Here is a 72,089-nt window from a genome sequence, read left to right as displayed (position 1 = left end):
AGATTATAATGATTTTGCAGAGTAAACGAGTGAAAAAGGGTGAAAATGGGGATCTGCAGTCTCTTAACCGGCAACGGTGTAAAATTGGCGCAAAAACTCATTTAATGAACAGCGAACGGTTTTCGTTTTGGTAGGGAGGCGGTTTAAGAAGCCATCACACCGGTTTTGAGTGATGAGTGGTATTTTCCAGAGAGCACACGACTTAATGTGGTGCCGACACGTAACCCAAGGGGGCTCGAGTAATACCGCCCATATCACGTGCTCTCGGGCTGGTAAAGGTTGGGATATGAATGAGCAAAATATGGGTGAGGGCCATAGGATCTGGGGGTGGAAGATCCAATGGCCATCGCGTGGCGGAGATTCATGGCGGGAGATGGGGGTGGATATTAGCGGGGCCCAGGGATTAATTACCCTTAAGTGTAATTAATCAATGGGTAAATGTGGGGTTAATAAAGTAATGCAGGTTTATGGAGTATAACGGGTAAAAGTAAATTTGTGGGGTTAATAAAGTAGTGCGAGAGGGGAATAATAGTTAGGATAAGAGGTTTTAGTGGGTTTTTAGGGAAATTAATAAAGGGAAAATGACATTTTACATAGGGAAACGCTTTCAGACTAGGGAAAAGGGGATTTTTAGGTAGGGGAATGAATTTGGTGGGTGATTTGCTAGGGGATTATGTGAAACCATGGGGGAAAGGTAAAAATGAAGGGAAAAGGGGTTTACATAAAAAATGAAGTGGTAAAAGGGGAAATTAGTTAAGTATGTAGTGAGGGGTGAAATGGAAAGGGGGAGGTTAACCAAATGAACTTATGAGCATCCTTTTTCTTTCATAACTACTCCTGCACACTAAAACACATGATTAAAAATGATATATGTGCTTATTCCTCAAATAGCTTGTATTTCTGCAACCTTTCTTCTACTTACCCTAACATTTTTTCTTCACTTTGTTGGGTGCACTTAAGCTAGGAAACCCTTTTCTTTCCTTTTTCTTTTTTGAAACAAACTATCTACTTCTAACCTTATATCTTCCAGGCTAAGATTAAACTGATGAGCTCCTTTTATTTCTCTACCAATCTACTAATCTACCAACATTAAATTGTTTGGCTAGATATTTATTCTCTAACTATAAACATGAAATTTAAAGCATGAAATAGTCAAGATTAAATAGTTTGACTATCATGGATTGTGGCATGTATGATAAGATGCACACAACCATTATTTTTAGACAATAATGTAAGAGTAGTGTCACTTGAACTTGCACACTTTCATGATCTGTTTTTGTTTGGGGTTCATATTTTTTCTTTTTTTCTATCTTTTCTTATTCTTTTTGTCCTTCGATATTTCTTTTAGGACATACCCTCTTTACATTTTTTTTTTATTTTTAATATGGAAAACATTTGCAGAAAGAAAATGTATGTACAATATTACAAGACTTAACCTCAGCCAATTCAAAATTATGAATCCTATCACTATAGGACTCTAACAGTGGCTCCACATGGGGATGGAATTTCCTGGTGAAATGTCAAGAACTCTAAAGACCAATAGCCCTTGAATTGTGACTGAAGTTACCTTGTAAACTGTGCTTCTGTGATTCTGCTTTATTGATACTTATGATATTGAACCCTTCAAATTTTAGGGCCTTCTCTCTGGGCTTCAACTTCAAAGGATTACCATCCAATCCAATATACACTCTACAATGTTATGTACAATGATGCAAAGTAAAGTGAACTATTGTGAGTCAGTGGAAAAATAATGCTTCAACATCCTACCATTAATAGGTCCTCCTGGTAGATCTGATCCATCTATCTCTCTCAAGAAAAAGGCATTGTTGCCCCTGTAACCATAAATCACATAATGCCCTTGCCACAAAAAATCAAATTTTCCATGCTTTCCTTTGTCTTCTCTCCTTGAATCCCACTTAAGGACTTTATCTCCTATGTAAACATCATCTGATTTAGTCTTTTTATTAAAAACCTTCTTCATTTTGTCCTGGATTACTTGTGATTTTACATATACTTCTTCTCTGGTCTATTGCAGGTGTATGCTCTGATTTATTCTTATCTGAATATCATTTGGTTCCACCTATAATTCCTGGATGATCTTCATCACTGGCACTCCCAAAGATGATGGAAAAAATGCATATGTCCCATAAACCAGCTGATAAGGTGATATTCCAATGGACTTCTTAGTAGTCATTCTATTTGCCCATAAGGCATTGGCTAACTTCTTGTTCCATGTCTTTTTGTTATCTTCCAGCAATTTCTTAATGATATTGACCAGGTTTTTGTTAGATGACTCTGGGGACATCCAAATCTTGACAGGATATTATTCTCTAGAAATGAGATTATGACATTGTTTGTGGCTTGCCTAGAAGGTATGGCCTCTATCCATTTGGTGAAATAGTTAGTAGCTGTCAGAATCCATTTGTGCCGAGTTGAGGAGGTTGGGTGTATTTCTCCAATGAAGTCTAACCCCCATTGTTGAAATGGAATTTCAGTGGAAATTGGTTTAAGAGGTAAGGGTAAAAGTTTTATCTTTCCCTCAAATATCTGGCATTTATGACAGGAGGTCACATGTTTCTTAACATGTGCAAACAAAGTGGGCCAATAAAAAATAGCTGTCAGGATTTCATCAGTAGTAGTCTTCCAGTAGAAGTGTCCTCCACAATCCCCTGCATGAAACTCTTGCATGATTTTGTCAGCTTCATTTTTCAGTAAACAATCCAAAAGAATACCACTATTGTCTTTCCAAAACAATGCATTATCTTTGATACAATACTTTAATGACTTCATCTTTAAAAATCTAGCTTTAGTTCTTGTTAAACCAAGAGGAACTTGTAAATTTTGTAATACAAATATAATATCTGCATACCAGGGTGAATCAGTAAAAGGTTCACTGATCGATGGAGTCGCCATCTCTTCCTAATCATCAAGGTCACTAATGAAGTTTATATTAAGGGCCTGACAATTCGATTCGGCCATGAGTTTGGCTAAACCTTGGCCTTTGATCAGCTTAGTTGGCTTTATCTCTATGTCATATTCCAATATTGTGGAAATCCACTTGCCTCTTTTCCCTTCAGGCCCATTTTGTGTCAAAACGTCCATAACTACAGAATTTCGAACATAAGCAATAATGTGAGAAAACAGAATGTATACTCTGAATTCTTTGATAGCCTTTACTAAAGCTAATTCTTGTTTTTCCATAATATTGTATTTGAGTGTGGCATCTCTTAAGGATTTACTAAAAAACGCAATTGGTTGCTCATATCCTTGGTTGTTCTTTTGCAGCAAGACTATTGCAATGGTGTGTTCTAAAGAAAAAGAAAAAATTATAAAATCCTTGTTAAAATCAGGACTTATTAGGACCAGAGTTTTGGTTAAGGCTTCCTTGATGGCTTTAAAGGATTGTTGGCCTCCACTGTCCATTTAAGTGTTGAGTCCTTTCTTAGCATGTTATTTAATTCTCTAATTAGTTTTGCTAGATTTGAAATGAATCTCCTAAGAAAGTTTATCTTGCCTATAAATGACTGTAACTCTCTAATGTTTCTAGGATGGGTAATGGTCAAAATGGCCTCTATTCTAGCAGGATCTATTCTAATCCCATCTTTAGATATGATATGTCCCAACAGTTTTCCCTCTTCCAAACCAAAGAGTGTCTTTTTGGGATTTAAAGAAATCCCAAATTTTCTACATTTGATAAATACTCTTCTCAGGTGGTCTAGGTGTTCATTGTCAGATTTAGAGAAGACTGTGATGTCATCTTGGTATACTACTAGGAAGTCATGGATCTCCTTAGCAAAAGCTATATCCATATCTCTTTGAAATGTGGCACCTGCGTTCATTAATCCAAAATGCATCTTCAAATACATGAAGGTACCCCAAGGAGTAGTAAACGCAGTTTTGGCTTGGTCCTTAGGTTGAACTAAGATCTGGTTATACCCAAAGAATCCATCTAATAGTGAAATACTGGATTAGCCCACTACCCTCTGTAGGATATGGTCTATTTTTGGTATAAGATAGTTATCTTTTAGTGAGACCTTGTTTAAATTTCTGAAATCTACACAAAGTCTAATTTCACGAGTCTTTTTCCTAGTAGTGACTAAGTTTGAAATCCAATCTGAGTATCTAATGGGGGCTATAATTTGGGCATCAAACATTCTTTTAACTTCTTTCTCAATAGAGGGCATAAGAACTGGGTTTATTCTCCTAAGTTTCTGTTTGAAAGGTTTATGATCTTCTTTTAGGGGTATTTTGTGTTGGATTATGTTGGTGTCATAAGATTTTAAATCTTCATAACTCCAAGAAAATACATCCTGGAACTCTTTAAACAGATTGTTATATTTAACCTTTTCCTCTGGAAGTAAGGCTTTTGATATTTTAATAAGTTTTTGTTTATCCTCAATTCCTATGTTAACCTCTTCTATGTCAGATCTCAGGGGTTCCATTTTGGGTTTCCTAGCTACATCATTAGAGTCAAACAAATATTATAAAGGGACTAATCCCTTAGGCAAAAAATTATTTTTTAGATTAAGAATATCTAGATCATCATTCATTATTTCTTCAATCTCTACATTCCCTAAACTATCTATTTCTACTCTAGTAAATTTAGTTGGTTTAGGTACATCTAAAACATTTACATCTAGGTTACTTTCTATATTATTGTCTACTGTACAGTCAATATCTATCTTACAATTCTGAAACTCACCTTCATTATTCATGAAATCGTAAATCTGAGAATCTTGGGAGAAATCTATCAATACTTCAGGTTGTCTGGTATAACAGGCCTAGGTCTAACTTCTGCAGTGTACTGATGGTTGGGTTGAAATGGAAATTTACATGTACTAGCAAAAGTGGCCAAACTATGGGCTTGCATGTTTTTTTTCTAGGAATGGTAGCAAAGTTTGTTTCCAGGAGGTCTTTGATCAAATCTAGGATAGTATCCCTATATTGACCAAGCCTAGGATTGTTCACAGAGTATTTTCCATTAGTCTGTTTAATAATCAGCTCTAAGTCTCCCATGATGGAAACTCTTTTGGCTTCCAGTTTCCTAACCAATTGTAACCCTGGAATTAGGGCTTCATATTCGACCATGTTATTGGTACACTTGAAGTTCAATCTGAAAGCATGTCCCTCAGCATGATTATTCTCCATATTATGGATCCACACTCCTGCACCAGCCCTTAACCTAATTACAGACCCATCAAAGTCTAGATGCCAAAGTGACTCATGAAATATGTTCTCACTGTCAGATGTTTTGTATTTCAGGTCTTTAGCTGTGATTTCCTTACTATCACTTTCTGCATTGTACAAGATAAAAGAGTCCATATCTAAATGCATGGAGTATATGGGAAATATTTGTGGTTTTTCATCACTAATCACCATGTATTTCATCAAGGTCTCTCTATACAATTTCCTTGGTTGGCCAAAAACAGATATGGTGGCATAACATATCTAACTACAAGGATCCTTGCAATTTTGCTCCCCATGAGCGAGATAGCAGCATTCCTTATTTCGGAGGGATGTCTGCAACTACTATGTCCATTAGAATACTTTTTGCAGGGCACTAGACAAGACTTACACATAAGTCCTTGATCAAGCCAAGGCATTTAACTTGGTTAGAGTCAAAAGAAAACAAATCCTTATATGGCCTGGTGATGTCTAAGTTCAGTCTCTCCATGATTGCCTTTGGCTTCAAATTTTGGGATGCCCCTGAGTCCAACATAGTGTTATGAAATATTTTGTCATGAATGTTTAGGCTAATGTAGAAAGGAGGAACTCCCCCTTGATGATGAATACCATTGGCCTCAGGGCCAAACAATAATTCGGGATGATCATCATTTAAGTTAACAACATCCTCTCCCTCTCCTATGTTTAAAGTTTCAGTTATCTGTGACCTATAAGATTCATTCTTTACTTGTTCGGTCAAAGGAACTGATATATTTAATTTTTCTATTTCAGTTTTGATGTTGAAAGGGAGCTAAGGTTTGTTTATTTGATTTAGATCTTCCTTAACATGTGCAGTTTGTGTGTTCTTATGCTATTTCTCGGTATTAGGCATTTTAGTATGTGTCTCTATTGTTTTTCCTTAATTTCTCTTATTTTGATTGTTTTCAGTAGTTGTCTCTATTTGGGTTTTTGTGGAGGTTATATCTATAATTTTAGGGGTAGAAGTTTCCGGTGTTCCCCTAGGGAGGATTTGTAACACTTTGTTAACTGGAGCTTCTTTTATTATCTTAGTCTAGGTTTGGATGGATCTTTTAATGGGAGTCTCGTTATTCTTTTTACTTCTCAAGCTATATTGTTTATGTACCTTCTATATAGCTGACTCATATCCCTATTTAAGATCAAAGGATTCACCATATTTTAACTGCAAATGTTGCGGCATATATAACTCTTGTTCTTCTTGAGTGAGAAAAACAGTGTATTCATCTTTGGTTTCTAGTAAGTTAATCTGGGTATCATCCTCTCCTTCTTGGTTCTGTGAATCCTCAACATAGTTCTCTTGGAAGGGGTGCCTAATCTATTGATCTGGTGTAGCATTTTTTCAGCATTAGGGTTCTTCCTAAAATTGGGGTTTCTTATTTGGGTTGTTGTTGTTGATTCTCCCATTGATTTTTCCTCTCCATGTTTTCTAATCTATCCATTATTCTCTCTAAACTCTTAGCTAAAATATCTACCTTTCCATCTGAAGTGGAAGTTTCCTCTTTAAATGCAACTTTCTTTTCATTTCTCATTCGGGCTTTCTTGGCTAATAGGTTGGCATCTACACTAACAACATTGTTTTGCATTTGTTCTAGTGTTTCAGGGTTTCTTTCCCTTAACTGGTATGACATGTCAATGTCAAAACCATCAGGGAACTTAATTAATGCTAGGTCAGGTGGAGGCTTGATATTGGCTAGAATTGCATTGTAGATACTATTGAACCTAGTGCAATAGTTTTGAACTAACTCATTAGGAGCTCTTCTAATGTTTTCATATTCAGAAAGTATTTGCAATGGGTTTTTCTTTCTCTCCCATCTATTAATGAATAATCTATGAAAATTAGCTAAGTCTGCAATATGGTTGGCAGGAAAGGCTTTGAACCATTTCTTGACATCCCCACTTAAAGTTTGGGCAAACAACCTCATTTGGACATTTACTTCATCTATCTCATACAACTCAAAAAAGTCAAACATCTTGTTTACATGTTGTTGGGCAATGTACTAACTAGTAGCATCAAACAAGAAGATTTTACTCTGATAATCTGCGGGCATGGCATGGAGTTGTGCAGGTAAACTGCTATGATTCTGGATTGACTAGGGGGTAAAGTTGTGGTACTTGAGGAAGGACTTGGAACCGATGGAGGTGAACATGATGATGATGAGGATGGTTGATTAATAACTAGTTTAGGTGATTGGATTGTGGTAGATACAATTGGTGAGGTTGTGATAAAAGAGGGGGTATTTACAATAAGTGAAGTTTGTGCAAAAACTTCAGGGGCAATAGTAGTAAGGGCAGTTGTTTCAATAGATTGTTGAAGGTAAGAATCACCTATATTACTTATTAATTTAGAGGCTCAAGCTTTTATCTTGTCAAAAGTATCTATGAAAAATTTATCTAAATCTAAATGAATAATCCTTTTTTATTCAATGAGTTTAACAAACTCAGGGTCTAAGATTATTTCATGGATTGCATTCTAAGATTTACTTCTAAATAATGAGAGGTCAAATGACAAATCAAAAGAGATGTCCTCTAAAGTTGACAACTCCTCAGGGAGTGTATTGACTCTGACTAACTGGCTACTACTTGCTTGAGTTTCTGTTGTTTTAGGTTTTCCTAGAATTCTGTCTGGGTCATCAGCTATAGTTGCAGGATTTGGATTTGGGTTTTCCCTGGTATAGTGAATCTTCTTAGGAGCTAGAATTTTAACTTTTTTAACTATTTTTATGAAATTTTTCAAAATTGACTTCAGAAAATGACGTTAAGGGGCTCAAGATTAAATTTAAGATTTCCTTAAAGCTTTATGAGACTGAGGATCGAAGTCCCCAGTATGGTCGCCAGAAATGTTATCACTCTGATATTTCTTTTGAAGTTAATGAAGAAAGAAAAGTCAAAGGTAACCACAAACCACTTTTGGAGATCATGACCTAGCCTTCCTAATGCTCATCTTAACTTTGTTTTAGTTAAGATTATTTTAGGTTAGTTATTGCTTGCACTTTGGTTTTGTTTTGAAATTGGGTGGTGGGATCATTTTACTTAGATGAACAGAGGTTTGGCTTTTACCATTGAGCTATGGAGTCTAGTGTCAGACAAACAAGACTGGATTCAGTTCTAAAAACAATGTCTATAGGGCAAGATAGATGAGTTACTGCAGATCTCAAAGGGTAAATGGTGGGATTGTTTCAAATCGGATCCAGGGAGAAATTAAGGATTCCCTAGGACGGACCTGTAAGGAATGAAAGAAGTCAACCGGGATGGGAGAGAAATTAAGGGTTCTCAAATCTGGGTATCAGAGTAAAACATGTAAATGACTAACTGTGTAAAACAGAGTGTACTTAAACAAATTCTGAGTGATATCTCCAGTTAATTCATTCAAATTTAAAACACATTTAAGATTGTGAAACACATAAGAAGGTAACAATATCAAGCAAAGAAGATACTGCACTTTAAATGGCTCATCTCATGAATCCTGTAACGAAATGCTTTTATTACTTGCTCCAGTCTGTTGACTTGAAAATGGTACAACGACCCTTAGGTTTAAGATCAAAATAACTCTACAAATGTAAAATAATCCACCCTGATACTTCAAATTTTGAAGTATTTATACAAAAGGAATTACAAATTATCTCAAACTACATTGAGAACTAATCTAGGAAAAAAGAAATATCTTCTTGCAAGAAGATAGAGACAGCCATTGAATTGTTGCTTGTTGTCCCTGTTATTTAGTTTCTACTGGCTTTTCTCTTTGATATTTTTCCCTTTATGCTACTTGGTTGTTTGGTCTTCACGCTGGATGTTTTGTTTTACTTTAACTTTTCACCTGATACTCTTTCAGTTGATACACTTTAACCCTGTTGATCTGTCAATATCCTTTTACTATGTTGTTTTACTTTTTACTATACATTTATATTTTTTATGTGTATTTACTATAGTAAATCATTCAGTTTTTCCCATCTCTCTTCATCTGGTAATTGGATATTGAGAATTTTTCTATATATCTCATCTACCTCTATATATTTGCAAAAAATTAGGCTTATTAATAAACAAGTGTTTTACCTCATGCTGAGGTAAAACAAGTTTTCAAAAGTTTGGTACAACACTTTTCCTTCTCTGGCCACTTCCCCGATCTTCTTGTTGTAATCTACCTTTGTCATTAGCTTATCATTTATAACTAAGGGATTAAGTAATCCATTTTCCTTCAAAATTTCGAACTTAGTCATGAACCTGTCAATGGCTAGTTGCATGTTTTGACACTTATCTTCTAAATTCAACATCAAATTCCTCTTACTGAGGACTTTTCTGACTTCCAAAATTGTACCTGCCCTATCAAGTATCTCCAGTTCTTGCAATTCATACTTATTCTTGGAGTTGAGGAAGTGAATGATTCTTTCTGCTTCCTCTGGCATATCTCCAACTTCTTTTTTAACCCTTTCAATGGCTTGTGTAGCCTACTTTATTAAATCAATCTGCTCAAAATGACCTAGATGGATGGCCAAATATCATTGATAGAGTCAATGATATTGGCCCACAGTTGCTCTTTAGCCTTTCCTATAGGTTCAGTCAATGTCAGTTCCTTCTTCAAGCTTTTTATCCTTTCATTCATCCTTGTAGCCTTTTGTTGTTCTTCTTTATGCATGATTTGGGAAAGTTTCCAATATGTCTCTAGGCTGCCGAATTTCTCCTTCAATTTGTCCATCTCATTGGTCTGAATTGACATTTCTTCTATTGCTTTGACCAGATTTTTTTCTTCATCACTTGTGGAGGCTATTGATGTTGATCGTGTTGCTAATGTAGTTGGTGCAGATGTCGAAAGTGTAGTGGCCATTGGAGCAGTGGGAGCTAATGTTGCTGCCATAACAGAAGGTATAGCTATGGTCACTATTGGAATGACATTTGCAGGAGCATTATCAATACTAGCTTGTTTGAGTTGGATCAAGCTATCCAACTCCTTTTCTATCTCATTTAACTGTTCATTTAGTTGCAACACCAAGTCCATCATTTCCTCATGATTAGTCTGGCTTTCTAAGACTTCCTTTATCTGTGGGTGCTGAAAATGAGGCAACTTGAGCTATTTCTTAAGGGATGCTATGTCCTCATTCTTCTTTTCTATTAGTTTCTCTGTGGCTTTAACATCACTTGGGTCATGGCCTAGTTCAATAACCAAGTGCTCTAAGGACTTTATCCTGGTGTCTTTAGTTTGTTAAGAGGCCTTATCCAACTTGAATTGAGTTGTTACATTGTCCAATGAATCCTACAACTTGTACACAACCATGGCCTTTGTTGTGAGGGTGGAGTAGATCATTTCTCCAGCCTGCTTGTGAAACTCTATCTCATCAATGGGATGAAAATCCCTGGACAAGACTTCAAAATTTGTCTTCTTGTAGTTTGTTGAGGTATTTGGTTGTTTTATAGTGGGTTTCAAGAATGAGACATGCATTTTTCCTTCTTTGGTTTGGTGGCATGAACTTGAGGTATTGGGCATATGTCTTTGCCTTCAGTCTCTCATTCCTCATCTTTATCTCTTTAAATCTATCTTTGATGTCCTTTTCTTGTCAGCTAGCATAACATAGGAAGAAACCTCCATATTCTTTTGTCTTTCTACCATCTGTGTGTTGGAGGTTGATGGTTGTTGTGTTTCCTCTAATCCAATTGTTTCTTTACCTTTCTATCCCATTGCCCCAGTGTCAATTATTTCTTCTAATGCAATGTCATCCTCCTATTCAAAGACAGGATTCAACATGGGCCTCTTTCTTGGCTCAATCAGCTCATCAGTAGTCTCCATGGCAGAGCTAGATACCTCATCCCTGCTCCTCTTAGGATTCTTCTCCTCATTTAGTGGAGTCTGTATGATAGGAGGAATGTTCATTTTCCCTCCTTGTTCTGGAACCTGCAGGAAAGAGTTGTGATCAAATTGTCATTCCAAATCAATAAGTGTATTCTCTACATCCACAACATTGCTATCCATGTTAATCAAAGTGTTCTCCACCCACTCATTCTGGTTAGCAAACTGTTCAATGTCAGGCCTTGGGTGGTGGATGTATGCTCCCAACTTGACCTTGAGTCTAAGCTTGTTTATGACCCCATGAGGGTCATAGTGCTAGATGAAATTGTTTCTAAATTTCATTATTTGAAGTAACCTGTCAGCCTCTGGTCTAGCCTCATTGTTGTTACAAATAAATGGGCCCATTTGGTTCTTCACTTTGAACTGGTTTTTCTTCCTATAAGCTAGGAAGTGGATCTCATCAAAGCTGATGATTTACCTAAAGTACTCAAGAGAAAATATCCTCATAGGGAGGTATTTGTGCAACTTGTAGGGGGCTAGCTCACAGCCATAAATCCTGATCTCAGTGTGGTTTGGTACAAGTACCAATCTCCCACCTTGTTGTTCTTGGCCAATTACAATACTGTCTTGATCTCTAGGCTAATTCTAGGCTGAGTCTTAGAAGTCAGCATGTTCATGGTTGGGTACCAAGGGTGTCCAGTAGATGACTGATCTCTCCTTTCCCTTAGTGTCCAATTTCTGGATCCTCAAAGGGAACTTATCTATCTGGTAATACAAGAACATATGAAACAACACTGAAGAGTATTTGAAAACTCTTTTAATGGGCAGTCTAGTGAATTTTTCATGCATTCTATCTGCAATGAACTGAGCATAATCATACATAATAGCAGGAGGCTTGCCTGGAGTAAAAATGGACAAGAAGGCCATGATGACCTCATCCACATGCTCATCTGATATGTATCCTAGGATACATGAGAGCATGGCGATTATTCTCCTGCCAGTCTCTGAAAAAATAGTGGCAGCATAGGTGGAATGTCTTTGGGAGTATGGCACTCCTTAATGATGAAATTCTGGAAAATTTGTTTGATTTTGACTGGGTCCAGTGTGATGTACAGATCCAATAGGTTTCCAATGGACAAAGGAGTGAGATTAGGACTAGGATGGATTTGCAGCATCTAGTTGATGGATTCAACAGTAATGGTGAATAATAACTCATGGTTTGGTGCCTCAATAGCCCTATGGCTTGGAACATAACAGGCATGACAAAAATGTACTATGTCTGGGAATGGGTGAACTTCTGGGAATGTATACTTGGGAAAATTGGATTCCCAAAGGTTGATGTCATCAGCATGGTTTAGGAACCTATCCTTAGCCCAGCAGTGGATTCTCAGAAGGTGGCCTAGAGTGGCTATGTCTTTAATTTGGAAATCCCTGTCTACTAGGGCCAAATGGTCAATGTCCAGGGGAGGGGTTGAGACTGGTCTAACATCCAAAGAGGTCTGGACAACCATCTTTGTGATCAAATATGGGAATTGAGATTATACAGCTTGTGAAAATGAAGTGTTGACTGTTTCTGGTTCAGGGATAGGGTATTGCCAGTTTGCAAGGTAGGGGTTTTGGTATTTGAGAGGAAATACTCTCAATTCAAGGGAAATTTATTAAATTCAATTAATTATTTTTTGAATTCAATGTATGTTTTAAACTAAGAGGGTCGTTCTGGTTCTTTGTTGAAATACCTAGAATTTATGTTTCAATATGCAAACTAGTTTTGAATGGTGGCAGCATAGGGTTTTGTGGCTTTAGTCACGTGCTGGAGGGCTAAACTGGGCTTCCAGAGCGTGTTCGGGAGGCAATTGATGGTCGAAACCGATTGCAGAAGCTCGAGGGTGTAGGAGAGATTAGAATGCTTTCGCAGAGTAAACGAGTGAAAAAGGGTGAAAATGCAGGTCGATGGCCTTTTAACCAACAACGGTGTAAATTAGCGCAGAAACTCATTTAATGAATATTGAATGGTTTTTGTTTCAGCAGGGAGGTGGTTGAAGGAGCCATCGCGCCACTTTTGAGCAACGGGTGGTATTTTCTTGAGAGCACGCGACTTAACGCAGTGCCGACATGTAACCAAATGGGGCCCAAGCAATACCGCCCATATTGCGTGCTCTCGGGCCGGTAAAGGTCGGGAGATGAATGGGTGTGATATGTGCGAGGGCCATAGGATCTGGGGGTGAAAGATCCAATGACCATCGCATGGCGAACATGCACGGTGGGAGATGGGGACGGTTATTAGCGAGGCCTAGATTAATCCATGGATAAATGCTGGGTTAATAAAGTAAGCGGGTTTATGGAGTATAACAGGTAAAAGTGAATTTGTGTGGTTAATAAAGTAATGCGAGAGGGGAATAATAGTTAGGTTAAGAGGTTTTAGTGGGTTTTTTGGGGATTTTAGGGAAATTAATAAATCGAAAATGACTTTTTACATGGGGAAAGGGTTTCACACTAGGGAAAAGTGGATTTTTGGGTAGGGGAATGAATTTGGTGGGTAATTTGCTAGGGGATTGTGTGAAATCAAGGGGAAAAGGTAAAAATGAAGGAAAAAGGGGTTTACATAAGAAATGAAGTGGTAAAATGGGAAATTAGTTAAGTATGTAGTGAGGGGTGAAATGGAAAGGGGGAGGTTAACCAAATGAACTTATGAGCATCCTTTTTCTTTCATAACTGCTCCTGCACACTTAAACACATGATTAAACATGATAGATGTGCTTATGCCTCAAATAGCTTGTATTTTTGCAACCTTTCTTCTACTTACCCTAACATTTTTTCTTCACTTTGTTCGGCGCACTTAAGCTAGCAAACCCTTTTCTTGCCTTTTTCTTTTATGAAACAAACTATCTGCTTCTAACCTTATATCTTCCAAGGGCTCAGATTAAACTGATGAGCTCCTTTTATTTCTCTACCTATCTACTAATCTTTCAAGATTAAATTGTTTGGCTAGATCTTTATTCTCTAACTATAAACATGAAATTTAAAGCATGAAATAATCAAGATTAAACAATTTGACTATCATGGGTTGTGGCATGTATCACAAGCTGCACACAACCATTATTTTTAGACAGTAAAGTAAGAGTAGTGGAACTTGGGCTTGCACACTTTCATGATCTGTTTTTGTTTGGGGTTCATATTTTTTCATTTTTTTCATCTTTTCTTATTCTTTTTGTCCTTTGATATTTCTTTTAGGACATACCCTTTTTACATTTTAATTTTTAATTTTTAATATGGAAAACATTTACAAAAAGAAAAGGTATGTACAATATTACAAGACTTAACCTCAGCCAATTCAAAATTATGAATCCTATCACTATAGGACTCTAACAGGACCTCCACTTTTGAAAATTTAAGATAGATATAATTAGTTAAAGTGATGGGAATTATTATTATGAATTGTACTTTGAAATTATGTAATATTTACATGTGTGGAAAAAAGTAAGGTAACGGACATGCGAGTGAAAAGGAAGACACAAGTAATTCAAATTTGTTAAAGAAGAGTTTTATGAGGCATAGTCCATTTTTTTGGCTAGGTATCCGTTTTTCCTAGGTGTCTATGACTTTAAGAAATTTGAAAAATAAACAAGAAGGAATATATTTTCTCAACTTAAAAACTAAGAAGCTCTTGAATGTTTATATAAAGAACTTTTAAATGGGAGATCATCCTCACCTCTCGTTTGGCTACAACTTTTCCATTGACAACTTGCAACTCCATAGTCAATCAAAACTGCAAACAATAAATATAATTCATTAATACCAATTCAAATCAAAATAGACGAACCTTTGGAAAATGTAACCGGTTGAAAATATTAAAACTTACATCTTTAGCGTCAAGTATTGTGTTGTGCTTTATTATATTGATATATAGAAATTCTTTACACTTCAATTGAATAGTTACATGGGATTTATTGTTTTCCATAAAGTTTAAATACATAATTAGTTATGGAAAAATCAAGTTATGTAAGTTCAATTATGAAAAAATTACTTCTTATTTTATAGAAAAATAAAAGCTCCTTGTTATTTGACGGAGAGGCACTCTCTAGCCCAATATGGAAGAGATGTTATCATGTCTTGTTATGTAAACATTTTGACTCAATCAAATTACAGAAAAATAAAAATAAAAATAAATAATAATACCAATAACAATAATACTAATTAAAATTATTAATTCAAACATTTTGAAGTGGTCAAATTATATAAAAACTAAAAAAAAAAAAATATAATTAATAATTAAACCAACCTAAAATTCTGAATCTACGAAATGCCAAGAGGGATCAAATAGCTTGAGGTGAAAACATCTTTTAGAATGAAAAGAGATTTGATCCCTCTTGGTGCTTGATAGATCTAGAGTTAAGATGGATCTAAGTTAGTGATCAAATATAGGTGCAAACATATTTTAGAATGAAAATAGATTTGAACCCACTTGGTGTTTGGTATGTATAGAGTTAAGATGGATCTAGGTTGGTGTTATGGAAGCATCGACATTTTATATTAAAATTGTTTATTCTTTATTCCATGTTGTGACAACTCATTATTTTTTTACCATGGCATTATTCTTGCATAAAATTTATGTTTTAATGTCCTATCCTTCTCTGTTAAACATTTGGACTAAATTATATAAAAATTAAATTTATAATTAAAATACAATTGAGTAAACAAGTCAATTTACCATTCATAGTTTTTGACTCCAGGTTGTGACAATCCATAGTATTCTTAACTCATGGCTTTTCCCATGGTATTCTTCTCTAATGTACTTTATTTAAAGGCATAAAATTCATTTTTTGATGTGTCTTGTTCTCTTAAACATTTTGACTCAGTCAAACTACATTAAAAAAAATAAAAAAATCAAATTAATAATTAAAATAAAATTGAGGTAAATTAGTCAATTTACCATTAGTAGTTTTTCAGCTCCAGGTTGTGAAAACCCGTGGTTTTTCCTATGGATGATTTCTTGACTCTAGGTTTTGACAATCCATGCCCTTGATCACGTAGCACTAATAGATTCAACAAATGTCAATTGAGTTAGCCAGGTCGTGACAACCCATAGTTTTTCCTATGGATGATTTCTTGACTCTAGGTTTTGACAACCCATGCCCTCGATCACGTGGCACTGATAGATTCAACAAATCTCAATTGAGTTAGCCAGGTCGTGAAAACCCATAGTTTTTCCTATGGATGATTTCTTGAGTTCTGGTTTTGACAACCCATGCCCTCAATCACATAACACTGATAGATTCAACAAATCTCAATTGAGTTAACAAGTGATCGAATCCTATTGCACTAAGGATTCCTTCTCATTAATTGAAGCTCGAGATCTGAGGTAGTCAATCGTGGAGGAAAAGGGCTTGCGATTTAAAATCAAGTCTTATGAGGATATTGTCTTTCAAAAGAAAGTTGGTGGTTTGAAGTTGCAATCGACACCTAAAATCCATGGCATAACAGATCATAATTCAATACACCAGTATTTTTGATGTGGTTAAAGCCCTCAAAGAGGGAAACAGTCCACGGCCTGAGCCAATGCGGCCACTTCAGGCAATTTATTAATAAAATAAAGAAAATTTACATAAGATTCTATCATGAACGGTCACCCTACAAATGACCCTCCATGCTCTTTAAATAGAGATCATGGACCAATTGGGTGTTAAGCCACAGATGAAGCGTCGGTAATACCGAGGAGAGAATGAACCGTCCGTTCGCTTCATGTCTAGAACATATCGTGACCGTCGGATTGTAAGTTACAAATGTATATAGTAAATAAACACACTTTACCTAACTCTACACTAGACCAAGTTATACTTAACTATTTCCTATGTGTCGGAATATCCTAACATCCCCCCTTAAGAACAACTTGGGATAGGATTCAAGGATGTACAAATATGACACAATAGGAGAAGGAAGGAGGCATTAGAACCTATCCCCCCTGTTATAGACATTTTTGTGCCTTACAGCATGAAGCATGAAATGTCCATAATATAAGGGATCCAAAGTCCCTAAACATGTTGTTCCTACCCCTAGAGGAACAAGGTCAGTAAACCACAGCACTGAATAAAAGTTCGCCACCTGAAAACACTCAAAAACAAGGCAATTCTGGATCATGTCAACTGCTCCACTGAGCATCTGCGCTGAATGTCAACTGCTCCACTGTCTACCTGCGTTGAATGTCAACTGCAAAGAAGGCTACCTGCGCTGGGCGAGTTTGGACATGTGGCACAGTCATTCCTCAAGGTGTCAATGCCCAGGAAGCTTCCAAAAGGACACTTGGATCAGGGAATTCGACTGGTGATGAGTAAGAGGTTCTAGATCTCCAAGTGGAAGCAAGAACCTCCAAGTGGACTCAAGAACTGAAGAATAATTGAAGTGAGAGAGGACACTAGTCAGCTTCATCCAGCCTCAAGCTGACTCATCCTTTCTCCGAAACTCCTATATATAGATCTCTCTCATGAGGTCTAACGAGGGCTGGAATCTTGTGAAAGTAAAGAATTGTTGTTGGTTTGAGTTTAGAACTATTGGGTGATTTGCTTTGAAGGAGGTGAAGAGGAGATTTCTTTCTGCTGGGAAGGTGATGCTGGATTGGGCCTTTTATGGTTGTATCACTTCCTGAACCTTACTTCTTCCATTAATAAAGCATTTGAGGTTCTTCTATATGCATGTGTCTCAATGGTGTATTGTTATACTTGTATATTTGATTTATTCTAATCCTTGAATCAATTATGAATGTATGCTTCTTGTAGTTTCCCTCTCTTGCCATTTTGCAGGATCTTGGTGTAGCTGGGCCAGTGAAAGAGCAAGGAGCTGGGGGTAAGCAGCAAGGAGAGAAGATTGGATCAATCATTAGCGAAAGACATCGGTTAGTGGATCTCTTTCTCCCCTCTTTTACATCTCATAAAGAAGTAATCTCAGATAGCTTTGCTTTGATTGTTGTTAAGGAACTATCACCCTTAGAGTGGGATAGGGTCATTCCGTATTGGATACTTTTCCCAACAACACCCCCTTAGTGACAACTTCTTGAACTCCAACCATAAATCGAAGTTTAGTAAACTTCACCTCTATGAGAGCCTTTGTAAAGATGTCTGCAACTTGATCATCTGTTGAACAATATTACACTTCAAGAACATGGTCATTAATGAGATTTATGATGAAGTGCATGTGTAGTTCAATGTGTTTGTTGCGCTGATGTTGGACTGTATCTTTGCATAGTTGAATGGCACTTTGATTATCACACCAAAGTGTAGTCAGATGTTGTTGCTGAAAGCCAAACTCTGACAGGATCTAATGAAGCCACATGGCTTCCTTACTAGCTTCTACGATGCCATGATACTTTGCTTCTGCTAAAGAAAGAGAAATGGCACTTTGTTTCTTGCAAGCCCATGTAATAGGTGAAGAACCAAAAGTGAATACATAACCTGCAGTAGACTTCCAATCATCAAGGTCACAAGCCCAATCGGAATCAATGAAACCAACCAATAGAGGAGATGCTTCTGCACTCTAATAAATCCCAAACTGAACTATACCTCGAACATAACAAAGTATTCTTTTAGTTGCTTTCCAATGAATTTCATGTGGGTTTTGCATAAACCAAGAAATAAGGCCAACAACAAAGGAAAGGTTGGGATGGGTATGGGTCAAATACAAAAGTTTTCCTACAAGCTGACGGTATAAGGTAGCATCAACTTCGGGGGAAGTACAAGTGACTAAAAGTTTGGCTCCAGACTAAAAGGGAGAAGGGGCTGGCTTATAGTATTCCATGTGAAAGTTGTGTAGAAGATCACAAGCATACTTGGATTTGGAAAGGGAAATACCTTCCTTGGATTGCAAGACTTGAAGACCAAGAAAATAATGCAAGTGTCCTAAGTCTGTCATTTCAAACTGCTTTTTAAGGCTAGACTTCACATGGTTTATAAGGTTAGGTTCACTACCAGTAAGGATAAGATCATCAACATAAAGAACAAGAATGATAAGATACTTACCCACTTTCTTGGTGTAGACAGTATTGTTAGAATGACACCTAGAAAAGCTAGTATCTAAAAGAAAGATATCCATTTTGGCATACCAAGCCCTAGGGGATTTCTTAAGACCATAAAGGGATTTCTTAAGCCGACACACAAGGCTGGAATCTGTTTATATAAATCTAGGAGGTTGTTCCATATAGATTTCTTCATGCAAGTCCCCATGCAAAAAGGCAGATTTAACATCCATCTGATGGACTTCCCATTTGAAAGAGGCAGCAAGGGAAAGAACAAGGTGGATAGAGTTCATTTCGGCAACAGGGGAGAAAGTTTTAGTATAGTCAATGCCTTCAACTTGTGAAAACCCTTAGCAACAAGACGAGCTTTAACTTTATCAACTTTTCCATCTGGTCCATACTTGGTTCTGTAAACCCATTTGCATCTAACAAATTTTCGTCCCTTTGGAAGAGGAACAAGATCCCATGTATCATTTGCCAATAATGAACAATATTCTTCATTCATAGCTACGTCCTAATCTGGATGGCCTGAAGCTTCTGCAAAGGTGTAAGGATCATAATTCACTGAGGCTTGAGCCAGTAAAGAAGAGGTTCTATTGAACTAAGAACGTGTACGTCGTTGATCTGTAGGATCACCTGCAAGAGCACATGTTGCATCTCGAGTAGCATAGACCCATTTTGGAAGCTGAGGACCTGAAGGAGGATCCTGAGAAGGTGGGAGAGGATTATCATCCTCGCTTCCATAATCTGAAGAAGAAATATTTTCAGAAGTAGAAGGGATAGAGAGAGGTGGCACATCCATCGAACTAGGCTTGTAGGTTGATATATTTTAAGCAAACTTTACATCTCTTCTAATGATAACATTTTTGGACTTAAGTGGAATAAGTCTATATCCTTTCACATCTTCAAAATATCCAAAAAAAATACACTTTTCACTCTTAGGTTCTAATGCTTTATGTTTCTCATCAGGAATATGGGCCCATGCTTCATTTCCAAAAACACGAAAGTGACTTACATCTAGTTTAATTGAGCTCCATGCTTCTTCTGGAGTGATATTCTTTAAAATCTTAGTAGGAGTGTGATTTACTATGTAATTTGCATAGTTAATTTCTTATGCCTAAAAATTAATACTAAGTCCGTTAGATTGAAGCATACAATTATTCATTTCCTTTAAAGTGTGATTCTTCCTTTCAGTTACACCATTTTATTGTGAAGTATATGGAACAGTATGTTGCATTTGTCCATGCTCAGTGAAAATGTTGATGAATTTGTTGTTAACATATTCTTTGCCATTATCGAATCTTAGCTTAAGAATTTGATGTCCAGATTGTTTCTCAACAAAGGCCTTAAAGGCCAAGAACATGTTAAATACTTCACTCTTGATTTTAAGAAGTATACCCAAGTGCCTCCAGAGAAATCATCAATGAAACTTAAGAAATACTTGTAGCCAGAGAATGAAACAATTGGAAGTGGACCATATAAATCACTATGAACAAGATGTAAAGGGATTGAGGCGTGCCAAGAGGCACGTTTTTCAAAACTATCACAATAATGTTTTCCAAGTACACATCTGGAACAAACACCATCTCTACAAGATACCATAGTGTTATAGGCATTTTTGGGCACTGCAACCCCAATCATACATGTCCATAAACCAAGGGCTCCTAAGTCCCTAAAAGTGTTGTTCCACACCCTAAAAGAACAAGGTAAGCTGATTACATCATCTCCCAGAAGTTCTCCACAGGAAGCTGCTCAGAACTGGTCAAAACTGGACCATACATGTTGCTCAGTACTAAGGGTGCGATGCATCCCACCTGACCAGTGTAAAAGGTGCGATGCATACCAAAAATCCCTTCTGTAGGGTGCGATGGGTGAGAGTGGACAAATGGCAGAGACAGTTTGCGAGGTGGATGATCATAGAATCTTCCAGAAACTTCTCCTATGACACTTGCCTCTCTGAATTCACCCAGGGATGAGTAGGAGATCATCAATCTCCAAGTGGAATCAAGAACTATCAGAGAGAGGACACTAATCAAAATCCCAGAAGCTGACTCACCCCCCTGCAATCGTCTATATATGGATCCCTCATCCCAGAGATCCAGAGGCTGGAATTTTGTATCTTGTAAGGAAGTGCTGTTGATTTCTTGGTGGAATATCATGGTGTTTGGTGATCTAAGATTTTCATGAGGTGAAAGAAGTGCTTTCATGCTGGAGGATGACACTGGGTTAGAACAATTGGTTGTAATCCTCTTTGCTATTCTTGATATTAATAAAGCTATTCAAGTTTTCCTCCACATTCTTGTATGTTTAATGATATATGCATTTGTGTGGTCAATATATATCTGGTCCTATATTGTTTATGATTGTAGATCTATGTTATTCGATAGTATTATGCTATTTTGATTCCATAGGTGCTCTTTGAAGCTAGGTAGACGAAGGAGAAGCGGCAAGGATCTGTCAGAAGGGAGAGGAACCGAGCAAGGAACCAAGTGCAAGACTGAGGTTGGTGTCCTTCATTCCCCTCTTATCTACCTCTCATAAAGGAAAACGAAAGTAGTTTTAGTTTGTTTGTTTCTAAGATAGCTACCAGTCTTAGTGGGACTAGCAGCTCCGAGTGGATACTAGATTTCCCGATAACAAAATGGTGACTCCGCTGGGGAATGAATAGGTTATTTGTTTGTCTATATTTGTTTGTTTTATAAACTTACAGACGGAGCCTGAAGTCAAGCCAGCTAGCCTTCGAACTACATTTTCTATGCAAGTGTAAAGTAGATCAATGCTGCTTTAGTCTATCTCTGGGTTTTGTTTATAAACTGAACAATCGATTTGCAAACCTTCTAATTTCCCTAGTGGTGGCTCTAGTAAACTCATTCGATCAGCCCCTGTGATTTCTATTTACTGTACATCACTTGCTCGGCCTAAATCCCTGAACTGAGCTGCAAACTGTGACTCGGAATCCAGTTTAAGTCTCATCCCTGGACCATTGCACCTTCTCCTCTTGGGAATCTAGATGCATCGCACCTCTCGTGTGTAGTAGGTGCGTTGCATCGCACTTTCCCTGTGTTACAGGTGCGCTGATCAGACAAGACCTCTTCTGATCTCAGATTTTGGTTTCTATGTTCACTCTCTTCAGCTTTATTCAGGAGTTTTGCTATCTGTGATCAGTATACCACTGTGGAAACTCCCTTCCTTTCCATCATTCCGCCTCCATTGTGCAAAGAACTGTGAATGTTTTTATGTATTGTGTGCCATTTTCAGTTCTCTTTTACAAAGAAGTAGCATAATCAAACTGTCGCCTTCTGATTTGAAAGTGTCGTTTTCAGTCAAAGAAAAGAATTCTATTGTTCTTGACGATCGATTATACGGTTACTCTTGTATTTGATTTGAATTAGTAATTTTTCAAGTGTCGAAAGTAGTTTTCAATTCAAAATAGCAAAGGGTCGGCATTATCTTCCTTTCGTTTTTGAAAAGAAATCTGTTAGTACTGTCACTTTGAAAAGATAATTCAGATTTGTACTTAGCATTATTCTTGTCATTCACACATTAAGAAAGCTGAAAAAAAATACATGCATGTGCATTTGCATTTAGACTGCTTGTTGGTTTGATTTACGACAATGCATCTAGTGTGTGATCTCTGCTCTATGTTGAAAGAATATCATCTCTCTTTCTTTAGTAGTTAGGATTTTCATTGCAAAAAGAAGATTAAATGATTGTTTATCATCTTAGATTGCATTTTAGGAATTATATCTACATCACACGGTGAACCTGAAAGACAAATTTCTTAAGAAAGATCAACTATAAAATAAATTCAATGAACATAAAAACGCTTTGGAACCTAATGCACAACATCTAGAAGTCTAGGCTAGAGACGTATTCCGGCATCGTAAAGCCTGGTAACTATCGTTTTCACTGTTGGTTGGGTGATTCCTCCTCTTTGAGACAAAAAGTGCCAGTACAGACTTGTGCTCCTACGTACCGTCGAGTATATATTGGGAGACCACAATAGACTATATCCTTTATCCATAGGAAGCCGTGTCTGTCACCCTATCGATCGCAATGCATAGAACACAGCATTCGGGAAGATTGACTGCCGTACCGTAAAAATTATTCTGTAGTTTTGCGATTGGTTTGGTAATCCCTCTGTCTAGATTTCCAGAGTAGTCTCTTTCGTTCCTTTTCAGACTCCTTAAATGAAAAGGTCCATCTGAGCACTTGTCACTTCAGGCTCATTAAAAATCGAAGGCGACTAGAGTCATCTTTTGTTTTTTCTCGACTCTTAAAAATTGAAAAAACAAGTTGTGTCAAAGTGTCTAAAATTCATTTAATTCGGAAACATTTTCCCCTTTATTTTTAGTTGATGGAGTAATCCACAATCGTGGAAGAAAGTCAATTGAAACCCCATCGTTCGCAGAGACTTACGATTCAACTGTCTTTGTCCCCAGAATCAAAACTATTCCGGACAAAGCAAACTCGTTTAACCAGCTCAAAATCCCCTGGTCTAGTTAGGACAAGTGTTCCGACACCCTCGGAGACTCCGATTACTCCAAACATTTCTGGTACCCCTACCTTTACAGAAGAAGTTCTGCAGCCACTAGAGGACAGTAGAACTGATCCTAGTATACCTGAACCAGCTCCATCTATAGCTGATTCGGAAGGTGTTGTTCCCCAAACATCAGTCGCTGCAGAATCTATACCTTCTTCAGCACCGGAAATATTTTACAAACTTGACGGTCTACCTCTTCCACCTTGTTTTATTGCTATAGAAGAGATTGTGGAGGATCCACCATCTAGTACTCCATCGCATTTTGGAGTTGGGATCACTCTATATCCTTCTTCATCAGAAATTAGTCTACCGTTATTAGAAGTTCCTGTAGAATCGCTAGGAAACCTTTTGGATAGACTAGATATGTATGAACAACAATCGACATCTAGGACTGTGTCATCTGACATAGCAATGGCAGAACTTTCTGCTGCCACTCCGACAATGTTCACCGACGTACCATATGTCGCAACTAGCTCTCAATCGCTGGATGGAATCTGTCCAGAGGTTGTTTCGACCGTATGGTCTGTTCCCGTTTGTTCATCCGGAATAATATCTGGAATCTCTTAAGTTGAGTCTCAGCAAATTGATCCTTCGCAGTGTCAATTTGGGCAGTCCGGTCTTCAAAGGCAAATCATTCCATTAAGCACCGGAATAACACCATATGGGGGGCAATATGCCCTTTCAATGTCTCCTCTGGGAGGTCAAGCATACGAGGGTTCGCAACAGAATTCAGGTTATGCTGGAATTATATCCAGTGGTTGGATAGCAATACTGCCTCAACAACCAAGAGTTGTATACTCAATGCAACAAAGTATGCCTATGTCAAATATCCCCACTACACCGGCTATTGTGACGGTGTCACAAGTACAAGCGTTGCCTGTTGTATGCCAACCTCAAGTCTCTCAGGTCGTAATCCAACAGCCCCTTGTCCCTGCGACGCCACCATAATCATCGGTTAGTGGGTCCTTAACTGGAGTGACCCAGGCTCAAATGGGTACCATTACCCCTCATCTCGGTCAAACAGCCAGTATTGGACAACAACACATGGTCTCACAACCATGGCTGGTGCAATATCAACAACCACAATTCCAACAACTTTACCAAGGATCTGAGCACCAAGTCTTTGCAAGTAATGGGCAGTCGTATATTCAAAACGGACAACATCAACCATTTCATTATGGTTATGCCCATCAACCTTACCAAAGTTATCAGCATCAAATGCACTATGCTGGTATGCAAAGACCCATTTCTTAGGCAATCCCATCTTATCCTAGGTATGCTTCACCAAGCCTGAATCAACAGTTGCCCTTCGTGGCAACTTTAGAGTTACCAGATCTAAACGGGCTAACAAACGATCCAATCGCTTACGCCCCTTGGTGGCCAGCGATTCCTCATAAACTTCCATCATATATTCCTAAATTTAATGGAAATCCGGGTGAAGATCCGTCAAATCATGTAATGACCTTTCATCTATGGTGTTCATCTAACACTCTAAACAATGATTCGTTTAGGCTTCGCCTTTTTCAGCAAACGTTAACTGGTCCGGCAGCAAAATGGTATATCAAATTGCCTAGAGTTTCGTTTGATAACTTCAGTACCCTAGCCACAACCTTTTAACCCATTTTCAGTTACCCATAAGGTACGAAACGGGAACAGAGCTTCTTACCAATTTCAAGCAAACGACGGCCACTCACATATCCGATCATATTCATGAGTGGCGACGTCATCGTAGAATGGTAAAAACATATGTTCCTGATCAGTTGTTGGTTGAATGGTTTATTAAGTCGTTGTTACCTTCTATTACGGAAGATGTGGCAAAGGGAGGAGTCATCATTGAAGAGCAAGTAATTGCTCGTGCGAAATATTTAGACTTGATCTATACTCAGTCTGGCACGCTCTACGATAAAATCCCTGATGCTCCTAGACTGGAATTTTCTGTTCCTCCCTCTCCTAAATCAAACAAAGACTCTCATGCTGGGGACGACGTGATAGGAATGACCAGCACGAAAGCCGTAAAGGCTAAGTCAAAAAAGGCCCGTACAGTTTCAAGTCAAAATGCAAATGAAGAACTTCTTGCCTCGGAAGTAAATGCTGTATCGACTAACAAAGGCAAAGAAACCAAGCAACCAGGAGGCAAGAAGAAAAAGAAAGGGAAGAAGAAGAAACAGGAGGATTCATCCCCTGAAAAACCTTCTGCAAACCCTTCTGGAGATAGGAAACCAAATCGTCCATGCCTTATATGTGATGAGGATCATTGGACAAGAGAGTGTTCGTATAAAGCTGAGCTTAGAAAATTCTTCAAGAATTCAAAAACCTCTGCAGTATTGACTGATCCATTTCCAAATCCAAGAACAAATCTGGTTGCTAGTGACAATGCTTCCCCGTCCCACGTGCTAATGTTGTCAGTTTTGAAGCAGCAAAACAATGCTTTGATATCGACAAGGAATAAAGATTATGGGAATCCACAGCTGTCAGACAACAAGGCAATGATCAACCCAGTAGTTCGACAACAACTTCGACTGAAGTTGTGCCACCCATCATTCCTGAACTAACGATAAAGCCGCCAAAGGGAGTAGTACAGATCGACATTTAATCCACGTGCCAGAGCAACACAGCATTATAATATAGTGGAGGATCTGGCCCAATCGCCATCCGCTATGTCGACACTTGAGGTACTAAAAAATTGCCCCTCTCAAAAGCAGACCTTATTATCAGCGATAGGTGGGATTGACCCAATGGATTCCAATCTTGTGTCCTTTAATCCCAAAGGATATGACCCTCAGTTACCAGCTCAACTAGCTTTCCTTATTCAAGTGAAAGCCCTCAACAAAACTGTTCATCGAACAATTATTGATGAGGGGGCATCTACATGTATTATGTCAATGAGTTGCTGGAAAACTTTAGGATCTCCACCCTTGTCGCGATCTTCGACAACAATAAAAACATTTGATGGACAAACATACACCCCATATGGGATTTTAAATAACTTGCAAGTCGAACTGGGGGGCAAAACAGTAGAAATAGATGTTGAAGTAATTGATGGAAACCTCGATTACAACATCCTACTGGGAAGGCCTTGGATATATGCTATGGCAGCCGTTGTGTCGATCTACTTCAGGAAGATTGCATTTCCCTTTCAATGAGGAATTACAGTCGTCGACCAACAGACATTTCTCCCCAACAGTTCACAAGTTACGAGAAGCATTCCGATGATCCACGTAAGCCCTCATTCGCTTCAAAATATCAGAGTAGGCCTACTAAAAGACCCTATATTAATGGGGACTTTTGCCCTACCACCCCCAATCAATCTGGTGGAAGTGGCAATGGTGGTAACCTGCAATATGATATCTTCTATTCAAAAGATCTCTAAAAACGATATTAACATGGATCATCTGCAGGTATTACCTCCAAGCCCAATGGAAATCTTGTAGCAATCAATGTTTTCGGCATGGGAGGCAAACCCAAATCAACGCTCATCAAAAATTTGGATAGATAGGTCTAAATAATATGGTACCCCTTCAGATCCTTGGTCGCAAGTACATTATACAGGCGAAGGAATTGTTCAGTCAATGATGATTGACGGGGCACCATGGGAAGATTACCACCATCGTTCCCATCTTCTGGTTTACAAAGAAGATACTCCTAGTGACCTTCATCATCCCTCGATTTTTTATTTTCTATCAAATACTGTAAACACGGTGGATTCCAAGCGAAACTTGCCCAATATTGAAGAGACTATCGCCATAAATATCTTGACAAAAACAGATGTTGTAGAGAATATTCATGTCAGCAAATCTTGTTCCCCTTCAGAACTGGAAATATATCACTCTCTTTTTCGCGAATTCAGAGATGTCTTTGCTTGGTCGTATGATGAAATGCCAGGCATCGACTCGAGCATAGTCGAACACGAAATTAAGATGTATCCAGATGTCAAACTGGTATAACAACGGCTACGGCAGGTGCACCCCAAGAAAGCCACTGCCATCAAGGCAGAAGTTGAAAAACTTCTCCATGCTAGTTTTATTTACCCAGTTCCTCTAACCGATTGGGTATCGAATATTGTTCCTGTAATGAAAAAATAAGGAATGATTAGAGTGTGCGTCGATTATAGGGATGTAAATCAAGCTTGTCTGAAAGACAACTACCCTACACCCTTCATTAACTAGATAATTGATGAATGCGCCGGATGTGAAATCTTTTCATTTATGGATGGATTTTCTGGGTATAATCAAATAAATATCCGCCCACAGGACCAGTGAAAGACTGCATTTATTTGTCCGTGGGGCACATTTTCATATCGCAAGCTACCTTTTGGTTTAAAGAACGCAGGGGCAACATTTCAGAGGGCAATGAATTATGCCTTCCATGACATCAAAAACATCATTCAACCATATCTCGACGATCTTCCGGCTCATTCGCGAAAGCGGATCGATCATCTGCAGCATTTGAGAGCGATATTTCTACGTTGCCAACACTACAAGATATGACTCAATCCACACAAATGTGTGTTTTGTGTCAGTTTTGGTCATTTACTTGGCTTTGTGGTCTCAAAGGACGGGATTCGTCTCGACCCATGTAAGGTTTAGGCAATCATTAATTTGCCTCCACCTTCAAATTTGCTTCAGATTCAGAAACTCCAAGGGAAAGCAAACTTTCTAAGGAGGTTCATTCCAAATTACGCTGAACTTGCTAAAGGTTATACTCGTCTATTGAAAAAATAAGTACCCTTCATCTGGGATCAGGTCGCACAAGCTTCCTTTGATGCTTTAAAGGAATCCCTAATAAAAGCATCATTAATGTACGCTCCTGATTATCAAAAAGACTTTAACCTATATCTGGCTGCAGCGGATACAACCATCGCAATGGTTTTAGTTCAAGAAGACAATGGAATTGAACATCCTATATATTATTTGAGTAGAAACTTAAATGATACAGAAAGCAAGTATTCCTACGTTGAAAAGCTAGCTCTTGCAGCTGTTCAAGCGATATAGAGATTTCGACACTATGTCCTCTTTCGAAAAACTACCATTCTATCAGATTGCAACCCCATGACTTATATATTGTCGCAACAGTTGCTGGGGGGGAAATATTCAAAATGGATAGCAATTCTACAAGAGTTTGATCTGGAATTTATAAAATCCAAATCAAAGAAATCCCTGGTTTTCGCGGAGTTACTATGCAATCTCCCATCGTCGTTCAACGATGCAACATCAGAAGAAGCAATCGTGGATGAATCTTTGTTTCTAATATCTTCAAGCAATCCATGGTATGGAGACATAATGATCTATCTCCAAGCCCAAACATATAGGTCTAATACCTCCCGCTCGAAACAACGACGCATTCAATACCAAGCAAAAGACTACATGATCGTCAGTGACACACTTTACCATCGTGGTGTCGATACAATTCTGAGGAGGTGCCTCACCCACGAGGAGGCCGAAAAAGTCCTGAATGATTACCATTCAGGCGCATGTGGGGGGCATCAATCTGGTTACGCTACGGCGCAAAAGATTTTACGAGCAAGATACTTTTGGCCAACAATGTTCAAAGATTGCATAACCGTAGTCAGAAGTTGCCATGCATGTCAAATCTTTGATCGAAAAACCAGAATACCACCTGCACCTCTACAACCAGTAGTTGTTGTTGGGCTATTTGCCAAATGGGGCATAGATTTCATGACATGTAACCCCACCTCGGCCGTGGGGCATGGGTATATCATAGTCGTAGTAGACTATTTTACCAAATGGGCCAAGGCAATGCCTACATTAAACAACAGCGGCGAAACGGCTGCCCTCTTATTTTTCAATCATGTAGTCTCCAGATTCGACGTTCCACAGGCCATAGTCACAGATCATGGATCACATTTTCACAATCACATGATGGTTGAATTGGCTACAAAATTAGGGCTGTCCCATGACAGTTCTACTCCATATTATCCGCAGGCCAACGGACAAGTTGAGGCAATCAACAAGGTCCTGAAGCAGATGTTTCAAAGGATGATTGTAGTCCATAAAATGAGTTGGCACCTGATCCTGTACTCAGCCTTGTGGGCATACCGGACATCGGTGAGGAATGCGACCAGGTTTACACCCTTTCAACTGGTGTATGGCCTAGAAGCAATCTTACCGGTTCAGTGTGAAATCTCGTCCCTCAAACTCGCGGTCGATCTTCTCCCCGGAACTTCAAAAGAGGAGGCTCGTTTCTTGGAACTAATCCAATTGGATGAAACCCATCATGATGCCGCTTTGGCTAATGAAGCCCATAAGAAATGAGTCAAGACGCAGTTCGACAAGAATGTCAAACCCCATGTCTTCTCAGAAGGTGACCTGGTCTTACTTTACGACCAGGAATCCGATAAATTGGGAGCAAGTAAGTTCAAGTCCTTATGGATGGGCCCTTATATTGTTAAAAGTGTATTAGCAAAAGGAGCCTACGAGTTAGTATATTATGATGGGATTCCACTAGCGCAACCTCGTAACGGGTTGTACCTTAAGCGTTACTATACTTGACTCAAGATAGTGACCCCTATGCTTTTGTTACATTTTTGTTTTCGCTAAGGGTAATTGTTTTGGTTAAGTGATCCGCTTTTACGTTTGTTTCAGATGTCGGACCTATTGGAATCATTTGTTGGATTTGCCGATGGAGCGATTCGTAGTTCGCGGAACCTATCTTCTGCGGCCTGGGCCATCTTCGATCCAAGCGGCAAGTTAGTGAGCTTCAGAGGGGTATGTATTGGTCGGTCAACAAACAATATTGCTGAATACAGCGTGTTGATAGAGCTCCCCTCTGATGCCATTATGCGTGGCATACGCCGACTCGTCATCAGGCTAGACTCACAACTCGTCATCCTACAACTCACTAGTATCTACTCCGCACGGAATCCAGCTATCTATCGCATGTTCCTAAGGGTCAAGATTTTGGAAAGGTAGTTTGATTCTATTCAATATCAGCATATTTCCAGAAACTTAAACACATTAATAGACTCATTGGCAAATTATGTGTTAAATAGACATTTGCAACATTTATAAAAGAAGCATTTCATCAAATATTTGCATCAAGATCACATAACTCAACCAAAATAAAGCTCCAAAAATCAAAAATATATATATAACTATTTATGGTTCATACATAATGTTCTGTAACCAGGACAAAATCGGTCAAATGACCCAAAACTCAAAATGCTGGGGGGCACCCTAGTCTAATGATGGTGGTGATAACAAGTCACCACTTGTACAATCATGCGTAAAAGCCTAGTCCATCGACTCGGCATGCCAGTGGTATGTCGATGCAACCTCAAAGGCAGCTCGTCGGTCCTCACGTCTGGAATATCGAGAGTGAGGCCTTCGATCTGATCCTGCAATGCTGAAAGAGTCTCGGCCACATCAAGGTCGCGAAGGATAGCCCTCCCCACAGCCTCTCCTGCTGGAGCGACAGCTGGTACTCTCAGACGTACTGCTGGCCGAACTGGTCCAATATCTGCATGAGCACATGAGTTTTGATTAGTCCTGATAGAAGAAAGCACAAGAACATTATAAAAAGAAACGATAAACAGAGATATGGTCAAAGAATTTACTGATAGCACCCCACTGCTCACCAGCCGACAATACCAAATCCGGGTCACCCCGGAAATCCATACCGGCATATGGATACTTGGAAAAAACCATCTCCTGGCAGTTGAACCACTCGAAGAAGGTATCAGAAAAGGAAACCTAGGACTAACCAGCATGTCGGGCCTTAAGTTCGACCCATCTCTACATCTGTGGCTCAGTCGGTGGAGGTAAGCCAAGTGAAATATACTGCGGCTGCATCAGTGGGATCTCTTCCAAGGCGAAAGCGGTCAAAATAGAACCATAGCCGAAGTTCTTGGATTTTCCGCTTTTTACCTTGGTCAGTTGTTCTTTCATCATAGGGAGTATTGCGTCACACCAGTTGACCACCTTTGGTTCAAGGCATTCCAAGGCGTACAGTATATAAGACCTGTTAGCCATGTGAAGAGCCGCACTACCAGCCAGTCTAGCAAAAGTGAACAGAATGGTCCTCAAGGACCAATCATTGACATCTCAAATGTTGATCTTGCCATCCCTACTCGGCTGAGATCCCTCTCTGCAATACCGGCGAATATAATCTCTCACAGATTCGCCCCCACGGGCGGAACCTGATAATGAAAGAGGGGCACCACGCCTCGATAAACCGGTCAAAAAATAGATGTCCACGACAGTCAAGGGGATAGATTTGCCTCTGATCTGAAACACCTGGTTGGTAGGATCCCATGCATCGAGAAGATATTGCAACAAGTTGATTTGTTGCCTCATGCTAGAGATGCGGAAAAACTTGAACAGGCCACAGTTCCGCAGTGCAGTTACCGTAACTGGATCATGTAAAGCAACCATGTCCTCTTCTTCATGCTCATGTTCTCACCATGTAACAACCATTTTTCTCCGATGAATCTCTGCAAAACAAGCAAGAGAAGAGTCAGGGTCCTGATTTGGCAAAAAACAGGCAAAAATTCCATGAGAAAATAGTGCAAAAATTTCCCTTCTCGCGCCCATCGCACCCCCAGCAGTGTACTGGGTGAGATGCATACTAACTGGCCAATAGCCAAGCCAGTATGCATCGCACCTTTCGATATAGGAAGGGTGCGATGGAGCCAGGGTGAATTTTTCAAACCCCAGAGGCTCAGAAAAACAGGGAAACATGCACAGAATTCAAAAAGGAAGGAATGCAACTGAAGAGCTCAGGTTTAGCTCCTACCTGGTCCAGACGGCGCCGAGAATCATCCATAGAATCTCCTGGAATCAGCTGGTGAAAATCAAGGGGGAAAAGCACCTCCAGAGCTCCAACAAACCAAAGTTCAAATGAAATGGTAAAATGAGGGGTAAAAACCACTTTTAAATTACTTTTCACGTAATTCGAGTAAAATATTAGTGTTTTAGCTCAATTTTTAAAACATATATTGTTAATTTCTAATTGGTTTGATGAAGCAATTGAACAGGCAGTACGACCTTTGAAGGAACAAAGTGGTTAGCAGTGAAATTAAATTGATGACCATTATCACGAGCAGTTTTTATGCAAAGTTCAAGCTCGTTAAAAATTAAACCTTAGCAATGAGCAAACGTTCCCCCAGAGTTTAAGCTCATTAAAAAATGAACCAATTTCCGGTAAATAACCATTTTGAATGCATTATCATCAGCTTTTGAGCCCTGGTCATGTTCTTACCATCACCTCCACTCTGTTTTAGCCAATCATTCACCTCCATTTGATTGTTTACCCCTTTCGAGGAACAGCTGCGAAGAGTGATCCTGTTAGCCATCCTTGTGACACTGTCGTGATTGGAAAATTCCAAACCTTACCTAGAATTAGCTGCTACCTGAAATTATCACTCGTTACTCAAAAAACGAGTCTCCTTTAAGCTCTTTTCATCTGACTCGTAAAATATGAAAATATTGCCGAGAAATTGGCCTCTCCATCTCGTTAAAGCTACCGAAAGTGCTATCCCTCCTCTAGATTTTAATCTTTTTGGACCTGAGGGATTATTACACAAAAAGATCGAGTGCTTGTTTTGTTCGGCTCGTTAAAATTACCGAAAATTCATCCCTTTCGTATTATTTTATACTTTTTCGAACTTAAGGGATTATATGACAAAAAAGGATTATTGGAGTTTCCTTTATGTCCCTTTCAGACTCTCTAAAATTGAAAAGGACCGATTTATCTTCATCGTTAAACTCGTTAAAACCGAATAGCGACAAACTTGTCCATACATACAAGAACGAGTTTCACTGTCGCTAGGCTCGTTAAAACATAGCGACAGGTTTACCCGAAGGGAAAATTATAGAACAAGCATATGTTATCCTCCTCAAGCTTGACAAAAATAAAGAGGTACTGGTCAGCAATGACTGGGGAAAATTGGGAAGAAAACTTGAAGAAACTTTATTGGTAGAAATTCGCTCTTGAACATGACACTTTCACTCCACGTCTGAGTTGGGTTGGGTTATTCCGTTCACTGGTCATATCACCATTGGTCCATCACACCATCCATATTTGGGGTTAACGCTACCAATCCATGTCAGTGTCACCGTTATGTTCAAGAGAAGTCGCTCAGAGAATTCATCTGTGTCTCGTCCGCTGCAATACATTCATGCTCCATTCTTTCATGACTGCCACCCTGAACCCTGTATCAGCAGATCGTTTTCGCCTCCAAAAATCATTTACTCCATTCTGTGTCGTAGATGTGGGATTCATTAAGGCCTTCCTACGACGGGTCACTTCTTGTCGACATCAGCTCAATATCCAAGAAGTTGACTTAGGAACAACCCTTTCAGTACCTTGAAGCTTGCATGCCTCAATGGAAAGTTTCTCACTTCTAGCGACAGGTTTACATCAATGACCTTCGACCGAAAGATTTTGCATGGTGTTCGACACCAAGTCCTTTTTCACACCACACGAATTGTACTATAGTACCTTGAGGGTCATCATCATTATCGGTGATTCCTCTCGCGCTTGTTAACAGCTTACATCATTGGCTGGTAATCAGGCGATGTCTTTCCATGTTTGACTCCAGAAAATCTTTCACATGGATCGACTTGTACTCCGAGTGAAGATTGGACGAGTTTGAAGACCTCGGATCTAGTTTCATCCATCCGGACTGCGATATATTCAGGAAAATAAAGACATCAAATGTACATTGTTGCTGCACAGATGATCATCTGAATCAAAGGATGATGACCCTATCAGAATCATCAGTCTGCCGCACAAACAGTTGTCTGTCTTATGTACATGAAAATGAATTTATAAAGCTGAGCATGGGAATGCCCGCCTCAGCTAGATCATGAAAAATATTATGAAGATAATGTATTGCATTGTATCTTATTATAGGTCGCCTTCCAGCTCGGAAAAAACTTCGGACCCTCATGATAAAGCATTTCACCCGACATCAAAAGATTAACAACCTCATGTTTTAGGGGGCAACTGTTATAGACATTTTTGGGCACTGCAACCCCAATCATACATGTACATAAACAAAGGGCTCCTAAGTCCCTAAAAGTGTTGTTCCACACCCTAAAAGAACAAGGTCAGCTGATTACATCATCTCCCAAAAGTTCTCCACAGGAAACTGCTCAGAACTGGTCAAAACTGGACCATACAGGTTGCTCAGTGCTAAGGGTGCGATGCATCCCACCTGCCCAGTGTAAAAGGTGTGATGCATACTGAAAATCCCTTCTGTAGGGTGCGATGGGCGAGAGTGGACAAATGGCAGAGACAGTTTGCGAGGTGGATGATCATAGAATCTTCCATAAACTTCTCCTATGACACTTGCCTCTCTGAATTCGCCCAGGGATGAGTAGGAGATCATCAATCTCCAAGTGGAATCAAGAACTATCAGAGAGAGGACACTAATCAAAATCCCAGAAGCTGACTCACCCCACTGCAATCATCTATATATGGATCCCTCATCCCAGAGATCCAGAGGCTGGAATTTTGTATCTTGTAAGGAAGTGTTGTTGGTTTCTTGGTGGAATATCATGGTGTTTGGTGATCTAAGCTTTTCATGAGGTGAAAGAAGGGCTTTCATGCTGGAGGATGATGCTAGGTCAGAACAATTGGTTGTAATACTCTTTTCTATTCTTGATATTAATAAAGCTATTCAAGTTTTCCTCCACATTCTTGTATGTTTGATGATATATGCATTTGTGTGGTCAATATATATCTGGTCCTATATTGTTTATGATTGTATATCTCTATTCTTCGATAGTATTATGCTGCTTTGATTCCACAGGTGCTCTTTGAAGCTGGGTAGACGAAGGAGAAGTAGAAAGGATCTGTTAGAAGGGAGAGGAACCGAGCAAGGAACCAAGCGTAAGACTGAGGTTGGTGTCCTTCATTCCCCTCTTATCTACCTCTCATAAATGAAAACGAAAGTAGTTTTAGTTTGTTTGTTTCTAAGATAGTTACCAGTCTTAGTGGGACTAGCAGCTCCGAGTGGACACTAGATTTCCCGATAACACATAGGAAGACCTGTCACCATATTTTCTTTACACAAAGTTTGAATGGAGAAATAGTTTAAGTGACCAAATCGCTCATGCCAAAGTTTGTTCACTTCATCATTATGAGCAACAAATACCTAGGGAAGAGTTGATGAACCAAAGTTGTTAAACTTATACAACCTTGTAGAATGATCGGCAATGCTAGTAGCTAAAACCTATCTAGGATCTCTTAGGTCTTTAATTACAACATCATGAGGTGAAAATTCAATGATTTTACCTTCACCTGAATGAGTTATCTGATATACAGATAGAAGGTTGTAGGATAAGGTTGGAACACATAATACATCATTATATTGAACATTGTCTAGATGAATAGATCCAGTCCCTACAACACTAAGAGATCTATCATCACCAACATATATATTTTTGGTGTTACAATCATTTAAAGAAGAAAACATGGCTTTGTTTTTGGCCATGTGATAAAAAGCTCCAGAATCAATGAGCCACACATGAGAATGAAAAGAAGAAGATACATTTAGTGCATAACCAGACCGAGATGCTTGACAACCACATGCAGAAAGTGTGATTCCTAAAGATGAAGTTGAAGTTGAAGAATGCTCCATATGGATGTTATGCTTCTTCATTGCTACTTCCAAGGCTTCCATCTTCTTAAAGAATTTGCATTCTAAGTGGCCATCTTGATTACAAAAGTTGCAATGTCTATCAGTGTTCTTCCCTTTGTTTTTATTTGCCTTATCATTTTGTTGAATTGATTTTTCATTTTGAAACGGAAATTGCTTAGGACCCTTGTTTGGTTTAGGGCCATTCTTTTTAGGATACTGCTTCTTAGGATTCTTTGAATTTGGTTATTGTTGGGTGGCTAAGGCTTTCTTTAAAGAGTTTCCAAGATTAAGAAGACCAAGATGTAAGAGTTTTTCGTGTTCTCTTATTAAATAATCACAAAAGGCATCAAAAGAGGGGGACTTGTAGTCTTGTCCTTGAGAAATGAAGGCTTCTCTAGTAGAATGGAAGGTGGAAACAAACACAGAGTAGGCTAGTCCCAACTTAGTAAGAATGGAATAGATAAAGCTACCATCTTCTTTCTTAACCCTAACACCTTCAAAAAGAAGTCTAAGGGTCTTGAACTTGAACAAAAAATCTTCAACATAAGAAAAATTATTGGGGTCGAACATAAGCAACTCATTTTCGAGTTGATGGGCTCTAATTTCATTTTTAATTCTAAAAACTTTAGTGAGTTGTTTCATTGCTTCATTAGGGGTATCGAGTTCTACGATATGAAATCTAAGGTCTGGAGAAATAGACATCCCTATTAACCCACATGTTTGATCTTGCCTATTTTCCCATTTGGCTGCCTTATCTTCATCTTTAGGTTTAGTTTCTTGGTCTGAGGCTATTATGTAAAGACCTTTACTTCTAAGTAAATCCACAATATAGGACCCCCATTGGAAGTAGTTGGTACTATCAAGAATAACTTGGCATGGACTTTCCATTTTAACAGAAACTAAAGCTGTAGATGTTGAAACTAAGTGTTCCAATGGAAATATCTCGAAAAGTTGGCTGACTTATTTTCAAGGTTTCATGTGTAGGGGGCACCTATCTACTAATAATTTTTCTTGGCAAAGATCTTAAGGAATAGTAGGTGCCTCAAAATTTGAAGACTTGGGATCCTCCTTGGTTGGAGTACCCATCTTCAAATACAAAAGAAGCTCATTCCCACCTTGCACCAAGTTTCACCTCCAATCCTTTGAAGATTTCTCCAAGATATTTCCTTCTTTTCTTGCACATAAAATTCTCTTCAATATCTCGTGGTTTGATTTTGAAGGTTTTCATTGCTAAATCTAGTATTTGAAGGTTAAATTAGCTGTTGTCCTAACACCAATAAAATCAGCTATGAAAAAGTTAAGTTACCTTGGCTTTTCCTTAGTTGCATAGTGTAGAAATTGGTACTATCAAGAATAACTTGGCATGGACTTTCCATTTTAACAGAAACTAAAGCTGTAGATGTTGAAACTAAGTGTTCCAATGGAAATATCTCGAAAAATTAGGCCGATTGAAAAAAACGGCTCTGAAAACAGCTTCCAGATGAAGAAGTTATGGCTTTTTGAAGAAAAGTTGTTGAAGATACTGACGATGTACGTGAATGTGCAGAAGTGAATGATAATGTTATATTTAAAAAAAATCCCCCCCTTTCCAAACTTAATCTAATTAGCTCACTTTAAAAAAGATTTTATGTGCCACACTTTTATAAACAAGTGAAAGTCACTTTTACAATGGTACTTTATGAGCTACTCACTAAATTGTAACTTAAATAAAAGATAAAGAGACTTTAGAATTATAAGTGACTCACTTTTTATAATGGGTGAGAACCAGTGATCAAATTTGAAATGTTGGTCTTAATTTTATTTGGAAGAGCATATATTTATCTAACCTTTTAAAGATGAAAAGCTATAAAAAAAATTATACTGCTATGAACAAGTGTATATTAAATAAACTCTTTATAAAAAAAATGCCAAAATGAAATGGTGTCCTTCTAAATCTTTAAAATTTAAAAAGTGGCTACATTAAAACACTATAAAATCTCAATAGAATTTAGTAAACAGGCAAACATTTTTCTCAAATTCTATTAACAAAAAGGTAAACATATGTTTCTCTATTCATTATATAATCTTCAAAAGCATTTGAGTTTACATCATTTAAAATATAAATCTATTTGCACAATGGAAAAAGTTTTTTTAGTTTTCATTTGTTTCTAATTTATACTATATGTTTTGTTCAGCTTGAAACAATTTAAAGCAAACCAAAAAAACAAATATATACCTTCAACAACCAAGGGAATTGAACTTTTCTCTTAACATTGCTCGATCAAAGACCACTATCAATAGGCTTTCATCTCCATTTAAAACTTCAAGCTCTGTAAATTCAAAATTTTATGTAATTAAAAGGAAAGTTTTCTATATCTAATAGGGAAATATTGTAATATGTAATACACATCAGTAGTGTTGTTGTTGTATGGCTTGGTTGGTTGTTTTTGTTTGTTTAAGAATGATTTTAAAATTTGGGCCTTACAATGAATTCAAGTTTGGTTGTTGTCTTTTTCTAATAATGCGGTTTCTTTTTGTTGATGTCTTGTTCAAATAATATGATTTCTTTCCATTAACAATGTCGTTTAATTTTTCTATGATTTCAACATCTCCTTAAAAACCCTTGATAGCAGCAGCTACATGGACACCCACACACAACTTATTTCCTAGATGCCGAATGGAGAGAATGAAAAGGGAGACACAATAGTAGTTGTATGGATAGTTATTGGCATTCTATATCTTTCGGGAAGACCAATCGGAAAAAGAAAATTAAGTTGTAGCCATGTAGGCAGACCAATCTTCGGTTGTGTGGTTATTAATAGAGCCTTGGAGTTTCATTTTAACCATTCTCTCCGGTTCAAAACTCTACATAATTTTATGGGAAGCACACTTATTATTTCTCAATTTTTTTTAGTATTAATCTGTATGTTTTCAAAAACTAGAGACTTAATAAAGAAAAAGGCATTTTAAGATAAGAGAATATATATGGGTTTTAATTAAAGTTTGATTTTACAAATGCTAGGCTTAATAGTAAGCTTGATTATAGTATGTTCAAATGGTAGAAATGTTAGGCTTTTGTAAGCATTTATCATCTAAAAATAGAAAAGAGATGGTAGTAGTTATTTACAAGAATATAAAAAACGTCGAATCACTAAGCACAGTTATTGCCATCTAATGGAGTAATCTCATAATTGAAAAATCTTGTCTAAATGGTTGTCAAATTTGAACAATCTTGTCTAAATGGTTGGTTGACAAGAAAGAAAGAAAAATTTGCAAATTAGGAAAGAAAATAAAGATACAACAGAAATTGTGGTTATGATGTAAACATGTCAATATTATCACTTTAATCTATTTTTAAACAGGATAAAATTACATCTTTAACTAATTTATTTCATTTATTACTATAAAACAAGAATTTAGATTAATAAAAAGATTACTCTATCTATATACCGATGTTGGCTAAAAATAAACACTAAAGAAAGAACCCTATCGGTCTTATTATGATATCTCAAGATTTCCATGTTGAACATCAGAGTTTCAAAGTAATGATGTCTTCATGGAAAATGTAAGGAACCCTATCAACCTTATTATACTATCTCAAGATATCTATGTGGAACGTCAAAGTAATGTCATGAATATGTCCTCATAAAGGTAGGATGGAAGATGTTTTCATAGCAGTAGGATGATCGATACTCGAATATATTCGGCATCCTCGAAGATGTACTAGATGGAAGTAGTTATTTACAAGATGAAAAGAAAAGGTTTGTGAATCAGTAAGCGTAGTTATCACTATTTAATGGGGTAATCTCATAATTGAACAATCTTGTGTTAATGGTGGGTTGACAAGAAAGAATAAAATTTTACAAATTAAGGAAGGAAAATAAAGATACCACAGAAAATGTAGTATGTGGTTATGACGTAAAAATATCAATATTGTCACTTTAATCTATTTTTAAGTGCGGGACAAGTATGAAAATTATCATTTTAAATGTTGAACTGCATACCTATTGATGGCCATTGATTGGGACCGTGAAATCGCTTTCCTTTATCGACGCCTCAAAATCTTCATAAATCCCCTTCCAATCCCCTGGAAAAACGAATATATGAAAAAATATGAAGTGAAATACTTCAATGGATTGATTTTTCAGAGTTGAGTAGAGCAAGATGTAATTACAAGTAGAAGTAAATATAAGGAGACACAAATCCACATCAAACCTTCGGGTTGAATGGAACGATTAAGAGATTCTTCTTTATATGGAGTGTAACCTTGATGGTTCTCATTCCACAGCAATTTCATCGTTCCCTCCTCAGGAAGGGAAAAAAGTCATCGACTTTGCTCAAAGACTTAGTCCAAAAAATATTCATCAATAACATGATGGACGATCTAAAAAAAATCCACATGACTATATAAATATCAATAAACCATTCCATACATAATAATTTTAATAAGTTCCACCTAAATCAATGAACTGAATGAAAGGCTAGGGAAATGAAAGTTGAAAATTAAAACTGAGAGTTAAAAATACCTTGCAAACTTGTGTTGCACTCGCTGTAAGGTTGGGATTGGAAAAATCCATACACGAAAGATTCACAAGCTCAGAATAATCTACCTCAATCATCATTAATTCTGTCTTTTGTCATTTGTTTCTTCTAAATCTTTGATACCTTCAAAATATGCCCTGTTCATGGATACCAATACATAACTACTTCTCCTCAGCTATCAATGAATGCTAAAAGAAACCTTTGTTATCAATGAATGTGAACATAAACCTCATATCATGATTGTTAACTCTATTAGTGCTTCCATTATGATTGATGGCCTGGGAAGGGATGAACAACCACCATTACGTCCCATTGCACTCTATTGAGTGTTGCCAGAACCTCCTGCAGGATTTAGAGTGTTACATCTATTAGAGAACTGAAATTTTTTTAAATGTCCTAAGAACAAGCAACCCTTCATAGGGAATTTTATAAATTATTTAAATTTTAAAAAAACCTGTAAAAATCAAAATTTAAATTTCTTTTGACTAGTAAATTTCGCTGAGCACTTCTATGATGTGCTAGAGGGCTTCAGAAGGGCTATGATGTGTTCAAATTTGAACACTGCCCAAGACCTCTATTCTCATAAAGTAACTTTGGACCAAGTGAGCTAGTTTAAAAGGTTAGTAATTTTTGGAAAAGAGGGGGGGGGGGGGTTGGGGTGGTTAGTCACTAAAGCTTTGGGGTGCGTGTTTACTTGAAAAATCTCTTTTTGCCTACAAAACAAAAAACCACACAACCCAACACGGACATGCAAAAAAAACCAAACCTTATGGCTTGAAGTTAGCTTTCGCCGAAAACTAAATATATTCCTTATTGTTTCTGATTTTCTAAGATCACACTAAGGCGCGGCATAAAAGAGCATATGCATGAGAAAAATCCTTCATTTATGTTTCTGATTTGCCCAGATCACACAGAGTTGCAAGGCAAATAGCATACACAGAAATGAAAGGTATAGATCCAGTAATAAAAAATAGAGAGGTAAATAAACCAAAATAAGCAGGGAGATGAATAACTAGAACTGCAAATAAAGATTGTATACCTCCAGATCTTAAAAATGAGGTAGCTATGGCTACCAGAAACCTTTTCGCGTGAAACGAAAGGAGTTCCTCACTGGAACAGATGCTCCTAACACAATAGAGCATTCATCTCGGCCCGAAAGCAGTAAGAAATAGTAGATCTAGGAAACTACAGTCGGATACAAGTTCTTAACAACCTAATCCTCAATATAAATAACCTTCCGTATGTATGTATTGCAACTTGGAGTTATTATTTCGTTTTATCCTTTGGACACATCATATTTCATTTAACAGGTGTTTTTCCCATAAATATTACATTGGTGCAAAATATTTTCTTGCTCGGTAATATGTTAACGCGGGAAGCTTAACTTGGGTAAGGTTGGAACTTATGACATATTTTATTTTTTTAGACCTCTTTACACCATGGTCTGACTCACTTATGACAGGAATAACTACATTCCAAGTGTTGTTTTTGGCGTCCACCATGAACAGAGAATTTTAATTTAAGGAAATGCCTTCCTGCAATGCATTTCTCCGGCATGTTCAAGTAAACAATAGGGTTAATTTTTGGGATTCTACCAATGATTTCTGTTTTCTCGTGGAAATTATTTTATTTATTGCATAACACTAATCACTCTTTTGTTTTCTTTCATGGTTTAAGGGAGCAGCCGACCAGTTATCTTAAGGGAGCAACCAACAAGTTTTATTCTCAATTAAAGGGTTTACGCTTCATAAATCGCCATAATTTTTCTTTGCTATAATATCCAAGTTTGTAAAATAAATAACTTCCCTCCCTTTACATATAAACGGCTTGTAACTGCTTCTCTTTACCATGGGATTTATGTTTCATAATAGATCACTCATTAAACTGAAAATTAGAAGAAAAAAAATCCACAAAATTATAAAATCTCGTTTTATTATGGGAATTATGACTTATCATAAATCACTCATTAAATTGGAAATTAGAAAAAATATTTCCACAAAATTAGAAAATTATTTTTGAATTTATTAGAATATAGAAATATTAAGGGTTTTCTTGAAACTTTTGGTTAAAATTGCAAAACATAGCAAAATAATGCAAAGTCAATGCACTTTGACCAAGAGGTGAATGCTATAGTCCCTATAGGCTTGAACTAATAAAATCAAGATGTTCAACAATGGTTTGGATGATCCTAGGTCTACAAGATCTTAATAAGTTTTGGGTTCTTTTAGGATGGAAAAAGTTAATTTATTAGTCTACAAAAATATTATAAGAAAATCTTGTGACTTAAAATCCAAGGCCTCTTTTAGATGTATCAAAGAGTAAGATACACATTTGTCAGAAGTGTTCACGATTTTCATTCTTTTCCTTTTAGTTTCTTTCATGACATCCTCAAACAATGGAGGATCAACCAAGCCTTGCAGATCACCACATAGCCATCTTCCAAACCCCTTAATACCTAAAGTTGCTCCTATTGTGACACCCAATACAATGTACACTATTTCTATAAAAAAAATGTCACGATGGTGAGTAAGTCCAGCTGGCTCTCACTCCAACCAAGATAGCATTAAGAAAAAAGGCAGAGGAGTAAACCAAAATTCCACTCTCAAATCTATAATGGCTACCCCTGTCGTAAAGATACGGCTGAATTTTATGATTTATACGTTGTTTGTTATCAAATGCTTCCAAAATTCATCGAGCAGAACACTACCAATTCCCCATTTCACCCAAACCATGCCTTGCGGAGCACCATATAGCTATCTTCCAAACCCCTTAATACCTCAAGTTTCTCCTATTGCAACGCCCAATACAATGTACACTATTTCCAAAACTATAGCAGCCCAAAACAAATGCCTCATTTTGTCACCAATTCTCCCAGTCCCTCTAATTCTCTTTGAAAGAAAAAAAATATAAGCAATCCATGAGAAAAGCAATATTGATGGTTGCCATTAACACAGCAACTCTATTTTTAGAGAGTGACATGGAGTGTATATCATACCATTGGTGGTGATGGCCCCCTTCAAATGTAACAAGCAGTGCCCAAGTAATAGAGCAAAACAAATTGACATTGCCCACTATTAACGATAAGGTCCTCATGCTTAAAATAGATGATGTAAAGGTCAGTACCTGGAAAACATGGGTGTAATCCCCATTAGACTTTACCAAAGCTTGCACTAGAAACATATTTGCAGAAAATGTCGTGCCTTTAGTGTCAAGAAGATATTCTCTTACTGCCCTTCTAGCTACCAAAGCGTTGGAGAAGCCATCCACTCTTAAACACCCAATTAGCACAACGTTGATTACTAATTCTGCGAATCTTGGAAATACTACAGTGATGCCTTTGTATCTATCTATTGCTAAGCATCCTCCTTTCTAATCCATGTAATTTTGCAGGGCATCAGAAGCCGTTACTATGACTCGATCAACAGACCTGACTTCTGGATCTTCAACCTCAAATATCTGATCAGCAGTTTTGTCCATTGATCATTGTCTGTTGGATGTGTTGGAATGCAGATGCAGCTAGGCAACAAGGGACTTATGCCAAAGAAATCCAGAAAAATATTGAGTGTTTCACAGACCGCAGTTGGGCATTCCACCATGGAGTCTCCCTCTCTCAATCTCTGGCCCTCCAAGTGCAACAAACCCTCGTTGCAGCCATGACGTCCATTTTTCAGGCATTGCAAAGACGGAAGCAGCTACAGGGAATCAGATAATCGCTTTAGAATTCCAGGCATCCATGAGCGAGAATGATTGTGATATCTTCCACTCTCCAGAATACAATGCAATTGCATGTAATTTTGGAGTCACTGGTTGAAGTTGTCACTCTGTGTTCACTGCATTCATAGGTCTTTACAGTGACTACTGCAAATTCTAGATGAATGCATTGCAGTATGATGGAATACAAATTATGGGTTTTGTAGATATATTTCATGAAATGCCTCATGGAAGAATTGGGCATGCGATTTGACAACATTACAATAGAAGCATTTTGATATTCCCCTCTACATGTGCTCAGTACTCCAAACCCATTTATGTCCTCCAACTTTGGTCGAGTGCCAACAACATCTCTGGCATTGACGTCTACATCAAGTTTTCTTCCCAAAAAACATGTAATGAAAATAGACAAATTGGTTACGCAGGTGATTACTAAATCAGGAAGAGTGCCAGAACTTGTTAACTTTTCGTTGATCTCTTGTTGTACTAAAGCAACATGAGATAGCCATCCCAACCATATAATCAACAATTGCATTATGTAGAGAATTCATTGCTAGTCTGCCAACACAACCATTTCAAAACACTTAGCACCACAATTTCAAGACACACCACGTTTTCCCCACTTGTGTGAACAAAGAGTAGTATTCTCCAGGTCTCTGCCCAATACATAATGTTGTCTACAAAAAAAGTCTACTCAATACAGAGTGTGTCTACACATCTTTTATAGGGCACGTTTATTTCCATTGCTTGGTTTTAAAAATTATTTCTATGGGTTAAAATAATTTTCTTCATTTCTCTTTCTATTTTCCACTTCAATCAGAGAATAAGAAGATAAACTATGGATTTAATGAAATATAATGGGTTTCTGGATAGAGTGAAAGCCTCGTTTTAGAAATTGGATCAGGAAAATGCTGGCTGTGAGGTTGGCTGCAGAGGCTGCTTTGAGGTTGGCTGCAGAGGCTAAGGAAATCACCGGGAGAGCTGGAAGGAGTTAGCTACATAGTTACCAAATTTAAATTTGATTATGTAAAATTTTAACTATCTAAAATTTTAATAGGTAAAATTCAAAGAAGATGTATTTACAAAAATAAATAAAATTAAATATGAGTATATTTTTCAAACTTTTTAGGAATTTGAAATAAATAGAATTATATTTATTTTTTTGGTCAAGTAAGAGTGGAACCTTCTATTAACCGTAAAAGTGTAATACCTATGATACACGTCTTTGCCAGTGCAAAGACAAGCCCGTTGCTGGTTTACCATTAACAGAGTTAACAATAACTCACGAGGTTACAATATCTCACAGGGTTACATCAACACTTCAGCGAAAGACTAAGGATCCCCATCAGTCGAGATACAAGTTTCTTTCTTTCCACCGGTTTCTCATATAAGCTGCGAAGACTATCGGACTACAAAAAATACCAAAATCGCACCAATCAATCTTCTTCGGTCCGCTCCCCAAACCCGAATTTGACCTCGCAATCCCCACCATGGAAACGAACTTCCCATCCGACGGTCCACAAAGCCAACAATCAAAAGAGTTGCTCAAAGAATCGACACCGTTGATCATAGACTAGTTAATCCAACGGTTCACCATGATTTCAGCCCGAACACTAGCCCGATGGATAACAAAAATCCGGACCCGAAAAAGTTTAGATCATCTCAATCTATGGAATTTCGGGTCCATCCAAGTGGTTAAAGGTCGAGCTCTTTCCGGCCCGAAATCCATTGGATGACTGAGGCCAACGATCTTGCGGACTGCGACCATTCAACTGGTGAACCGGTTATGCACTGTCCAACGAGACCTCCGGACATCAAAAAAACTAAATTATTCTCCGGTCCACTCCCCCAAGCCCATCCTAAACTCTCAATCCCCACCGTCTAAAAAACTTCCCATCCGACGATCAACAGATCCTCCGACCCAAAGAGTTGCTCGGAGAACCAGCACCGTCAATCAAACCCTGTTTAATCCAACGGTCAACCAAGATTTCGGCCTGAATATTAGCACGATGGATATCCAAATTCTGGACCAGAAAAAGATTAGAGCTCCTCAATCTATAGGATTTCCGGTCTGTCCAAGTCGTTAACATTCTATCTCTTTCTGGCCCAAAATCCGTTGGATGACTAAGGCCAAAAGAACCTGCAAACTGCAACCATTCAACTGATGTACGGGTTAAGCAGCATTTTACTCCTGCAGTTGTTCTAAGCACCATTCGTCCATCATGTCAATCCATCATTCCAGTTCATTCTAGATGATTTCCTGTGTTCCTGATCCACCCATGATTAGACTAAAATTCATCCTTCATTTCTGAGACCCTCCTGAAGCAGCTCATCATGAACAACCCACGACCTCTATTCCACCAGGATCTATATAACCGCTTCCCTTCTTCGATCTTCTTTCCCTTGAGTTTGAACGATTGGGAGAGACCATAGCCCAAGGCTCTCCTCTCTTCTCGCCTTTCACTAGCCTTCCTCCTTCTCTCTGCTGAAGGTCTGGAAGTGTTCCATATATTTGGCAGCCTGATAGAGACAATCATCACACAGTTTATCTGGGGGTATCGACTCCCAAACGTGTTGAGTACCACTTTCCTTACTAGTCACTCCTTCATTCGCAAGACGATCAGCCAACATATTTTCTTTTCTTTTCACATGGACAAAGTTGACTATTCCTATGGTTTGCAGGTGGGTGTGAATACGGTGAAAGACCTACGACAACCTCCAATGTTTCGACACTTTTTCCAGTGTCGTTCCATTGCACATTTTCTTGGTTGCTTTAATAATCAATTCCGAGTCTGCTTCAATGATGACATTGTGTGAGTTTAAATCCACCAGGATTTCCAGGCATTGCTTCAAGGCCATGAGTTTCGCCATGTTATTAGTGGCCTTCCTCAAATGACTGTAAAAGATCTCCTTTATGTGTCCCTGCTCATCTCTTGTGACACCCCCAAAACCAGCTAAACCCGGGTTGCCCTTGGACGCATCGTCTACATTGACTTTTAAGAAGCCATGTGGAGGAGGCTTCCAAATATCCATACTTGCATTTGTTTGGCTCACACCCTTGTTTATGCCCTGTGGGACTATTGACTGGAGACCCAATTGCAGTAGTATACAGGCTTCCTGGGGCAGAGGAGGATTCTCCAAAAGTTTCCTCAACAAACCTCTAATTGTGTCTTTAAGCTGTCGTAGAATTTGTGCAATTATATGCTGGGGCTTGCTTGTCTTGTTCTTGAAAATCCTGCCATTTCGTTCTTTCCAAACATCCCAGATGACAAATCCTAGAGCCAGAGTCCAGGCTTTATTGACGATTTCATTGCCTGAGAAGTTTTTCCTCCAATTATTCAAAGTGTTGGTAATGTTAAGTCTGTCCTAATCAGTATGCTTGAAAATTGAGGCCACCCAATCCCACAAGGTGGAGGTGAAAGGGAAAAGGTTGAGTAGGTGATTCATCGTCTCCTCTTGTAGGCCACATAGAGGGCATTTGGATGGGCCGAAAAAACCCGTTTTCAGCCGATTCTCCCAAGTTAGTATTTTTTTTTTGTTGAACAAGCCAAATGAACAACTTTATTTTCATCCAGTGAGGGTTCTGCCAAAGGTTCTTCCATACTTGATCAGGGTTTTGTTCATTAAACCCTGTGACTATTCTTTTAGCTTCTTTGAGGTTAAATTTTCCTTCAGTGTTTCTTCCCCATCTTAGTTGGTCAGACAAGGAGGACACCAAAATATTCCTTTGTTCCAAATCCCAAGCCAGAGAATCTGCTTGGGCCTTCAAAGGACTATCTTCATTGTGGCCTAAATCCTTCCAAATTCTCCATTTACCATTGTTCCTTACCTGATCCCAGAATTCACTTACCATAAGTGAACCTTTGTTGTCAATATCATTTTTGAGATTAACTAATTCGTCCTTGAACAAATTGGGTTCCTGTTCCCAGTTATCCTCCCATAATCGTGCCAGGTTCCCGGCTCGGATTTCCTGGAAACTATGTTGCTGGAAAATACCTCTATTCTCCCAAGAAAGATTCAAAATGTGGGAGCCCTTAATGCACCCTGACATTCAGATGTGATCCCTCTCCTGCAATTTTTTTTCATACTTTTGTTTCCAGAGCTTGGCCCAAGGGGTTGTCGATTCCTAGAGCCACCTCCACCAAAGTTTCGCTCCCGAAACTCTACTGAGGGTTTCAGGGTCATGAAGCCCCAAACCACAATGCGACTTGGGTTTGCAGATCTTTTCCCAAGCTACTAAGGCCCATTTCTTTTTCTCTTCCCCTCTACCCCATAGAAAATCCCTTTGGATGCTTCTGATCTATTGCAGAACCCCTTTAGGAACCAGAAGAGCTGAGAACATGAACAAGGGAATCGCCTGCAAGACAGCATGTGTGAGCACAAGGTGTCCTGCCAAATTCAAAGCCCTACATGTCCATTTCCCAATCTTGTCCTGAAGCTTATTCATTATCGGCTCCCACACTCCCTTGCTTAGAGGTTTGTCTATAAGAGGCATTCCCAGGTACTTGGAAGGTAATTGGTCCCTTTGAAACCCAAGAATTTTGGTTATGTTCCTCTGAATGGAAATGTCAGTGTTAAAGAAGAAAACTCTTGATTTTTTGAGGTTTACCTCTATGCCAGCCACCATTGAAAAGTCGTTTAGGATTTGTTTGATCGCTCTGGCTTCCCTGACTGTGGGTATACCCTAGAGCATCATGTCATCCACAAATTGTTGGTGAGTATTTTCCACTCCATCCAGGGTAAGTTTGAGACCCTGGATTCTTCCTTCAGCGTTTTCTATTTTGATTGCTCTGCCTAGCCCTTCCATCATAAGAACAAAGAGGAAGGGAGAGAGCAGATCCCCTTGTCTGAGACCTCTAGAGGGCATGAAGGTTCTTGAAGGAGCACCATTAAGCAAGATGGAAAAACTGGTTGTGGATACTAGTGCCATAACCCATCTTATCCAGTTGTGGTCAAAGCCATAAGCTCTTAGTACAACCCTTATGTAAGACCAGCTTAGCTTATCGTAAGCTTTCGCTAGGTCCAGCTGAATGATCATACTAGCTTGTTTATTTCTTTTGAGAGAGTGTACCACCTCATGAGCTTGGATGATGTTATTGAGAATCTGTCTTCCCTCCACATAGCCTGTTTTCTCCTCTGAGACGAGAGCTGGAAGAAGGGGCTTGAGTCTGTTAGCTATAACTTTGGAAATAATTTTATACACCACATTACATAAAGCTATGGGTCTGAAACCATCCGGAGTCATGGCCTTTTCCCGTTTTGGGCTCAAAGCCATGAAGGAGGCATTAAGAGCCTTCAAAACTGATTTGGATCTTCTTGAGACTTCCACGACCTCAAGGATATCCTTTTTGAATCTTCTCCAACAGGCTTTGAAGAAATCCACATTGAACCCATCCAAGCCTGGAGCTTTGCCATTTTGCATTTCATTGATCACATCACTGACCTCCTCTTCTAACACTGGCCTGTTGAGATTTTGGTTGTCTTCTCTGGTAACCAGCTGAGGGATGCATTTTGTGAAATTACTGATGAACCTGGACCTATCGACTAGAGGCTCCTCTGCTATGTTGAGGAAGTGTTGAACAAGGACAAATTCCATTTCTTTGTGAGAGATGAGCTCTATCCCTTGAGAATCCTTGAGTTTTGTGATTCTGTTGTGTACCCTGTGATCTATGGTAGATTTATGAAAGAACTTTGTGTTTCTTTCTCCCTCTCTAATCCACTGCACCCTCGATTTCTGTCTCCAGAAAATATCCTCTTGCATGCATCTATCTTCCCATTCTTCTGCAGATAATCAGCTAGATTTTTCCACTCCTCAGTCAAACCATCTGTGAAGATCATCTGATTGATCTCCTGGAGTTTTTTCTCAACTTATTTTTTGGCTTTGAAAATATTACCAAACTCCTTTTTGTTCCAATCTTTAAGGTTGGATTTGATGTGTTTAAGTTTTTGTTGGAGCAAGAAGATTTTAGTGCCTTGAATGTTCAGATCCTCCCTCCAACATATGTCAATATTGATGGTGAATTCAAGGTCAGAGAGCCATGCATTTTCAAACCTGAAAGGTCTGTTTCTAAGTGTGCCCAAAAACGTGGCCTCAAGCTGTACAGGCCAATGGTTCGATCCTCCACAGGGAAGGATAGCAACTGATATGGCAAGGCCTGATAGAAAGAGTTCCTCTGAGATGAGAAATCTATCTAGCTTAGAGGCGACTTGAGAAGCCCCTCCCCTCTTATTGTTCCATGTGAAGGTTCCATTGGAGGCTTCAATGTCCACTAACCCCATGTTCATTATGAAATTTTGGAAGGTAGTGGAGTCTCTACCTAGTTGTCTGATACCCCCTTTTTTCTCTATAAGAGATCTGATCATATTGAAATCTCCTACAACAATCCAGGGCACATCAGGGTGTCTCGCTCTTAGCTCCTCAAGGGAGGTGAGAAGCTTGAGCTTGTCTTCTTGCTTTTGAGACCCATAGACGTTTGTGATCATGTAACTCTCTTGATCCCCTATAGGTTGACACACCAATGAAAGATAGTTCTTGGACGCTTCAACATCCAGGATTCCAAATTTCTAGGGATACCAGAGCGTAAGAATCCCCCCCGCCAAGTTGTTTGCTTTGAACTCTAGATACTCTTACTTGATTAACCATTTTTGATGTATTTCTCTAATCTTGTTCATTGAACATTTTGTTTCCTGAATAAAGACCATATCTGGTTTTTCTTCTTTTATTCTACTGTTGAGATTTATTTGTTTCCTTCTACTTCCTAAACCTCTAATGTTCCAGGTTGTAAGCTTCATTAAGAAATATTTGTAAAGGACTAGAGAGATCTCTCATCTTACCTGAGCTAATCATGAGTTTCCCACATTCATTCAGTAGCTCATTCTGTCTTTTTCTTCCTCTCTTCCTACCCAGGTTCTTAGGAGAATGTATCTGTGAGTCCTCCACCGTTTTGACCCCCTTATGCTCCTAGCTTTCATAATTTGTTTTAACTCCAAAGCCCTTCGATTGTGATCTCCAAAAGAAAAGTTGTTGAACCCTATCAAATCCTCCCTTGGCAAGGAATCCACTCCTCTGGTGATACCTTGTTCCAGAAACTTCTCTAGATCTAAATTCTCCCTTTTTAGAATCTCCTGTAGTTCAGGGTCCTCCGTTCCAGCCTCACTTGGGGTCATCTCATGGTCCCTACTTATCTCCATACTGCTTGGCAGATCCTCCTTTTGTTGGCTATTCTCTGTCGTATCTTCCATGCTTGCATCCCTTTCCTTCTCAGTGGGAGTGATCTCTGATCCCTGGTTTGTTCCTTTGTTTTCAACTTCTTCTTCTGGGATCTTGAAACCCTTTTGGCTCGGCTGTTTATCGTCATCAATCTTCTTTTGCTGCCCCTTCCCGCCTTTCCCTTTTCCCCCAACCTTGGTGAACCCCTCAGGATTTTAAATAAAATTATATTTAAAATTTCAAAAAAAAAATATTTTTTTTTTTCTCTCATAAGATTATTTTAGTTTATTTTATTCCCAATATTAACTTTTTGTGTTTATAGATGATTCAAACATAATGAAAAAAAAAATACATCAAATTCATTAGTATTGCAAAGTCAGAATTTAGAAGTAAAATCTAATAACTTGGATAACAAAACCTTAAAATTGAAGTTCAAAAGTATTAGTATTGCAAAGTGATAAAATTTGTAAGTAAAATCTAATAAGATGAATAAAAAAACTTTAAAATTAAAGTTCAATATAAAGAATGAGATATTGGATATTAAAATACCATGAAGTTTATGTCTCAATCACTATTCTTATTCATATAGTTGTTGTAATGGCTAGCTCTTAATGGCTAGTTTACAATGGCTATTTCATAATGGCTAATTCCGGGCATGGATGCTTCTCTATTATTTAAACATTTGTGAAGATTGATTTTTTCACCTTTGTCCCAAGGATGAACCACATTATTTGGTTGGAAACATTGACCAAATCTCAAGAATGTGATTAATCCGAAAGACAATACTATTACAAAAGGGTGTTACTGGTAAAGGTGGACATTTTGAAGAATGTTGCAGATGCATTGACAAAGCCTGTGAGCACTGAGAATTTTTCTTTGTGTAGAGAAGTAATGGGTGTTATCGCCCTGGACCAATGACCGGGCACTCCTATGGTCCACTGTGTGGAAAGAAAACAGCAAGTGGGAGAATGTTGGGTTTGTGTTATATTATTTCCACGGCTAGTTTCATGCGTTGGGTGCAGCGGGGGTTTCACAAGGGGGAACAGTCTACCTTGCCAATGGGTTTGCAGGGGGCGATAGCCCCTTGCATTAATTATGGGGTAGCGCCCTATGATTTTTTTTTTATGCAGACCCAAGGATGGGGAGCAAACCTACTCATGGTTTTGGGTATGATGGTTTTTTCGATGGTATTTTGTAGAATCGGTCAAGGGAACTACAATTATCTTGTAATCGAGGGTTAATGGATTGGGGTTTATGAATGCATAAACATGTATATAATGTATTGTAAAATTGAAAGGAAAATTATTAAAAATCAATCTGGTATTCCTCATTTGGGTTCTCGGAGAAAATAGTTGTGTATATTTTATGTTCTTGCCATTGTATATTTTTTTGTTTTTAAGAATCCTTTTGCTAGTATTTTATGTACAAGGTTAAAACCTACAAATAGATAATGGATCCAGGGCCTCTATATGATGAAGAAATCAAGCCTCTCATGGCTTCTTATCCATCAATTGTCACTAACTCCATCGAGGTCACGACGAATACTTTACCTTCACAGAGCTTAAAGATGTCGATATTTTTGGTTTCTCATGGGACAACCAGATCAAAAGTAAGCAAAATATTTTTTTTTTCTTTTTTCACTGCAAAATTTATCATATACATCCAACTTAAGAATTTATCTACTTGTGTTTTGTCTGTAATTGATTAATAACGATATAAAACTACAATCCTGCAATAAGTTTTGTACATAAATACTAGGTTATTCATAGTGTTTAAACCCTAGATTATGTCCAAATTTCAATGGTTTGAACATTTTAACATGTTTGAATGTGTAAAGAGTGTGGATGTTTTAGCACATTTCGAGATACCCATGGTACAATGATTTTATACTAGAAAATTGTAATATGAACGAAAATATTTTACATACATTACGTGACATTATAAGTACTGTAGGGGGGTTGATACCTATTGTTATATGATTTTAGGACACAATTAAATTTCCAAAAACAATTTTTATATAGCGTATAATATTAAGTTTAATATATATTATAATGAATATATTAGGGTGGAAAAGTTTTAGTATATAATGAGATTTAATATTATTATTCAATCTAATATTAATATTAAAGATTTAATATTAATATTATTAAATTTAATAATTTTGGATTAATATGATATTAAATTTGATATATTATAATATATTAATATATTGGGATATATATTAATTCGAGATATATATAGGAGGGAAGAATAAAGACAAAAAGAGATAGAGGTGGAGAGAGAGGGAGAGAAGGGAAAAGAGAGAAAGGGAGACACATAGTGTTGGCTTGAGGGGGCTTGGACCTAGGTTCAAAGTTAGCTGCGCTAACTAACAAAACCATACACTACCGGCCCTTTCAGCAACAACCCGCTCAGCACAGGCTGTAGCCTCAATCGAGGCAGTATTGGGGGATGCTAGAACCAGGTTTTTGCATCCAGAAGGCTATGTGATGTGGGGATAAGACGTTTCTTCAGTTTAAGGCTTGATCTAACCTTCACGAACCCTTATCCTCAAAATCCCCAAACTTAAAGTAATTTCCAATTAAATAGAGTTATGAGCTTCGCCTAAGGGCCTAATCATGCATAAAATAACATATAACATTAGATCCAAATCTACGTGGTGTAATTAGGACAATCTCATAGATAACTGACATTCAACTAAGAATTAATACATAAAACACATAAGTATATAGTTCAAACACACAATTGTTTTGCATACTCTTTATTATTCCAGATCTTCAATACATATACTTTTCTGACCCTGGGCACACAACTGTAGGGGCCTGTGCACTCAACTGTGGACTTGTCAAGGTCTACACACACACAGCAGCAGGAGCCTCCCCCTTCGTCCGAATACAGAAAATAACAACTCAAACTCTAAGCATCAATTATAACATTGAACTTACTTCCTTAACTTAATTGCTTAATGACTCCTCAATGACTCCCTTTTATATTATTGACATTACATTACCATGGTTCACGAACCATGGGTGGAGCTTAATATAACTCATCCCTTTACAAAATAAGGGGCTTTGAATTGCCTACAAGCCCCTTTGACTCAACAACCTACACTACTCACACTAGGCTCCAAAAAATGCAGAGAATTTACAATATCTTATCAAAATTTGACTTAAGACTTAGCAAAACTTAACCCTTGGGGACCCCATCCCAACAGGCCCCCAACACAAAGATATGAATCATCCCGAGTCACTCCACTGGGATGTCCTCGATGTGTGCTTTGAGTCCACTAAATTCTGACTTCAAGGCGTGAAGTTTTGATGTACACTATGTGGCGACCTTCCAAACCTCTTCAACCAACTTCTCTATAGTTGGTCCGGTGACTGCTAAGCCCATCGTCCTCTACATCTGCTGAAGGGCTTTCAATTTTCCCTCGACATTCTGTGACAATTGGCTTTCTTCGTCAGCCCACGGCCACGTCCATGCTGAAATGATAGAGGCCTTTCAAAGTAACTCATCAATTTGAGTCTGTATGGTTTTCCCTTCTTGGATTCTGGAAAACTGCTGCACAGGTGCTAAGGTTTGTTTTGTCACCCTAATCTCATCAAACTATACTTGCTTCTCACGGATGTCAGCTTTAAGTTTCTGCATATGCGAGTCCTCTTGTAGCAAGGCCCACATTTCCATCGTACTTTCAAAAAATTGGTTGCAGTCTTTAACTCTAGCGGCAAGAACTTTCGTATTGGCTTTGATAGCAACCTCGTACCACTCTCGGACTTCTGGAGGGGTGGTAGGTTGCAGCTTCATCTGAAGCTCTGAAATCTGCAGTTGTAGCTCAAACCACACCTTGCCCACCTTGACCTTAGATTCTTTCAAGGTGGCTACCAACCTACGTTATTGCTTCTTCCAGCTACTGACTATGTGCAACGACCTCTTCTCCTTCTTTTAGGGCCTATGCATTTTTCTCGATCATTTGTTGGTTGTTAGCCTTGACTTCACTAATAACCAGTAGTGCTCGTTGCTCCTGGACCCTGAGCTCATCCGATACTCTCTGATGCAACTCATGCAATGACTGAATGGGGAGTGTCGCAAGGTTAAGGCTCAAGTTCTTCATATGAAATAAGCACGCCCTGTCCTCTAAAGTCTCAACATGCAATGATCCCTCTAGAATCTGCACTGTGCAGAGGTCCATGAAAAGCTTTGTTGTTGAGGGTGTCTCGCTCGCTTGCTTCAGGCTCGCTTGACCCATGCTTGCTTGACCCAGGCTCGCTTGAATGCATGTTTGTACCTACAATTCCTTAAGGCCCTGTTGGATCTTCATTAATGCTAATTGGTATTGATCTTCGACATGTACCTGAATATATTCCGTCGTGAATCTGACAACATCCCCAATTTCATCAAAGTCCCCCTCCCTAAGGGCCAGTGGCTCGGGGCTGGTGGACTTGTCTAATTTTTGTTTCTTTCGTAGATCCATTTAACTTTGGATATACCAACGTAGATCCATTTAACTCTAGATCTACCAACGGTCTAGAGGGGTCAAATCTTTTGAGGTGAAAATCTCTTTTAGAGTGAAAGAAATTGATCACTCTCTAGGCTTGGTAGATCTAAGTTAATATCGAGCATTAAGATGGGTCTATGCTAGTTTAATTATTAAGAATTAGGTGCGGAGGAAAATGGATCTACTAAGGGCCTAGAGGGGTCGAATAGTTTGAGGTGAAAATCTCTTTTAGAGTGAAAGAAATTGATCACTCTCTAGGATATACTAAGGGCCTAGAGGGGTCAAATATTTTGAGGTGAAAATCTCTTTTAGAGTGAAAGAAATTGATCACTCTCTGGGATTGGTAAATCCGGGTTAAGATCCAACATTAAGATGGATTTATGCTAGTTTCATTATTACTAATTAGGTGCGGAGGAAAATTGACCTCGTGAGATTTGGAGTTGAGATCCAAAGTTAATATGGATCTAGACTAGTTTAATTATTAATAATTAGTTGTGGAGGAGAATTGACCCAGTGAAATCCAGAGTTAGGATGGATCTAGGCTAGTTTAATTATTAATAATTTATTTGTGGAGGAGAATTGACCCCGTGACCTCCAAATGGCCAAGTTTAAAAAAAACCCTTACCATTTGAACCCTCAAAACTAATTAATAATTATAATAGATAATTTTATTTATTTATTTTATTTTTTAGTAATTATAATTATTAATTTTACTTCTTTATTTTTTTAAATTTCATTTTATTTTTATTTTTAATTTAATTTAACTTCGTCAAAATATTTATATAACATAACAACCTCACAACATCTCTTTGCACTGAGAGGAACTCTACAACACAAGCCCCATAAGGGGCAGAAAAGAAAAATAATAAAAAAATAAAATAAAATAAAATAATGAAATGCCTGAAACAAGCCCTAGAAGGGCAGAAAACCCCCTCTGATCCTTCTTTTGAAGGAGCTGTGGAGCAAAAAAGTACATACCCCCAAAATGACAAAATTAAATGCCTGAAACAAGCCCATGGGATGATTTTTGCCAAGCATTGCAGAGTCACTTTTACCCACTCAGTTATTGCCAGAAATTGATGTGTCATTGGCTCTAGCTTCGCCCACGAACTTGCTTTGAAACCCTTGAATTATGGTATCACTTCATCATATGTCTTCCTTTAAAGTAGCGCTAGGGTTCTTTTTTGTTGGAGGTCCTTCTAATAAGCTTGGACTTTGTTGAAAAGACATTTCATTTTGACATTTTGGGGGTATGTAAGTATGGGAGAGATGTTTTCACGGAACATTACATTTAGAAATAGTAAAATAATAATTTAAATTAACAAATGAAAAATAGTAATAAAAAAAGAAATTAATGTCGACCATAATTACAATACTTCAATTTACACCTTAATCTTACATAACTTTATATCGAGATATAAAATAATGGAAAGTAAAAATATATATATATGAATTATCTTTTATTATGACGAAAAAATTTAATGAGTAAAAAAAAATATAATTTACTTTTTACCACAAGGAATAAATGTAATTTTTTCACATTACAAGAAATAGTGTTATTGATATTACATTATGTGTAATTCATACTACGTTCCAATTTACAAGTTATATTTAAAACAAAAATATGTTTATAAAAAAATACATCACTGTCAACCATAAGTAAATTATTTCAATGTCCATATTAAATAGCATAATTTTATAGATACTTTATATAGGGAAAAATAAAGTAATTTAAATTAAAAAGATTGAGAGAATTCTTATTCCATTAATAATTGCTTTCTAAATCAATGTATGAGAGATATTTGTAATTTTTTCAATGTTTAATATGGATTTGATAGGTAATATTTTAGAAAATATTAATAATAAAAATAATTAAATGTATACATAAGAAAAAAATACGAGGAAGCATATTTTAACATTTTAATATGGAGAATGTGAATTATAAATAAAATATTTCAATGCCAACTACATATATATTATACCAACCTAGAACCATATTAACTCTAGATCTACCAAGTGCCGAGAGAAATCAAATCTATTTTCACTCTAAAAGATGTTTGCATCTCAAGAGATTTGATCCCTCTCGGCCCTTGGTAGATCTAGAATTAAGATCTCTTTTCACTCTAAAATACATTTTCATCTCAAGGGATATTGGTAGATCTAGAGTTAAGATCTCTTTTCACTCTAAAAGATGTTTGCATCTCAAGAGATTTGATCCCTTTCGGCCCTTGGTAGATCAAGAATTAAGATATCTTTTCACTCTAAAAGATGTTTGCATCTCAAGAGATTTGATCCCTCTCAACCCTCGATAGATCCAGAGTTAAGATGGATCTAGGCTTATTCATATTAAGCTTAAAAGTCTATCAACCCAATTAAATAAAAAATTAATAAAATTTACATTTCTAAATTAAAAATTAATCATAGTATATTATTATCCTATTCAATATATTATTATTTTATACAATTATTATAATTAAATATAAAATTAAATTCAAAAAAAAATAAAATTAATGCAACAATAATATACAGGGTATAACTAATTTTGAAGGAAAATCTCCACATTTTCAATTCTCTCAAAATCAAGTTTCAATTGGTTTATTACCACTCAGATATGTTAAACTCAAAAATTGTTCTATAATTTTGTAGATCTACAATTCCTATAGGTATATTCCAAGCAAGGTCGAAATTTCAAATTTAGTTTGGTCATCAAATCTAACAATTTACATTTACAGTAGGGTTTCACTAGTGTAGTGTAAGCTAATCATAAGTGGTGGAAGATTGAAGTGGTTTTTTCGTTTTTGTTGGATGGGCTGCAGCTTATGCTAGCTTAGATGTTGTGGTTTGTGTACTTCGTGATGTTAAGCATTACTTCTTTGTTTCTCAATGGATTGATTTTCTAAGTTTAGTTCGGCTGGTGTACTGCACTTTATTCATATTGTATTGAATTGGGGGGACGGGACATAATCGATTGGGGAATCCTTTCGATGCATGCTTTTGTATTGTGAAAAGGTGGAGAGATTTCTCCAACAACATTTAAATTTTTAATTCCATTTCCCGTTCTCTCTTGTTGTTTCCTAGATTTTGTCCATATTGGGATGGTGGATTACCTTTCACGTCATCTCTAGGGATGTTAAACTGCATTAACTGACGTGGTGTTTCTTCTTCCAAATCCCTTCCATCTACATCAGTCGTGGATCCCATCGGGAGGTGGTTGGAATTTTCTGACAGTCTAGTATTTATCTATTGTACATCTCAAGAATATATTATATTCCTTATACAATCCTCATCGGGATGACATTCCATCTGGGCCTTACCTTCACAGTAATTTTTCTCTAGGGCCTATGCATGGAGTAGGTGGTGGTGGCAAGTATCTCCTCAACACTTTCTCTTTGGCGATGTAGCTTGGCCCACACATGGAACATGGGTTTAATTACCTAGATGTAAATGTGTTCATACACGAGGCCTTTATTCAGGCCACAGTGGCTGTGGAACAGGCCTTTGTTAAAAATGATTATCTGTGGAATCCTGCTGACCCTTTATCTGTGTCTGGACACATGCTAGTGAATCGTACCATGACAGAACTACATGCTACACAACTTGATTCATTCCCTCCACTTGCCCACGCACGGTGCCAATTTTTGAAAAATAATAGAGATAGGGTTATCAAATCAAATAGTGAAACCAAATTTCTGAGTTTTGGTTACGACATGTTTTGGGACCGAGTCACTAGTTTACAGAAGAGGGCACTTGTTGGACGCTGGATTTTTTCTGAGATGCCTAAGAAGGATATGCAAGGATGGGTTGCAATGAAATGGGCTCCTATTCTAGGATACATGCCAAAGGTCAGCATGCTTATGAATTCTTGGTATAACTTTCACTTTATTCACTTGGATGATGTCGAATGGATTCTCAACTCTTCATGGGTGTGGGATAGGAGTTTTTTAAAGTTGCATAAATGGTACATTGGCTTTAACCCCCTCCTTAATACTCTGAGAAATGACATGGTTTGGGTTAAACTGTCGGGTTTTCCACTCGAATTTTGGATGCACCATGCTCTGATAGAGATAGGGAATTTCGCCGAAAAATTTATATATGGACCCGGATGTATGGGAGCTTAGGAAAAACGTGTGGCTTGGGTTCTGGTTGAATTATAGTACTTTGATGGACTCCTTGAAAATATAGATTTTGCATGGGGATCGATTCAGCTTCAACAACATTTGGATTATTGGGGCATTCCTTTCATATGCCTACATTGTCATCACACGGGGCACCTACTGAACCAATGTCCTTGAAGACTTATGGACTATGTTATAGTTTCTCGCAAGGGGGGGGCACAAACGAACGACTCAGGAAACATCTTATCAACATATTTGGCCTTTGCCCAAAGGTATTGAGTTTTTCCCTAATGATCCCACTCTTCATTATGTTTCTTCCTCTTCTCCTAAGAATTTTTCTCCCTCCATATCCCCTTTTCTTTCGTTGGATGATCCTATGGGGAATGATCCCTCTCCTATCCCTGTGGTGTCTTGCTTGTCTCCCTACCCTAAGGATTCGAGGAATGTCCCTACCTCCTTGCAGGCTCCTCCCTCTCACTTTGATCGACCCCTGATGGTAGACCCCTTGCAACAGACCTTCTATTATATTTCCCCTCCGGCATCAGATTGTCTTGTTCCCTCTTCGTCGATGCCCCCTTTAGAACCGACCTCTTCCCCCTCCCATCTAAGCCCTGTTACTCCAAATACTAATTCTTCCCCCCACAATTCTGTGGGTAGCAACATTGATTTCCTCATGTTAAACACCACGATGGCTTTGGAGGCCCTTACCATCCATAAGGCTCGTGATTGACCCATTTCCACTGTCATCATCCTTGGATCTACGTTGAACATCATTTTTCATGACAAGGGGGGAAAAGGTAGTAGATACTTTCAAGGAAGATCGATGGCACACTCTATACATTTTGGCAACTCTATGAGATTGAGAGATGCCCCTATATTTTCTTATCATGAATCTCGAGCCCTTAGAGCACTTACGCCTATAAATGGGCCATCATGATGAACATGCTACCTCTTAACCTTAGTCGCTTGGGATACCATGTGAAGCAATTAAGTCATCATCACCTGATCTTAAGCATCCATCCCATCATCATTCTTGTTCTGAGACCCTTGCGGATTATTCTCATGCTATCTCATACTTTCACTCTATTTTCCCTAATTGGTACATAGTGGGAGGAGCTCTATTGGCATGTCTCATGGATTTGTTTCATTATGGGATCCCAGCTAGAAAATTTTTTGTGCTTTCCATCTCTTTGTTGGTATTCTTTTAACTAGTCACTTTCGTTGAAATCCAAGTCGCATACATTTGCTCAACTTATATGCTCCTTGTAGAGATTGCACTGTTTTTTGGAATCATATGGAGTCATGCAACATCCTTAAGACTGGTGGCCTTATAATTGCGGGTGTCTATAATATTACATTATAGGCATAGTAATGTTGGGATACACACTGTCAACTGGATCCATTTGCTAACTGATTGTACACTCTTTTTTCAGATCATCACCTTGTAGATATTTGTCCTTTCCCTCTTTCTCCCACTTGGAATAATTGTGGGATTGATGAGGAACATATTAGGAAGTGCTTAGATCGATTCCTGGTATATAAGAATCTGGTAGAAGCTCTGGGAAATATGAAATCCTCGGTATACAAAACATATATCTCTTATAATCTTCCCATCATTCTACAATGGCGATGAGAAAACATTCACTTGGGCTTCCATTCAAATTTAATAGGCTATGGTTGGAAGATAAATATTTTAATGAATTGGTCACATCTACATGGGCCTCGGTGGAGTGGGAGTTGGGAACCTCTACCATGCACATGATCACTTAGAAGCTAAATTTATTGAAAATCAGGGTTACAATATGGGAGAGAAAGAAAAAGAAAAATATGATTATGGAATTGCAGCAGATAATCAAGGAAACATCCCATCTTGTCCTGTCCATGGAAAGGACGAATCCTACTCCACATGACCTGGAACGTTTGAAAGCCCTGAAGGGAAGAAAGAATCAAATACTTTAGATTCAGGAAGCCACTTAGAGGCTCAAAAGTAGAGTTATTTGGTTAAGGGAAGGATATCGTAACAATCATTTTTTCATCATTATGCAAACTAGAGAAAGCACATTAATACGATTTGGCATATTGAAAATTCAAATGGGGTGTTGTTGAAAACTACCCCAGAGATCTAAAAAGAGGTCGTATCATATTTTGGGGATTTTTATAAACCCAGGCCAGGTGTGGCTTATATGGACCAATTTTGGGCCTTGGATCTCTACCCTGTTATGTTTGATGAGGCAACCAATGAAATATTATTTCACCCAGTGCAATTGGAAGAAATACTACATGTACTTAAATCTTTTGCTAAAGACAAATGTCCGGGCCCTGATGGCTGGACTGAGTTTTTTATACATTTGCTTGAATGTATGGGATAAAGTCTATTGGAGATTATTGGAGTCTAGAACACATGGACATATTGTCGGAGCTATAAATTGGACTTTCTTAGCTCTGATTCTGATATCTTTCGCTCCACACACATTCCAGGACTCCAGGCTAATCTCTCTCTGCAACATCACATACAAGATGATATCTAAGGTGATCGCGAGAAGAATTACACAATTCCAATCTGTACGCATCTCACGGTAGCAGTTTAGGTTTTTGGACAATCATCTGATACACGATGCCATTGCTATAACAATGGAATTCATCCATACTATACATACCAAAAAAAGGATGTTATTGTTATAAAAGTGGATTTACAGAAGGTCATATGACTGTGTGGACTAGTCCTACATCCAACTCATTCTAATCAAGATTGGTTTACATGTACATAATGTGGAATGGATTATGGTGTTTATTTCCTTTGTTTGTTATGTTGTCTTGATCAATGGATACCCATCAAACTTCTTCAAAGAGGGTAGAGGACTTCAGCATGGATGTTCTCTTTACCCTTTAAACATAGTTACCGATCAAACGAGAAAGTGAACTGGTACCCTTTTTTTGAGGTAGCAAAAAATCACCCGATTTTGAAAAGTGGTGATGCCAAAATACACTTTTTTTAAGCATATTTTTGGCACTTTAAATTTTCTTATGTATCCAGTATGAACATTTTTTTCGATGTTAGTGATTTTCATGTTGATTTTGAAAAGTGTTGATGCAGCATCAACACATTTTTTTAAATGTTAGTGATTTTCATGCTGATTTTGAAAATTGTTGATGCAACATCAACACATTTTTTCAGAGAACTTATTTTTGACACTTTAAAATTTTTTATGTATCAAGTGTGAATAATTTTTTTTTATTTGTTAGTGATTTTCATCTTGATTTCCAAAAGTGTTGATGAGCATCAACCCTTTTTGTTTAGAGGGCTTAGTTTTTACACTTCAAATTTTCTAATGAATTAAGTGTGCGTGATTTTTTTTTAAATGTTGGTGATTTTCATGTTAGTAATAAAACATAAAAAAATAATAATAAAAACATGACAAAAAAAATCAAATACAAAAAATATAAAAAAAACAAAAAACTTATAAAAATGTAAAAAAACATAAAACATAAAAATAAAACATAAAGCATGACAAAAATAAAAATAAAATAAAAACATGTTAGTAATAAAACATAAAAATATATTAAAAAAAAAACACAACAAAAAAAACATAGAACATTTTATAATATATATATATATATATATATATAACATGTTAGTAATAAAACATAATAATAAAAAAAAAAAGCATGACAAAAAGAAACATCAAATACAAAAAATATATATAAACAAGGAAAATATATATATATATATATATATATATATAAACAAGGAAAAAAAAAAACAAAAAATCAAAAAAAATAAATAAATAAATTCGTAAAAATAAAAAAAATTACATAAAAAATTAATGAGAAAAAAAAAAACAAAAAATAAATAAATAAATTTTAAAAAATGATTTTTTTATCAAAAAATATATATAATTTAAAGAAAAACAAAGTGATCCACACAAAAAAAAATCTAAAAATAAATAAAAACCTCATTTAAAAAAAAAATAATAATAATAATTACCAAAAAATATTAAGAAAAAAATTAAATTAAAATAAAAAATAAACAAAATATTTAAATTAAATAAACAAAATAAAAAATAAAATAAAATAAAAATTTAACAATTATTTTTTTTAAATTAAAGTTATAAAAATAAATAAATAACATTTAAAAAATAACAAATTAATTAATTAATTAAATTATAAAAATTTGAAAACAAAATTTAAAAAATAAAAATCAAACAATTAAAAAAATTATATATATATATATATATATATATATATATATATGATGGCGGTGGTGGTGGTTAATGTCCACTGAGACCAAATTGGTCTATCGAACCTATAATTTTCTTAGTTCTTAATTGTCTAGCTTCTCGTCTTTCTTAGCGAGATTGGTGCTGTAGCTTTCTTTTTTTTCTCTACTGTCTTCCAACTTCCTTTATCTTGCATCTCTTTCATCTGTTCTGGTTCTTGGGACATTGGTGTCTTAGCTTCGCAATCTATTGTGTTCGTCCTTCTGAAGATAGTCAGAGAAGAAGTTTGGTCTGGGAGATCTGCTTTGCTGTTAAATGAAGATTTATTTTTTGCAGTATTCGAATCCTCATAACTGTTGATGCTTGAGGGGTTGTCGAGTTCACTTTTTTGCTATTGGGTGGGGCTTTCCCCCTGCCTGTCTTAAGAGTTATTTCTTTCTTGCCCGATTTCTTACGATTCAAAGTTTTCTGGACAGTAATCTTACTTGATGACAGTGTAATGTTCTTTTTGTGATCCTTCCCACCGTGTAGATCTGTGGTGATTCTTTCTAGCAGAATTTTTCTGAGAGGCTTTTGGGCAATTTTTGGCTAGATGGCCTGTCTCAAAGTAGGATCGACATCTGAAGAGGACACTTTCAGAATCGAGTTTCTGGTTCCACACATAGTCTTTACTTGTTAGGTTTATTTCAGTTGGGAATCCGGCGATGAAGTCCATTTCCACACAGATACGTGCATAGGTGGTTCTGGCATATTCCTCTGTTTCTGAGCATCTGCAGTAAAATTTCTCAATTGCATTTCCAATAGCTTTTAGTGAGAAGAAATTCCAGAGATGCAAGGGTAGGTTTGGCAATCTCACCCAAACTAGTGCTAAGGTTATGACTGTTGTTGAGGGATTGAATGATGGGTTCCATGGCTTCATGAATAGGCCTGAGTTTTCCCAAAACCAAGGGCCAAAATCTAGAATGCATTGTCTTCTTTAAAGGTTTTCAAAATCTACTATAAAGAAACCCCTAGCACAGGGGCAGATATTAATTTCATCAGAAATGGCAGGCTTCCATACCTCCGAGATCCAACTGTGGAGAGCTATCAACCGTAGTCAAAAACCATTGAACCAACAGATTATGGCACTTTCATAAAACTTCAAAGCCTCATCGAGTGAGGCCTGGACCACCTGGACAGTGGGAGCTGGGGCTTCACTGATGATATGGGCAAGAGCTTTCCCCCTAGAGGCGGACGGAACTGAGCCAACAACGATCTTCATGAAGTTGGGAGCCATTTGGATCAAGGCCGATCGATGATTCCCAAGCTTATGTATGCCCCTGCGGAAGAATGCGATTTAAGGAAAAAGAGATTTGATTTGCAAAAATTTCTCGTACCCAAGCGCCAAAAGTTTGATTTCTTTCACGGCAAGCAAACGGCAGAGCAGGATCCACCTCCTGCAAATAGTGGGTAGCTGTGGCCACAGTTTCATAAAATAAAATAGAAACCCTACAGATATGAAAACCCGTACACGGTCAACCCAAAGCGCGAGGGTTCGAGTTGCACGCCCTATTCTCACATCGATCTTTAGATAAAACACGTATTTAGAACCCTAGCAGGCACTCGATTTGGAAGACGTGAGGGCTCTAGGTTCGATCTTTGTATATATATATATATATATATATATATATATATATATATATATTTTAATTTTTTTTAATTATATTTAAAATTTAAATTATAAAAAAATTTAAAATAAAAATCATTTAAATTTAAAACTTAAAACTTAAAAATATTTAACTTTAAAAAAAAATTATAAAAATTAAAATACAAAAATAATAATAATAATCAAAACAAACCAAAAAAACTTAAATAAAAATTAAAAATTAAAAATTAAAAAAAATAAATTTTAAAATTTTAAAAATTAAAAATAAACAATTAAAAAAATTAAAATTAAAATAAAAAGAAAAAATTAAAATTAAAAATAAAAATAAAACAATTAAAAAAAATAAAATACAATTACATAATTTCATAAATCCACAATCCCGCCCCCCTCTCCTCTCTCCTCCCCCAATCGGCCCTCATCCCACCCTCAGCCCTCCACCTCCCTCCCCTTCCCTCGGCCCTCCACCACCCTGGCCTCCCTCCCCTCCCCTCTACCCTCCCCCACTCGACTCCCACCCCCAACCCCTCTCGCACCACCCTCCGCTCCGCTCACCCCCCTCCCCTCCCCTTCTAGGCCCCCAACCAGCGGCCAGGAGGAGTATATATTTATAGGGTATGTGTCGATGTTTGTTTAGCAACCCGATCCCATTATGTGCAGTTTGATAGTTGATTTTAAATTTTTCGTTATAATGAATCGAGTCTGCCCCACAATGTGTTAATTTCAAGGTTGGTCTTTAAGTTTTCATTACAATGGGTTGAGCTCACCTACGCTGCGTGTCAATTTGATAGTTAATTTAAAAAAAAAATTTCACAATGTATCAAGTGGTCTTAGGCTAAGATTTCAAAATCGTTATACATATAGCATTTAAAAAAAATTACTCTTGGTATAATAACTCTTTCATTCGGGTGTTCATTTTTAAAGTTTTTTTAATCATAATTTTTTTCCATAATGTCATGGTTAAAATATTTTGAAAATTTAAGATTGTTTTGTGGTCATAATCTTTGGTCTTAATTCCATGGTTGAAAATTTGTCAAGATTTTTAATGTTTTTCTAAGTCATGATATTTTATCTTTAATGTTATGGCTGAAAACAATTATAAATATTTTTTCTTAGCACCATGCTTGAAAATTGTTGGAATTTTAAGGTTTTTCAAAGAAGTGATATTTTAAATTTAATGTCATGCTTAAAAATCATTGGAATTTTAAGCATTTTCAAAGACGCGATATTTTATCATTAATGTCATGCTTGAAAATCATTCGAAATTTAAAGTTTTTTAGAGTCACGATATTTTGTTTTTAACGTCATTACTAAAAATTGTTGAAAATGTACCCTGAAAAAAAAAATGTGTTATTTCGGCATCAACACTTTTCGATTTCAAGGTGTTTTTTGCACCAAAAAAAATGGCTTTTATTGTTTTTTACTGTTATTTTTAAAAAATATTGAAAATTTACTCTGAAAAAAGAAACCTTTATTCCAGCATCAACACTTTTCGATTTCAAGGTGTCTTTTCCTATTTTTTTGGGATTTTTGGCTCAAGTACCCGTTTTGAGGTAATAGTTCCCGTTTGATCGGTAACTATGTTTTTAAGCGAGATTCTTCAGCGTAAATCACAAGATATTTCATTTTTCAACACGTTTCGAATCAACAAGTGTGGTTCATCGTCAGGACAAGTTGAATGGACAGATCCAGCTAAGCATGTTAAATAGATAGAGCAAAAACCCCAACGACTATGACCAAGTAACGGCTATATTTACAACGGCTAGCTTTGACAGGATTAGGGGAATAACCAAAATTTAAATAAAAATTAACTAGGGTGGTTAAATTCTTAAAAGTAAATGGGCCCTTTTTTAAAACACTTATAAATATATCTCAAAAATAATCATAACCTAAAATAATTTACATAACTAGTTAGTTATCAAAGTTGATATATCTAAAAACATAGAGTAACTAATGGTTAATTATAAATATCTAGATATATAAGTCAAAGGGACTATTCCATCCATTAATGAATATTAAAATAATTATAATCAATTTTTATAACTATTATAAAAATTGATTATAATTATTTTAATATTCATTAATGGATGGAATAGTCCCTTTGACTTATATATCTAGATATTTATAATTAACCATTAGTTACTCTATCTTTTTAGATATATCAACTTTGATAACTAACTAGTTATGTAAATTATTTTAGGTTATGATTATTTTTGAGATATATTTATAAGTGTTTTAAAAAAGGGCCCATTTACTTTTAAGAATTTAACCACCCTAGTTAATTTTTATTTAAATTTTGGTTATTTCCCTAATCCTGTCAAATCTAACCGTTGTAAATATAGTCGTTACTTGGTCATAGCCGTTGGGGTTTCTGCTCTATCTATTTAACATGCTTAGCCAGATCTGTTCATTCAACTTGTCCTAACGATGAACCAAACTTGTTGGTTCGAAACGCGTCGACAAATGAAATATCTTGTGATTTACGCCAAAGAATCTCGCTTAAATCTAATATGGATCATAGAAGCCTCAATTAAACAACTATGTTTTTGTTAAATAATGAATCCATACAAGTCAGAATAGTTTTTAGATAGGGGGAATGACCTGTTATAGAGTTTTAGTGAACCCAACGTTTCGGACTACCAAGTGAGTCCATCATCAGGGGATGCATCAATAGATATTCTTCAGATCTTAATGATGTATCCAGGAGCTAGATTTAGGTTATATATATAGGAAATTGAAGAAAAGATGTAAGAAAATAGGTCGGCTAGATTTTCATTTAATTAATTAATTATTATTCTTTATTTAATTTTTTTATTATGATTATTTTATTTTATTTTATTTTATTTTATTTTTTTATTTTTTTTAATTAACGAATTAATAGGTTTATAACTTAATTGATTTTATTATTTACTTACTATCTTTATTAATTTTATTTAAATATATGGTTTAATTAATTTATTAATTTGATTGATTAATTAATTTATTAATTTGATTGATTAATTAATTAATTAATTAATTAAGGGTTGATTAATTAATTAAATTAATTAATTAATCAACCCTTAATTAATTAATTAATCAATCAAATTAATTAATTAATCAATTAAACCATATATTTAAATAAAATTAATAAACATAGTAAGTAAATAATAAAATCAATTAAGTTATAAACCTATTAATTAGTTAATTAAAAAAAATAATAATAATAAGATAAAATTAAAAAAAAAAATTAATTAATTAATTAAATAAAGAATAATAATTAATTAATTAAAGAAATGAAAATCTAGCTGACCTATTTTCTTACATATTTTCTTCAATTTCCTATATATATAACCTAAATCTAGCTCCTTGATACATCATTAAGATCTGAAGAATATCTATTGACGCATCCCCTGATGATGGACTCACTTGGTAGTCCGAAACGTTGGGTTCACTAAAACTCTATAACAGGTCATTCCTCCTATCTAAAAACTATGTTTTTACTCTTAATTATTGTTATGGATGGTCTTAGCTTGAAGATTAGGGAGGCACAGTCTCAAGATATTTTCTGAGGTCTCTATTTATCTCCTCATTCGATTATCACTCATTTGTTCTTTTTTGATGATATCCTTACCTTTGGAATGGTTTTTAGAGATCAATGGTCTGCTCTTCACTATATTTTTTACGTTATGGTGCAACCTTTGGACTGATTTCTAATGGAAACAAATCTATTCTTGTCTTTGCTAATGGTGACATGTGTGATATAGAGATCATTGCAAGTATATTTGAAGTGATTTCTGCTCCCCTTATTGAAGGTTTACCCTACTTGGGATTTATACTAAAGCCTAATAACTGCAAGAATTCATATTGCTACTCGATACTAGACAAATATAAAAAAGAGACTGAATTCATGGTCACACAAGTGGCTTTTAGTGAGGGGGCGATACATATTAATGAGGGGGCTTTATATATATCTATATATCGGGAGGAGGTAAATACAAGGAACTACCATTTTTATTGTTTTGGGATGTTTGGAATGAAATGAATCATTGCATTTTTTAAGGAATGTTGATCAATATAATAGAATCTGCCACAAGATAATCTCTTGGATGAAATCTCTTACTGGGCATATTGATTCCATCAAGGATGTATCCTATCATCACTGCATACCTTCAATTCTATTCCACGTAGGTTTCTTCAATTGAGCAGCTCAACATAGACAATGTGGATGCAACACCTGGCTCAAAATAAATGACATGACACACATCAAACTCTCCTGGAATGGTGGCTCAAGTACCAACACCAAGGCATAGACATTGGAATTATGGGGATTGTTATGGTTTGCCAATAGACAATAGGTAAATAATCTTCACATCTATGGTGACTAGAGAACCCTCATTTAGGGTATAACAGGACGTATTGCATATGATCCCGCTCTCTCATCTGGTTGGATTGATCACATTAAGAAGCTCATGGGTACTCTCTCAGGCATCATTATTTGGCATATTTATCGGGAATTCAACATGGTGGTGGACACACTATCTAAAGAAGGTCTTAATGGTGAATTTGGGATAATGAGGTACCGGTTCATAGAGGATAATATCTCCCAAGAGGAGGGTCTAATCCACCTTCCATAGTTTATGAATGTTTCTATGTCTTTCTTTGTCCAATATATATTATGGTTTTTTGGATGACTGATATTATGTTTTTTGCTCCATTCTGGACACATGATTTTTTATCGCCAATCTAGACAGATGTTTTGAATACTTTGCTCATGAACATATATATGTATGTGATATACTCTTATCTACTGACTATATGTACTCGATCCATTTCTCTAATATAAATCTAGTGTTTTTTTCTTCTGAAAAAATTAATCATAATAATGACAGAAAAATTTTGAGTGAACAAATCGCTTTACACTATAAAAAACAATTTCCTATCAAATCCCTTCCCTAGTTCGGGACACTTAAAACAAAAAAAACATACTTTGAAATGGCACTAGGATCCAACACATATCCCAACTACATGCCAAAATTATTGAAATTATTAACTTTCATAAATATATTCCACCTTCTCTGTTGTTCATTCAGCTAGATGATCAACTAAGAAATGTATGTCACCCTATGGATAGTTATCAATTAATTTTCATAAATACGTTCCACCTACTCTGTTGTTCATTCAGCGAGATGATCAACTAAGAAATGGCCGTCACCCTCTGGGCAGTTAACAAACTTATTTTTAGTTCTGGTCACATCCTTGAAAGGAAAATAGGCCATTTATCAATTTTCTTTAAGGCACTTTGTTTTTCAGTGTTAATAAAGTTTTAGGAAAGTCATATATGTTTTTTGAATTTTTCTAAGAATATTTTCAAGTTAATTTTGTTTAAAATCTAGAAGAAATTTGTTAGAATCGCAAGTTATAGTCTAAGTTGTGTAATATGTATAATCGAAGTAATTTTGAGAATTTTCAACGTCATAAATTTGTTAGGATATTCTGACACATAGGAAGTAGTTAAGTATAACTTGGTCTAGTATAGAGTTAGGTAAAGTGTGTTTCTTTACTATGTACTTTTTGTAACTTACAATCTGACAGTCATGATATGTATTGATCCGATGGTTCATTCTCTCCTCGATATTACCGACACTTGATCCATGGCTTAACACCCGATTGGTCCATGATCTCTATTTAAAGAGCATGGAGGGTCATTTGTGGGGTAACCCTTCATGAGAGAAGCTTATGTAAATTTTCATTCTTTATTAATAAATTGCCTGAAGTGGCTGCGTTGGCTCAGGCCGTGGACTGTTTCCCTCTTTGAGGGTTTTAACCACGTCAACAATACTGGTGTATTGATATGTGATCTATTTGTGAGCAGTGTCCTTTGGTGTTATGTCTGAGGAACTTACCCTGTAAATTCCTACATGGTATCAGAGCTATTTGAGGGCCACATCCATTGGTGATCCAAATCTGAAGCCGATAGAACTGCATCCGACTGCCGTTTCCTAGATCTACTATTTCTGACTGCTTTCGGGCCGAGAGGACTACTCTATTGTGTTAGGAGCATCTGTTCCAATG

The sequence above is a fragment of the Pinus tabuliformis genome, chromosome 7 (assembly GCF_031772625.1).
Source record: "Pinus tabuliformis cultivar Carrire ecotype Pingquan chromosome 7, CPIR1, whole genome shotgun sequence".
NCBI lineage: Eukaryota > Viridiplantae > Streptophyta > Pinopsida > Pinales > Pinaceae > Pinus > Pinus tabuliformis.
This window is presented reverse-complemented; position numbering follows the sequence as displayed.